We start from the raw sequence: 67,284 nt of genomic DNA on the forward strand, positions 1-67,284 counted from the left end.
TCCACCCTGTGAGCCCTTTATTTCCTGCTCTGGTCCAGCCTGGCCTGGCACTCGGAGCTGTCTCTCAGCACCATCATGACGCCCAGTGGCCTCTTGGTCCTCCTGGGCCCCTTGGTCCTCTCGACTGGGCTGCTGGCAGCACCATCCATGGGTGAGTGGAGGCAGAGAGGCCGTGGCTGAACGGGGTCAGGGTGGGCTGGGTGGCAAAGCTAGGGTGGAGACCCACATGCTGGCCGTAGGACGGGAAGGGTGCATGGGGCAGGAGGCATGTCAAGAAGGTACCTGAGATAAGAGGTCTTCATAGGGGAGGAGACGTAGCTCATCATTCCGTCTGTTGAGGGGAGGTTTCGCCCTCGCTCCCTGGGGCAACCCCTTCCGACATCTCCTCCTGATGCACTTGCTGCCAATAGGAAGGCAGGGGTCAATTGGCACCCGTGGGGGGTGGCTGGAAAAGTCCATAGGAAGGAGTGGGCTGCTTGTGGCCGTTCAGAGGTATCCGCTGGAGAGGTCTGGTCCTTTTGTCCCCCAAAGAAGCCGGGCCACACAGTCCCTCTGGAGCCCAGGCAAAACCTGCCAAGCTCTCACAGAAGTCACTTCAGGAACAGGGAACTCGGGGCCACCGGCCACCGGAAGCATGCAGATGGAAGCCCCACAGGGTCAAGGGGGAAGAGATCAATGGGTATGCTGGCCTGGAGGAACCCCCTCAAGGGAATGGGCCCTCAGTTTGAGCTAGACATTGAGGAGAGTGGACCTTCCACAACCTTTTGGACTCTCACTGGGGTTGTTTTCCAAGAGGTACTTGCCTTGGCCATGGCTAATTATGGCTTTTGATGACCAAACACAAAGTGAAGCCAGATGAATGCAAGAGGTGCACCTGAGGAAGACCACAGGCTACAACCAGCCAACAGCGTCTCCCTCTTGATCTTGGGCCTCTTCTAAAAACCTGCTGAGGGCATTGTCTAGTTTGGTCCAGGGTTAGGTACCCATTTGTTGTTACCCATCTGTTGCACATCAGGGGACTTTGCACTATCAGGACAAAGGCAGAAGGAAAAGAGGGCTCTGCACTTTGGCCCAGGAGAACAATTTGAGCAATGCCCACGTGGATGGCAGATAACGGAACCCTTTCACCCTCTCTAGCAAGACAAACCTTTGGTGCTTCTGTAGAGAACTGGTTTCCTGAAATAAGCCTGACCCAAGTCAAGTCTGTCTGAGGGATCTGGGCTGGAGCCTGGGCAGTGATTTCTAGCATTGGTTGTTGTGGGTTTTTCGGGCTTCTTGGCCGTGTTCTGAAGGTGGTTTTTCCTAACGTTTCGCCTGTCTCTGTGGCTGGCATCTTCAGAGGACAGCAAACTGTGCTCTGGTGTAGTTTGGCTAGGGCGTGGAATATTTATGGCTGTGAGATGGGATGATTAGTGTGTATTGTTGTGGGTGTATTGTTTTCTGACATGAAATTCTATTTCACAATACTGAAATACTGGACAACACCAGCAGTCATTACGTCAGACTGCACAGGGAAGCCATTGAAATCCACAAGCACCAGAAAAACTTCAACAAAAAAGATGAAAGTTTGAAACTCAACAAAACTTGGCTCCCAGCTCTCAAAAATACAGCATCCAAAAGGTCACGAACTCTACCCAACCATAAGGTCAAGGGGATCACCACCATCAACCACAGTGACAGATAATCTCCTTATCACAACAATACACCCACAACAAAACACACTAATCACCCATCCACAGAAAACAATACACCCACAACAATACACACTAATCATCCCATCTCACAGCCATAAATACTCCATGCCCTAGCCAAACTACACCACAGCACAGTTTGCTGTCCTCTGAAGATGCCGGCCACAGAGACTGGCGAAACGTTAGGAAAAACCACCTTCAGAACACGGCCAAGAAGCCCGGAAAAACCCACAACAACCATTAGATCCCGACCGTGAAAACCTTCGCGAATATATTTCTAGCCTTCTTTATGCATGTATATACGTATATATTTAGGCCAAGAACCTCTATTGCTTGACCTCAGTCTTCTCTCACCCATGTCTAAAACAAAGCCCAGAGCGGAGTGTTGAGGCAAATGCACCGAAAGGGGCTGGGAATGGCTGCTGAGGGCCGAGGCAAGCGTGACTGTATCTGTCCCTGCTTTCTCTCTCTGTCCTGTTCCAGGACCCCCAGTCTCCAGGATCCCATCTCTGACGCCTGGCAAGGTTACAGGCCATGTCACCTCAGAGGGTGGTGAAGCTTTGTTTATGAGCAACCCTGAGGTAGCCCAGCACGACGTTGTGTCAAAGGAAGAGGAACTCACAAGCAGCGAAAAGCCTGCCTCTGGCAAAAAGTCATCGTCAGCTAAAAGTTGTGGAAGGGCAGCTTCCAGGACTGGACAGGGAGATGATGGCAACGGTAAAGCTAGAGAAAATACGGTGTGTGAGGAAAAGAAAGAAAAAGGTGACATGCTTCGGATTCATGTGGAACTGGGCACACCGGCACATCTCCCAACTTGTGAAAAACCCATTACGAAGCTGCTACCCCACGAGAAACCCTCGGAAAAACCAGAGTGTCATAAAGATGAAGAATACAAGGATGAGGATGAAGATGAGGATGAGGATGATGAGGATGAGGACGGTGACTATGATGAAGATGAAGATGAGGATGAGGACGACGACGACGATGATGACGACGATGACGACGAAGAGGATGATGATGACAATGGTGGTAACCAGTAACATAGGCAATAATGCACATGATAGAGAGCTTGAGTATATTCTTTGACAGCTTCCGCCAGAAACGTGATTTAGGATTTGCAAACATACTGTTTCAGCCTGTGCATTTGCGACACCTGGAGCAATGAGGACTCTTAAGACATGCGCATGGGATTTGTTGCAGAAAAGGGTGGGCCTCCTGAGGATGGCTTTGGTAACAATGATGGGGAGCCCATGCTCGAACTCTGGGGCAGACGCCAAGAAGCAACCAAAGTCTGAGCCACAGTCCAGGAAGCACTTTGTTGACACTTGGGATGTGATGAAGGAAGAAGGTGCCCGAAAAAAACCGATCTATGCAGAAGCCCTTTCTGAGCTCCAATGTGTAGCCCTCGGACTCCTGGGAGGGATCCCTAGATCCCAGATCTTGTGACACAATGAATGTGAGCTTGTTGCCCAACTTCACAGAATCATAGAACTGCCGGATTGTAAGATACGAAGGGGATCCCGAGCCTCGTAGAGCCCAGCCAGTGGCTGAAGCAGGAAATCCACAGCTAAAACCTCTCTGAGCGATGGCCCTCCAAACTCCATTGAAAGATCAGCCGCGAAGGAGAGTCTGCCCCCTTCCAAAGCAGGCCATGCCTCTGTTCAAGAGTGGTTCCCCGCCCCCCGGAATGTTCTCCTCGACGTCTCCTCGGACCCTCTTTTCCTGCTGTGGGCTCCTGCGCCCTGGAACCACAGAGAGGAAGCTGCCTTGCCCTCCACCGGCCGGCCCTTCAGAGACTGGAAGGCAGCGATCGCACGGCCTCTCCGTCTTCTCTGCTTTGGTGAAACAAACCCAGCTTCCTGGACTGTACCTCCCAGAGCTCGGTGTTGAGAACTTTTACCTCCCTCCTCTTCCTCCTCTTCCTCTGAGAATCCAGCCATTCCCTGCACTGGGCTGGTTGGTTGGTTGGGTTTTTCCTCCTTTGGGGCTTTGGACCAGCCCCTCGGGCGCTTGGCACAGAGCAGGTGGCCGCCAGAGGGCAGCATGGCCTGGCCAACATAACCGCTTCCTTCCGTGGATCAAAGCAGATTTTACAAACAACCTTCTGTGAGTTGCTTTTAAAAAAATCTCAGATGCTGCTACTTCCTCTTCTCCTTGGCTCACTAACTCCGATCCCCGCAAAACCCAAGTCCTCTTCCTCCTGGTGTCTTTTCATGCCCTTTTTAATTCTCCGTGGTCATGTTGCTTTTTTGAGTCCTGGTCTGTGGCAGTTTTGTGAATGTCCTGTTTGACCGGGTTGACATTGTCTGATGTAACGGGGAGAAAGCAAGACTGAAAAACAACAACAAACTTAAAAAACACAATAAAAAGTAAACCCCACTCACCCACCCTCTCTGGCTTGCAGTTACCTTAGGATCTCTGGTTTATTTTGTGAGGGGTCAATATGAGGTCTAAGGGCTGATGGCAGCTCTTGCAGCCTTCAAGATGCAACGATGGTCAGCCAGGACCCGAGACAGTCACGGCGGGAAAGGGGCGCTCATGAGGCAGGGCCACCCTTTATACCCCAAGCAGCAACAGAGGGACCTGTGGTGGTCGGGCAGAAGGTGGTCTGAACAAGGCGGATGCAGAGAGAAAAGACGGCCTGGCCAGCTGGGCACTTCCGACGTCCATCCTCAGCCTGCTCAGGCAGGCGAGGGAGGCAGAACAGCACACAGACCATGCCCAGATAGGTGGAAGATCAAAGGGTCACCCCAGGGCAACTCAGAGGAGGTACGCCCTGGCACGGATCAGGGGCAGAGCGTCTTGGGTTGCCTGTGGCTCTCAGAGGTGTGGGAGAGGCAGCCCAAGACGGTCTTGTTATCTGAGCAGCACCCACCCACACCCACCACCTCCCGGGTCCTCAGAATCACCAGACGCCCCCCCCATTCCCAAAAGGAGGAGTCCGGGGTTCAAGCCCAAGCGACCGTTGGGGTGGGTGGGTGGGGTCAGGAAAGTCTCCGGTGAACCATTTGGATGCCACAACGATCACAGGATCTCAGAGGCCGAGTGGGGTGGGGGTGGGTGCAGGGTGGAGGAGAGGAGAGGAGAGAGGGAGCAGCCGGCCTTCCCTTCCACCAGGCCATCCTCTGACGAGGCGTCTGGGCACAGAAGAAGAGAGCCACCCTCTTGCTGGGAGGGGCACGGCATGAACGGGTGCCCACCCCCCTCCAAGGGACATGCAGGCCCCGTGGCTAACCCCCTTCCCCCTGGAATCCTATGGGCCACCCCCAGCCTTTGCCTGCTTGGCCACCCCTCTTGCCCAGTTGCCAGGCTGCTGCGGGCACGGCTTCGGTGCCCTCCCCTCTTTCCCCTTGATTCCTCCCCGTCCCCCAACTGACGGCTGGACGCAGCTGGGCAGGGGCACCCATCCCACATATATAGGCTCAGAGAGGGCGAGGCTTTCCCCCCGCCATGCAAGGGTTAATCTGATTAGCTGTGCTGGGATGGGCGAGCCCCCCACCTGCAGCCTCTGAGCCACTCCAAACAAGCCCCCCCCCCGGCCGGACCTGTACCTTCCACCCCCTCCCCAGTGGTGTTCAAACAACCCTGAAGGACTGCTCTTGAGACGGTCCTCAGATGGATCACCATTTGCCTTTCCGCTGCATTTCACATTCCCCTCTTCCCCACGTGTATCCTCATCATCCCTGCCTCTGTTCGGGGGCAACTCCCTGGGTCTCAGAAGAAGCGGCCCCCGAAACCCGAGGGCCCAGGAGATGGGATGGCCCCTTGTAGGTCCCACAAGACTTGTGTCTGCTTCTGCTAGACGCCCTGCCGAGGAGCTCCGATGTCCCCTCCGGAAATGTCTGGAGTGTGGATCGTGACTGAACCAGCAGCAGAAGAGGAGGTGCCGTGTCCCCCCCTGTCGCTGGTTGTGGGAGAACAGCCTCGCCTGTCGCAGGAGCCTCTGACACAGAGGGTCCCAAGGCACAGCAGCCACTCTGAGAGAGAGAGAGAGACACACGTGGCCAGGCCCTCCCAGTGAGGAACAACCGGGACCAGCCCAGAACAAGGGGCAGGATGGATCCTGCTTCCATGGGCAAGCAGCCCACAGAGAGAAAAGAGGGACCCAGAGGGAAAATGAGGAGCAAACGGGGGGGGGGAGGCACAGCGGGAACGCAACAGTCTGTGAGGTATCAAGAATACACAGCAAAGGGGTGGGGAGGGAAAGAGCGAGTGTGCCACCCGCGTGCTCTGCCCGAGGAGATCCCCTGCGCTCCAAGGGCACCCACCCCACAGAGCCCCCAAGCCCCCTCCAGCTTTAAGGCAAATCCTCTCCAAGTCAAACAGGCACGGCATCCTTTGAGCAGCTGAGAGGCAGGTATGAGCACCCCCCCTCCTTCTGCAGCGTGGGCCTTTTTCCCGTCGGTCACGCTCGGCGTCCACCTGGGGTTCCACCGGCACCCTTCTTCTGGAAAAGAGACGGGGAGGGCTTCAATGCCGGAGGCCTTCAAGACGAAACCGGGCCACCCTCTGCCCAATCTGCTTTGATCGGGGTTCCTGCCTTGAGCAGGGGGTCCGGCTCGATGGCCTTCCCACACAGTTCTTCTAGGGTCCTGCTTGTACGAACTTTGGCCCTCCTGATCTTTTGCACTTCTGCTCCCAAAAGCCACAGCAAGCGTAGCTGACCGTCCCGGGTGCCAACGGCTGCCGTCCAAAGGTCTGGAGAGCCAAAGCCCTTCCTGACGTGGAAGCTGGTCTGGGACTGGTCGTGACACGGGTGTGAAGGTGCCTTAAGGGGTTTTGCCTTCTGAGGGGTCTTCCTAAGCTGCTTCGGGAGACCGTCCTGGCTGAAGAGGAGGTCACAGGTGTAGCCGCGGAATGATATAGTTTGGAGGCACTGACAGGGTCCCCTGTGCCCCCCCCCCCCATGATTGCAAAGAGATCTGGTGAACACCGGGGCAGGCATCCGGATGAGGCTGAAACTCAATACCAGATGTTTGAGGGGAGAGGCCTCAGAGCTCAGCAGCTCAGCTTGAAGAATCTGTGTGGGTGACTCATTGCCCACAGGACGGTGAAATGCCCACAGCCCGCGTTTCTCTCCAGTGGAACTCCCTGGCACAGGATGTGGTGACAGTTGGGAATGCGCCTGGACTGGAGAAACAGACATCTCCAGGAGTGGCACAACCATCAGGGGGCAAGAGGGGTTTGGCTTGTCTGGTCTCGGGGGGGGGGGAGGGCCCAGATCCTTCCTGGCACGGATTCCCTAGAGAGGCCCAGAGTTATGTCTCACCTCTGATGCTGGGGGGCAAGGCTGGGAGGGAGGGTAAGAGCTGGTGGTGGGTGTTCCTCCCTAAGCCCCTTCCCTTGGGGAGCTTGGGTGGAGGCAAAACAGCCCTCCCCCCCCACAGGCCCCAAACCAACCCAGAGAGGGTTTTCTCCGGAGCAGAGTCAGAGGAGATGCTGGGATACAAGAATGCCTCTGTCTCCCGCGAGCTCCAGTTCCAGCCACGGATGCCCCCCAGCCCCCCGGGGTGGCCTTGGCTTGGCCCTGCTTTCCAAGCCTGCGTTGGCCCCGCCGTTCTTCCTTGGGCGAGGCTGGCTCTGCGTAGGTGGCACCGACTGGCCCCAGGGGCTCATTAGCGGGTTGATCTGTACAAACCATCTTGTGATTTCCTTCCTTCCCTCACCACACAGCTCCACCCAGGCCATGGCTTATATCCTGGTCCGGCCCAGCCTGGCCTGGCACTCGGAGCTGTCTCTCAGCACCACCATGACGCCCGGAGGCCTCTTGCTCCTCCTGGGCCCCTTGGCCCTCTCGGCTGGGCTGCTGGCAGCGCCATCCATGGGTGAGTGGAGTGGAGGCGGCGGAGAGGCCGCGGCTGGACGGGGCCCGGGCGGGAAGTCCAGCCCGAGAGGCGCCAAGGCGGGTGTTTTTCACGGTTGGGAACAGCTCCCCAAAAGGGTTGTTTGCAGTGAAGCGGCAGAAGGGTCGTGCGGTTTGGGCCCTCCTGTGCAAAGGACAGGTTTCCGATTTGGATCAGGGCCCTTGGTGGGTCACCGGGGCAGGAGGAAGAGCGACCGGGCCCCTGGTCTCCAGCTCATGCCGGGTGGCTCCGTTTCCGGTACATGGAGAGCACACCCTGTGGAAAGCCGGCTTTTCTGCAAGAAAACCCTTTCAAGGTAGCCACAGATTCAAGAGGAAGAGCCTCTTTCCTGTCTCTGGCAGATGCCACGACCCAGAGGAGCTCCTTCTCTTCTTTTGGGAGGACGTCTGCAGGGCACCCATCTGCCCGAAAAGACCCAGGCGCCGTTCCTAATGAAAGCGCAGCGGCCCCTGAGCCCTGCGGGTAGAGGGAAGCCGGAGAGCGCTTTTGCAGTCACTGCTGAGCTGAGCCGGGAAGTCAGATGCTGTTGGGGGGGGGGGGCTGCAGGTAGACTTTGTCCCTGGGATCAAGGATCAGCCAGTGGCTGAGGGAGCCCGGGAGGGGTGGGCTCCACATTGCACTCCTTGGTGCCCCCAGGCAAAGCGATTCTGACATGGGCTTTTTAAAAACTCCTTTTAAAAAATTAGATGGCCCAGTAAAAGTTTCCTGCTTTGTGACATGATCCAGAAGGCTTCATCCAGCCTGGAGGGCCACAATGGGGCCGGGGCCCTTTGCTGAGGGAGATGTACCAGGCTGGAGGTGCACAGCCCCTTTGCAACGCAACACACTCCTTCTGCTGAGGGGGGGGGGCAGCTCTTGGAGGAAGCCCAGCATTGCAAGCCAGCATTCGTGGAGTGGGGTGGGGGGGCAGTGATGCAGGCCTCGGGTGGTCCCGGCAGTTTTTGCCAGGGCTGCTGGAGCTCCCCCTTGTCCCTCCAGAAGAAGGGCTTTCCTGGGACTCCCCAGCTCACAGTCGGACCCCCAGTGGGACTGTCTCAGCTTGCCGTGCTCGGGGAGCCTCTCGGCTGACTCCCCTGGGGCCACCCCCTTCCTGCTCCCCTCTCCCTCCTCTGACCCCCCCCCCCCTCGTCTGTCCCCACAGGCCGATGATGCATATGACCGCCTCATCCCAAGAGGGAAGCTGGCGTCAGTGGGGAGAGTCCAATGTGTATTCTATGTAGTCATTATAGAACTGCATTTTAGTTTTGATATAATTTGAGATAATGACATATATAAAGGAAGCACTTCTGCAGACCTGTGGCTGCCGCAATCAGTGCAGGCGAGGATGATGCCTTCCCACCCACCTTCCTCTCCTATTACCGGTTGGGACGAAACTCTTGATGGAGTATGATGCTCTGTCACTAGTTGCCCAATTAATTTGCATAATTGCTCCACTTAAGGCGCAATCGGTGTGGATTTTACGGGCTGGTGGGAGCTGATGCTTGCGGGTGCCCTCCTCCACTCCAGGAAGCTGACGACGGTGGGCCACTTATGGGGTGGGCATCGAAGGCAGTGGACGGAGAGGGTGGGTGGCAAGAGTAGGAGACGGAGCGGGCATCTGTATAGCAGGGACTCTGAGCCCCATCCTCCACCCTGCCCCATCCCTAGCATCTTGCCCAGAGGCAGTAATTTAGACTGCGCTGGACTCCTTGCGCCCGGGAGGGGGCCTCTTTTCTGATGTGCTCAGCATTCTGCTGGACATTTTCCTAGACAGATCAGGCTGGTAAAGAAAGCAAGCCAAGGGACGTGGCAGCCGAAAACGTTTCAGAGATTGGGGGTGGGGAGTGCCCGGCAGAGAAGCCTCTCGGAGCCCGGATGGCTCTTCAAGAAACTGCTGGTTATAACAACGGCACCACCACCGTCGTCCGCATTGACAACAACAGTTGCTCCGGTTGGTCTCGCCAGAGTTTCTCCCAGGCGGACCTTCTGGGGGTTGGAGCGATCTTTGGTTTGACAGGGGCCATGGTAAAAATAATGAGGCATTGAAAGAGGGACGCTTCTTGATGTCTTTCTTGGGATCTTTCATGCCTTCGATAAGAAATGTGGAAAGGGCAGCCGCTCGCCCCACCCCAGTAAGATCCCATTTCTCTGGAAGCGATTCCGTCCCTAAAGACCTGCCTGAGGAAGAAAATCTTTGCTTGGCATGAAGTGCCATCCAAAACCGCGGCTGTGGGCAGTTTCTCGATCAGCACTACACAGAAGACAAAGGATTTCTTTGTATTCTTGGAGGCTTTCACAGCCGGGACCTGATGGCTGTTGTCGGTTTTTTGGGCTGTCTGGCAAAAAACCTCAAGAACAATGAAGAAAAAACTCAAGAAAACAGCCAGACAGCCCAAAAAAACCTACAACAACCAAAGGATTTCTTTCTTTTTAAAAAATTAATCTAAGTTATTCAGTGCATCAGTAATGGTCTAGCAGAATTTTTAAAAAAGGCATAGCTGGACTTCTTCCGCCCCTCTTCAGAGGACGGGGAAGTGTCCAATGGACCGTGGAAAGAGCTGGAAGGTGGTTTGAGGTCAATGTGCCTTTTGGACGTGAGGACTCTGTCAAATGGCATTTGGCTCCTTCCTCCTATCAGCCTCAGGTGACCACACCAGCCCACGCCAGAAGGGCCCGTGTGGTCATGCCCTGACTCTTTTCCAGGTGCCACAAGACTCTTGCTTGGTTCATTGCAATGGACTAGTGTGGCCACTGACACCCCCCCCGGAAATGGCTCCAGCTGCTCCCCTCCCCCCCCCCGGAATGTGGAGGTTGAGAAGGTTTCATCTGCAATTAGGCCGGTTGGCCCTGCTTGAAACCTCAGCTGGCCAGTGGAGTGCAAACCTTTTTGAGGTCCTTCAATATCATTTGTCATTCCCCCCCACCCTGGGTCTTTACTTCTGTGAGCTACTTGGTGTTTAATTCCATGGGTTACCATCCTTGCTTTTTTTGGAGACTTATTTAAGGAGCAAGAAGAAAGTGCCGAAAGTCCCACTGAAGGGAGGGTGACGCAAGCCCGAGACAGGTGGTGCTTCCAGGTGGACATTTTATGGTGCCGTTGCCTGGCCACATCCATGGAACTTTACAAGGGGGTTCTGTGTCTCCCATGCATCTCCCCTCCTGTGCTCATCTATGTATTGCTTTATGTGATCCAGGCAAACCCCTACAATAACTCTTGTTCCAACCCTTCCCAAGACGAAGGCCACAGTTCAAAAGGGAGGCAGCTGTGTGCCAGGGGATCTGGCAGGGTGGCAGCAGCAGCAGACGGGTGGAGGTCTGCCTGTTTCTGCCTGACTTTTTTCTCTTCTATATCCAGAGGCCTCCGGAGCTTCTCCCCCCTCCAGTGAGAACCCACCCCAGCCTCTTAGAAGACCTGTGAACAAAAATGAAGTTGGCCCCTCTGGCAGACCCAAACCTTCTGAAAATCCTTTGTTGGGATCTGAGGAAAGAGCTTCCTTTGACCAGAAGGCTCACCTGGAAGTTGAGCTCAATGCAACTCCTTTAAAGGGAAAACTCATTTCCATTGACAGTCAAGATTTGGCTTCAGAGCCTGCAATTCCCAAAAAGGGATGCCTCGTCAAGAAGAACACCACCACCTCTGGGGACCAACCTGCATCTGAAGGGAAGGCCAGTGGCCAGCCGGGCAACCCAGGATCTGGCGGCAAGCCAGCTTCAATGGAAAAGCCCGTGAACAGCACCGTGGGGCATGCAGGACAAGGCAAGCCCACCTCCAGCGCAAAGCCAGGATCTGACGGAAAACCTCCTGGCCCTTCTGGGCACATGGCTCACGAGACCCCTGCGTCTGGAGGAAAGCCAGCTCCAAACAATGGGTCAGTGGTCCACGGCAAACCCGCATGTGGAAACAAAACGGCCCCCCACGAAAAGCCCGTATCTGGTGGGAAGCCTGCGTCTGAAGGGAAGCCTAAACCGAAGGACCAGCCGGAGAAGCATGCTGGGGAAAACAATACTGAGGAGGAGAAGGACGATGATAATTTTGATGATGACGATGACGACGACATCACTGAAGACGATCTTTCCTCCCTTGACCAAGAAGGCAGCAACGGGGATGAAGACGGCTTTGACAAGGAACTTGATTATGGCTTAGGCAAATCCCCCTTCAATCCTTACGAATATCACGATGCCTGGAGTGACCAGGGCTCTGATGACCCAGTTCCAGGTTTTGCAGAAGATGGGCCACCAGAGGACACGTTTGGTGGCAATGCAGGGGAGCCTGTGCTTGATGTCTGGGGAGATCTCACGAGGCCATCCGCCTCTGAGCCACAGCCCAGGAAGCGTCCTGCTGAGACCGGTTTACTTTGGACTGTGATGGAGGGCGGAGGTGCCAGGAACGAGGTCCCTACAGAAGCCCCTCCAGTGAGCTGGAGAGCTCCCTGAGAGAAGCACCTGGCTGCAGACCCGGATCCCGTCCAGAGAAGAGCCAGCCGGAGGGGGCCTGGGGCAAGCAGCAGAGAAGCCCTCCCCAGAGGGAGGGGATGGGCAGCCCCTTCTGAGGACTCTCTGGACCCGGAAGACCCTGGAAAGGGTTGCCACTGGCTGTCGTTCAGAACCTGCCTGACAACATGTCATGATGACAAGCGTTGATGACCGAGAGCCTCTGCAGAGGCCGGTGTGTCGCCTTTGGATGCCCAAGAGGGACAACGATGGGGAGTTGCCCATCGTCTCCAGGGCTTGCGGCGGAAAGAAGGCCAGCCAGTGGTTTCCCTCTTCTCAGGAACCTTTGCAGCCCTTTCAGCCTCCGCTTTGACCAGACATTTTTAATTCCCCCCTCCCCCCATGGATCAACCGAGCCATTCCTAGGCTCCCAGGGTGTGTCTGTAGGAGGCTCATTTCTGCCCATGGACCCCCCCCCTCCCCAGGGCTCCCAAGCCTCTCTTGGCTTCTTTAATACATGGAATGGTTCGTCCCCATTCAAGGAGATCCCCTGAAACCAGTGGGACTCGTATAAGTGGCGACTGAGGAGTGCCAGCCGTTTTAATCGGCTCACCTAGATGGCTCGGCTCCCAGGGCAGTTTGGGGGAATTCTTGCCTTTGCTGGTGACAGAAGGGAGTGCCCGGGGGGTGGTGGTGGTTTTCCTGCCTCGTGTTGCTTGCAGCCACCCTGGCCAACAGGCCACCGTTTCTGAGGGAGGGGCCCTGTCCTCGTGGGGGCCTCTGGCTGTTGGTGCTGAGCTGGTACAGCCTGCCCTGTCCCCTGGAAAGCATCATGCCAGGCCTGAGATGACCCCTTCTCCCCAAATGCCTCTGCTGGGACGCTGGCCCCTGAGGGACTACAGTTCCCAAGCTTTGGAGGGTCCCTGACGGGTTTCTGCTCCGGCGGGGCTGCCTCTCTGCCTGATGACTCTTGAACAGAGGCATCGGAGGATGATGCCTCCCCCCTCCTGCCTGTTTCCGTGGGGGTGGGGGGCTCAGGTCTTTCCTGCATCGGTGGAAACCCACCCACCCCTCCTGCCCATGAAGTGTTGGAACACCTCCCGTATGCGGTGCCAGCCCACCTTCTGCCTGATTAAAGCAGCCTTGAAAGAGAGACACACTTCTCCTTTTGTGTTTTGGCAACCAGACCAGGCTGCCTGGCCAGGGGCAAGGCAGTTGCCTTCAGGAAATCTCCGTCTGATGCAGGCACTCGCTCCGGGCACAGCTCTCGGCTGCTGTCGTTCTGGGCAGTTGGGTGCCTTTGGCGTCCTAGTGGCTGTCTGCACGAGGGGCCTCCAAGCGGTGCCGTCCTTGCCAAAGCGCATGCCAAATGCAGGAGGCGAGGCACCAAGGAGGAAGTGGCCCAGGGGGCTCAGGGAGCATGCTGTGCCCTTGGACGGTGACCTTAAGCTGCTGGGAAAGGGACCGTTCAGAGATGTCAGAGGGAGGGAAGAAGCCATGCGGGATGGGCCCTGTGGTCCTAAGGATGCTCTTGCAGCTTCCCAGAGGAAGAGGAGGCAGCAGGTAGGGGCGTGGGGGCATGAGGGTGGTGAGGAGGGAGGGAAGAGAGACTGACTTTTGTGGACAGGGCAGGGGGCCTCCAGAGGGTTGGTATCTCCCTGGTGCAAAAGCCCGGGGAGCGGGGAGGGCAGGGAGCCCGAGAGGTATCAGGAAGACCTCTGAGCATCTTGAGTTCCTTCGGATCCAGGATGTCGGTCCCCGCAAGGATTCTCTTTCCATTGGGGAAGGTTAGGGGCCCCGTGGAAAAGCACAGAGGAGCCATCAGAAGAACACGAGGCTGGCAAAGGGATTCCGTCCTGTGGTTCCTGCACCTGGACCGGTCAGGGCGGTGGCACTTCTGCAAGAAGCAGGAGGTGCTGGCAAAGCGATAGCGGCCCCCAGGGAACTTGATGGAGCCCCGTTTCACCCATCAATGCCCACCCTCATGGATGAGGTTCCTCCTGTAACAGTTATGGAGAAGCCAGCCTCATCCAGAAGAGGTCTGTGCCATGGTATTTATTGATTTATTTATTTGATTTATAGATCGCCACTTTCATGCAAGCACTACTCTGGGCAGTTTACAGATTAAAACGTAAAACCTCACAAGACCCCACATGGTAGTTAAAAAGCTTCCCACTTCCTGTTTTTGCCCAGCTGATTAATTCTTATTGATTCATCGGTTATGATGACTTGTCCCCCCCCAGTGACCCTTCCGATGGGCAGGCTGAGACTTTAATTGCTTATTTCTTCTCACTTCCTTTCCTTTCTGGAAACGACACAACCATTTTAAAATGACAGCAAAAGACTCTTTCACTGCATCACAGAGAAAGGGAGTTGTGAATCAGTAGCGGAAAAGGAGGAGGCAAATTGCCCCGTAGGGCCTCCCTGCAGGAAGAGAAATGTTGAGACGCAATGAGAAGAGGCTCCTTAACGGGCAACAAGGTGAGTCCCCCCCCCCACGAGAAGAAGGGAGCGGGCAGAAGCAACGGGCAGGAAGGCTTGAAAGGGGGCAGGACGCGGGGGGGGGGGCTTTGGCCTGGATGTGGCCCCAGCTCGCCCCAGAGGCTATCCTGTGTGGTTGATCGGTTTCACCCTCTGGACCCAGAAAACGACTGGTCTTCCGCTATGAAGGAAATGCATCCAGATTTCTCCAAACGTCTCCTTCATCTTCTGCTTTGAGAAGAGCAGGGCCCCTCCTTGGCCTGAGTCCATCGTTGGTCAAACTAGAAGTGTCCGAGTGGAAGTCCTGGCACGAAAAGCAGGGCCTGGCGCTTGGGTGGTTCAGAGCAGAAGGCTGGGAGGAAGAGGAGCGGGAGGCGCACAGGACGCTGGAGAGCGATGGGGGAACCCCAGGGGGGCCGTAGGGTTTCGGCCCCTTGACGCGCAACTCGCGGTCGTGTTGACACCTGCACTAGAGTCACCTCAGGCCTCGCCTTTTCTCTTGGCACTGAAGACAGGACAAAGTCCTTGGCTTGGTGGGAACGCGAGGGGTGGGCTGGCCCAATGGCAACCCTCCTGGCCTCCTACGTGCTTCGCCGGGCGCACCTGAGCTGGCACTCTTTGCGCTTCTTAAAGTTATTTTTGTTCCCCAGGCAGCCTCCAAACGTGAATCTCTTGCATCTTCGGGTTTGCCAGTCATAATACCAGTTCTGGATATTGGCATGACAGGGACCTTTCTCAGGAGGCATCCGGCACAGATCTGTGGAAATGAAAGAAGAGGTGGGGAGGGTTGGAAGCTGGAACTGGACAAGGGGTTGACCTTCCGTGGATATTTTTTGGGGAAGGGGGCTCTGCTCTAGGTCACGGAGGTGGTGGTGGTGGGGAAGTCTCTCTCTCTCTCTCTCTCTCTCTGCCCCACTCTCTGAGCTGGTTTTTCTCTGAAGGGCATCTGGTTCTCTGCACGGCAAGGACTCCTGCCGCCTTGAGAGCCCAGCCCTGCCAAGAAGCGGGAATTCTGTGGCCACTGGAGGGGTAGGTTCCTTCCATATGAACCTACCCGGCAGTTAAGATCTAGCCAGGGGGCCCTTTTGAAAGAGCCATCCCTTAAGGAGGTAAGAGGGAGGGCTTGTAGAGAAAGGGCTTTTTCAGCAGCTATGGAACGCCTTATGGAACGCTTCCCGTGGTTCTGGGTCTCATTGCTGCAGACTAGTGGAGCAGCCCATCGCCCCCTGCACTGCACAGCACCCCCACCCACAAGGCAAGCCCCCCTTTTTTCCTACAGTTCCATCCACTTGGTAGCAGGTTATCCCCTTATCCCCTACCCTGTCTGCAGGGGACCCCTTTTTCCTCCAGCACCGTTGGGGTTGTGTGTGTCTCACCTTTGAGAGGGTCGGAGCAGCGCAAGGCACACCCAAAAGAGCAGCACTTCTGGTCATTGGGGCAGCTTCCGTCATGCATGCAGCCCGTTAAGCACTCCGTGGTGATCACCATGGGACTTGGGGGGCAGGATCCGGGCTTCTCTGTAACACAGAAGGCCCTCCGTGGTCAGTTGGTGCTAGAGAAGAAATGCGAAATGGCTCCCGCCGCGAGCCCCCCCCCCCGTATGTTTGCATCTGCCAGAAAAAGGCCGCAAGGGAAAGAATGGGCATGTGTGGGTGCGGAGGGAGATGTGGCGCGGTCTGGTTCCACCAGGAATGGGAAAAAAGGCTCTTCCAGACCCGCCCTGGGAGCCCTGAAACTGGACGGGGGCCAAAGCTGGCCCACCTCATCCATCCCCCTTTGTTTCTCCCAGGGCCCATCGAAAGCCCAAGGAGAAGCTTGGAAGCCAACCTGGCCAGCAGGTCTGGTGGGGGGGGGAGCCAAGAGAAACACCCCCTTGCCCCCCACCCCTCCCCCCCATCCCCCAGCATCTGCATCTCGGAGGCTGTTGCTGTTTCATTCTTTTAAAAAAGGAGTAGAGCATAAGGGGTGGAAAATAAGGCATTTGTCTCATTCCACCTCAAAGACACGCGGGCAGCAGAGAGCCTGGCCAGACAACGAGAGCGGGAGTAGAAATTTGACATTGTGCTCGGACCAGGTCAGGCCCCTTACCCGTCTCTTGGGCGGAGATGGTCATTCTCCTTGAATGGTGTGCACCTTTTCTCAGTTGCCTTTGGGTCTTTCAATCCACCCCACCCACCTGCAAGGCAAGCCCCCCCTTTCCCCCTATGATTCCATCCACTTGGTAGCAGGTTATCCCCCACCCAGATTCTCAACCTCCCCCCTTCTCACCGATCTTCCCACAATGGCGCTGGCATTCTTCGATGGTGTAGAACTGGTTCAGGTTCCAGGTGCAACCTCTGTGGAGGAAAGGCTCACACCTCTGGGAGGTTGTGTTGTAGAAGAAGCGGCGCTTCGGCTCCCCGCAGCTCTCCGACTCCGCTGGGAAGGTGCTGCACATGTCCACAACTGGGGAGAGGAGAGAGGGTTTTGAAAAGGGGTTCAGGCCTCTCAGCCGGACCTCAGGCGGCGCAGTTGGGTTAGTCAAGGGAGCCTCTGTCAACCACAGCCACTCGGCTTCGGCCTCCAAAGGGAGTTGCCCCATCCTTTAAAGAAAGAAAGAAAGCAAGAAAGCAAGAAAGCGAGCAAGCGAGCAAGCAAGCAAGCAAGCAAAAATCACAGTTGCCCCCCCCCCCCCGGTGGTTTCAGAGCTGCCCTAGTTTGTACCCCGTCAGTGAAGGGGGTCACGTCAGGGTGCTTGAGGCTTCGCAGTCCTTGTTTCTCTTCGCACAGGTACAGACTGGTAACTCTTGGTGGAGGCCGCTCAGCTCAGACACACCAAGAGACAGCCAAAGTCCCTATTTGCCAATCTTAGATGCATCAATAATTGTATGTCTTGATTAGCCTGTCAGGGGCTGCTTTCTTTGTAGCACTTTAACCTCACTGAAAGTGCTCAGGAAATTGCATTGCATCTCTCAGGGTGCAGGTGAGCAAACAGGTCAAAAGGATTCCATCAGGTCCCATAATTCTTCTAATTCTGGCGTGGATTCTCAGACTTAGTAATGTGTTCTCAATTAGACACAAGTGGATCTTCTCTCAGACAGTCTGTTCTCATTGGAAAAGCTGACTGGTGGGGCAGAAGCCTACAGCTGAGCTGCTTCATCCAACTCTGCTACTTCCATGGTAGGTCTCTGTTTGCCTCTAGACTCCCAGGAAAACACAGCAGCACCAAAAATGTGCATTTGATCAGTGGTAAGAGACAACAGTCTGGATCCAGCAGGGCTCTTCTTAGGTTCTTAAGATCCAAAGCGATGACAAATCTAGACAACATCTTAAAAAGCAGAGACAGCACCTTGCCAACAAAGGTCCACAAAGTCAAAGCTCTGGTTTCTCCAGTAGCAATGTATGGAAGTGAGAGTTGGACCATAAAGAAGGCTGACTGCCCAAGAATTGATGCTTTTGAATTGTGGTGCTGGAGGAGGCTCTTGAGAGTCCCCTGGACTGCAAGGAGATCAGACCTCTCCATTGTGAAGGAAATCCACCCTGAGTGCTCCCTGGAAGGACAGATCCTGAAGCTGAGGGTCCAATACTTTGGCCATCTCATGAGAAGAGAAGATTCCCTGGAAAAGACCCTGATGTTGGGAAAATGTGAAGGCAGGGGGAGAAGGGGATGACAGAGGACAAGATGGTTGGGCAGGGTCATCGAAGCGACCAACATGAATTTGACAGAACTCCGAGAGGCAGTGGAAGATAGGAGGGTCTGGCATGCTCTGGTCCATGAGGTCACGAAGAGTCCGACACGACTAAATGACTAAACAACAACAACAAAAAGCCAACCCCTGGCAAGGCCAGGCTGCCCCCAATCAAGCTAGGTCCTTCTGCAGGCTTGGCAGATTCCATAAGCATGCAGGAGACGAACCGAACCTGAATCCTTTCTCCCAGAAGGACTCGGCGGGAATGTCCTGTCCAGGTCTGACGGAGAGCAGCCTGGACCGGCGCCCCACTCCTCCGATGCCCTGTGTGGGAGCCCAGCTGTGGGAGGCTGGCTCTTCACCAAGGGCCGGGCTCTCGGGTGTGGCCGGTGGGCATGCTGTAGCAGAGAGGTTGCCGAGGCTTTGCTAGCAGCTTAGAGGACTGAAATGCCTCCTCCAGATGGCTTTTTAAAAGCAAAACCTATAAACATCAGCAGCACGCTGTTAGTTAGCAAGTTAGCAGCTAGCTAAAACCAAATGGTAGGATTACAACGGGTCAAATACAAGCATTAAAAACGAGCATACCCTGAAAATCTTTTTCAAGATGAAAAACCTCATGAGGCCCTTGGGATAAAACAAACCTCCACCCTTAAATATATATATATATATGTTTGTGTTATGTCAAGTCAGAAGGGAGTTATAATAACTCTGACAAGACATTTAGGTGAGATTTTTAAGGCGTGGTTTTACCTGTGCCAGCCATCCCAGTGAGTTTCCATGGCCAAGAGGAGATTCGATCCCAGATCTCTCGAATCATAGTCTTTTACTCTACTTGCTACACCACCCTGGGAGTCTTAAGCATTACACCTACTTTTGACTTCATTTAAAACAAAACATATGAATACATGTAATTGTTCCCGTAGAATTCATGGCAGAGCTTGGAAAAGCTATTTTTTGGCCTCTGGTTCCTGCAAGTGGCCACCCTGACCCGAGTGACATATTTAGGGAGTTGATCTTGAACTGAGGTGCAAGAGGTGAAGATGCTGTGAGGAAAGCTGGAGAGTCCTCTTGAAGGGTCTCTTCCTGAATCGCTGCCTTTCCCCAAAGTCTTGCACAAGAGGAAGCTCACTGCGATGGTTCCACCGTGCGCCGAGCCTCCCACCACTTCCAGTAAGCCCGAGAATACTTGCTCAGGAGTTGGCTCCATTCAGTGCCATGGGATTTACTCCCTGGAAAGTCTGTCAGACATATTGCCTTGACAGAAAAATAGTTCTGTGGCTTCATGGCTATCCAGCAATGGATGTGAAGAGGGAGAAAAATGCTCCTTGAATCCTGAAGATGTCTGTTATTCTATTGTTTTCTGTTTAGTTATTGTAAACCGCCCAGGCTGGCCTTGGTTGCCAGATGATCAGTATACAAACAAACAAACAAATAAACAAATAAACGCTTGCACTGCTCCTTCACTTGATAATGCAGCAGAGGAAAGGGATGGAAACAGGAAGCCCAGCAGCTGACCGAAGACAGAGAGGGGAGGGCAGCTCAGGAAGCAGGCAAGGGTGGCAGCCCCCCACCCCCCACCCGGCTGCGTCTGAGGGGTGATGTGCAAAAAAAGCCGGGGAATGGGAGGGGGCCCTTCTTCCGCCGGGGCGGTGTTTGCACAAAGCCTTCTTGGTGGAGGAGAAGCCGCAGGTGGCGGCGGTGGATCCCTCCTTTCTGCAGAGCATCTGCCCGACGTCCTTGTTATCCAGGAGAGGTGAAGGGAGCTTCCCGAGGCTGGGTTGCAGGAGACCCCCGGCATCCATCTCGCCGGGCAAGGCGGCTGGCAGGCAGGGAGTGCCCGGCGGAGGCTGAAGCGAGAGCCTTTCCTGGAGACGGAGAAGCCAGTGGGGCGATGCCCGGGACCTTCCTCCTGCACAGGGCGCGGGTGTGCGTGCGTGCGTGACGGCCCTCCTTCTCCTTCACCAGCTAAGGGCCCCCTCCTCCAGACCCGCCTCGCCCGTCTCTCCCCAGAGCGCCTCCAGACGAGGCTTTTTCCCTCCAGGCTCACTCATGAGATGTTACTGAATGTCGTCACTTGCCTCCTGTTTGCTTTCTCTGCGTGAGTGGGAAGAAAAGCCCCTTCAGTCTGGCTGTTTCTTCAGAAACTCTGACCCCCCCCCCGGGGGGGGGGAAAGAAGGGGAACAGAAACCCGATCCCCGTAAGCAGGTGTGAGTCACCCGGAGTGAAACCGCCCCCGCTTTGCGTGCTTGGTGGCCCTTCCTGTGTCCTCTCCCCTCCCCCGGCTCTGGGGAGCCTGGTGGTGGTGGGGACTTTCCCCTGGGGGTGGGGTGGGGGGGGCAGGCCAAGGCCGAGACGGCTGCCGGCGGCTCTGGCCGCTCCGCCTCTCGCCTCTCCGCTCCGGCATCCACAACAGCTGGAATCTCAGCATTTATTTATTTATTTTATTTATACCCCGCCCATCTGGTCTTGCGATGCATAAATAAAAACATACAAATATACACAAAAATTATAACATCAGCATCCACGCGCTCGGCAAAGCGGCGCCTGTCGGCTGGCCGAGGAGGGCGCAGACCCGGGGGCGGGGGCGGGAGAGGCAGCCGCCAGAGCGGGACCAGCGGTGGGGGTGCCAGGGGCGATCCGTCCTGTCCCCCTCCCTCCCTCCCCAGGGCACGGAGCAAAGGGGGGCCCCTTCGTGGCCGTGAACGCCGTCAGAGCCCTGGGACTTTCCCGTCGCCCTCCTGGGACAGACAGGAGGAGGATGTCCTGCGTGGCTCGGAGGATCGGGGCTCCCTCCGCTTCTGAACGGGATTGGACTTTTTGCTTGGAATGTCGTCACACGCCAAGGGAGTTTGCAACTCAGACGGGTTTCCACGGGTAGCGCGAGCGGCTTAGAGGTCAGCCCTCCCCCCCCCCCGCACATCCACACCAGGGTTCCAGGGTTCCTCCTCCTGCTTCCCTAACCATCTCCTTTTCTGGAATCGTTCGTTCCTTTAGTCGTTTAGTCGTGTCCGACTAAACGTTTAGTCGTTTAGTCGTGTCGTGACCCCATGGACCAGAGCACGCCAGGCCCTCCTGTCTTCCACGGCCTCCCGGAGTTGTGTCAAATTCATGTTGGTTGCTTCGCAGACACTGTCCAGCCATCTCATCCTCGGTCGTCCCCTTCTCCTCTTGCCTTCACACTTTCCCAACATCAAAGTCTTTTCCAAGGAGTCTTCTCTTCTCATCAGATGGCCAAAGTCTTGGAGCCTCAGCTTCAGGATCTGTCCTTCCAGTGAACACTCAGGGTTGATTTCCTTCAGGATAGATAGGTTTGATCTCCTTGCAGTACAGGGGACTCTCAAGAGCCTCCTCCAGCACCACAATTCAAAGGCATCAATTCTTTGGCAGTCAGCCTTCTTTATGGTCCAGCTCTCACTTCCATACATCACGACAGGAAAAACCATAGCTTTGACTATTCGGACTTTTGTTGGCAAGGTGATGTCTCTGCTTTTTAAGATGCTGTCAAGATTTGTCATCGCTTTCCTCCCAAGAAGAAGGCGTCTTTTAATTTCAGGGCTGCTGTCTCCATCTGCAGTGATCATGGAGCCCAGGAAAATAAAATCTGTCACTGCCTCCATATCTTCCCCTTCTATTTCCCAGGAGGTGATGGGACCAGTGGCCGTGATCTTAGTTTTTTTGATGTTGAGTTTCAGACCGTTTTTTGCACTCTCCTCTTTCACCCTCATTACAAGGTTCTTTAATTCCTCCTCACTTTCTGCCATCAGAGTGGTGTCATCTGCATATCGGAGGTTGTTGATATTTCTTCCGGCAATCTTAATTCCGGCTTGGGTTTCTTCCAGTCCAGCCTTCCGCATGATGTATTCTGCATATAAGTTAAATAAGCAGGGGGACAATATACAGCCTTGTCGTACTCCTTTCCCAATTTTGAACCAATCAGTTGTTCCATGTCCAGTTCTAACTGTTGCCTCCTGTCCCACATATAGGTTTCTCAGGAGACAGTAAAGTGGTCAGGCACTCCCATTTCTTTAAGAACTTGCCATAGTTTGCTGTGGTCCACACAGTCAAAGGCTTTTGCATAATCAATGAAGCAGAAGTAGATATTTTTCTGGAACTCTCTGGCTTTCTCCATAATCCAGCGCAAGTTAGCAATTTGGTCTCGAGTGCCTCTGCCTCTTCGGAATCCAGCTTGTACTTCTGGGAGTTCTCGGTCCACATATTGCTGAAGCCTACCTTTTCTGGAATACTAGTGGCTTCTCTCTCTCTCTCTCTCTCTCTCTCTCTCACACACACACACACACACACACACACACACACACACACACAGAGAGAGAGAGAGACAGACAGACAGACAGACAGACAGACAGACAGACAGACAACAGGTAAGGACAGTGCGGCATAGTGGTTAAAGTGCTGGCTCTGAACTTGGGAGGTAACGTTCTAGTCCGCCCTCCCCCGAGGCCATGAACACCCTGGATGACTTTGGGACAGTCAAGCTGAATCAGCCTGATCTACAGCGCAGGACTGTTGTGAGGCTGCCCAGGGAAGGATGACAGAACCTTCAGCTGGGATGAGCAAGCGGGTTAGAAACACAACTGACTCACTAAGAAGTATGAAAAGGAGCTCCGATGTCACTCAGAGCAGGGGTGGGAGGAGTGTGTGTGTGTTTGGGGGGGGCCCTTGCCTTGAGGCTGCTTTCCTTTAAAGACCAAGAAGGAGAAACTCTTGCTTCTTCTTCTTTGTGTGCTCCTCGTGCGAAACCCTTCTCCCTCCTGCTCAGGAGAAGCACCCAGAATCCGGAAGGCCACAAGCAGAAGGTCTCTCCCCCCCCCCCCCGCCCGGCTCAAGTCCCTGAAAGGTGACAACCCCCCCCCCGTCCAAATCTCCAGCCCACAGGAGGAAACCCTGGGGTGAAAAAGGGGGGCTCTCCTGTGGATCCCTTGCGGGGAGGGGGGAGAGAGAGATCGCCAACGGACGGCGGGGAGGTCCGTGGTTTGTGAAAGCCTCCGAGTGAGTCTTCGGGGTTTAGGGTCAGAGCTGCTCCCTTTAGTGCGCAATAATAATTAAGTGCCCTCCGACGGATTCTGACTCCTGCCGACCCCTTCCGGGGTGCTCTGCCTACAGAGCTCTCGACAGAGGCTCCCCGTTCCCTTCTTCTGCCCATCAGCCACAGCTGGCATGAAGTGTGTGTGTGTGTGTGGGGGCTTGAAATGCCCCCCACCAGAGCGGAGACAACACCACCCACCCAACCTGCTCCTGAGACCCCCCCGGCAGCATCCCAGCTCTTTATCCCCCCCCCCCACCCTCCGGAGGCTCTCTAGTTGGCAAGCGCTGAGCAGGGCTGGGAAGGAGAAGCCCCTCTCTCTGGAGGTCAAGAACGCCTGGGGGATCACAACACACACACACACACACCCCGGCACACACACATCGGAAGGAAGCGCGAGCGACTCACACTGGCTGGAGGCCGAGGGTCCGTCCGTCCAGAAGGGAGAGGGTCCCCCGAGGAAGAAGAAGAAGAAGAAGAGGAAGGAGGAGCGGGCGAAGTCGTCGGACCTCATGGCGCTCCTGTCCGGAGGCAGAGCCGCGTCTCCAGAGCCGAGAGAGAGAGAGAGGGGTGGGGGGGGGAACCCTTTCCTTCTCCTTCCCTGTCCCTCCTCCCACAGGGGCTGGGCCAGGTTGGGTTGGGTCGGGTCGGGAGGAAAGCCAAAGAGCTCCGAGGCACGGCTGGAACACCTGGTCCCTCCCCGGTCTGGTGCGTGACAGCCAATTAGTAATCAACCGTTAGCATAACCGCTGGTGTGTGTGTGTGTGTGTGTGTGTGTGTGCGCGCGCGCGCGCGCGCGTGTAAAAGTGGGCTCGAAGCCCTGATGCCGATGGAGAGGAGAGTTCCGGGCCGGGATCCTACAGCTGTTCCCTTTTTAAAAAGTGACCCCTTCGAACGGCCTATGGTGGAGGGATGTCGGTCTTAAAGGAGGCCCTTCGGAGCTGCCTTTTCCCTGGACGGAAGGGCCGAGGGGCTGGCGCCTCCCGCGCCGGGGAGAAGAGGCGCCTCAAAGTCCAGAGCCGGGGGTTCTCCAGGGCAGGCGCCCTTGTCCGTCACGACTCGGCCGGGAGGACGGAGACGTGGCTGTTCCCTCATTAAAAGGGAAAGCAGAGCCCAGAAGAACAGTGTGTGTGTGTGTGGGGGGGGAGAATGGGGCGGGAATGCTAAGAGGTCACCCACCGAAAGGGGTTAAGGGAGAGGAATGGAAGGGCCGGTGAAAACATTGACAGGGAAAAAACAGATTTATTCAAAATGTAGTGCTGGAAGAGATTTTTGAGGATGCTCTGGACTGCTAGGAAGACAAATACAGTAAATGAGACCTAAATCAAATCAAGCCTGAGCTCTCTCCAAAAAGGGGGAAAAATATGACAACACTGAGGCTATTGTTCACTGGCCATAACATGAGAAGACAAGACTCACTGGAACAGTTGCAGGCAGCAGGAAAAGAGGAAGACTGAATATGAGAGAGACTAACTCGCTAAAGGAAGCCACAGGCTTGGCTTTTAAAGAGCTGAACAGGGCTGTTGAGGTCACAGCATTTTGGAGGTCATTCATTCCTAGGGTTGCCAGAGATTAGAAGTGAAAGGACAGCACATAGCAAGAAGCTGTAGCTTAAATCTGGGTTCCTTTGACCTGGGAGATCCTTGTTGAGCAGGATTGTCAGACAAAAAGAGAGGGAATCGCTTAGTTTCTCCTTCTGCAGACTGGATGGCAGACTTTGCTCAGATATTTTGCAACTTGTAACTCAGAATGAGAACGGTAAGTTGAAAGGTGTGTGTTGTTCGACTCTGCCTGCATCCAGGGGCCTATTTCTCTCTGTTTATTTGCTCCTTGCTCTAGACTTCTGGAAGAGTGTAATTAGATGAGGATTTGTCCCATGGCTTAGTCCACTCTGGGAAGGATCTGGTCCATCCATCATGAACCAGCCCATCCCTGATGCCTGCCTTTCTGACTCTCTGTTGGGGACCCCTGTTCTCTTCTTTGGTGTGATGGGATCACTTCATTTTGGTTCGATTCCAGAATGTGTGTGATCACTGGGAATCCAACCAAAGTGGACAACTTAGGCTTTCCCTTAAGAGACTTAATGCTATTGTGGAATTGAAAGCTTCTTCCCACTCTCTGTGGAGGGGGAGAGAGAGAGAGAGGAAGAAAGGGTTTGTTGTTTTTTTATCCCCCCCTTCCCTTTAAAGCGAGAAGCAGCCCAATAGGGATGCTTCAGGTACCCTGTGGTTTCCTGACCTGCACCAAATGGCCGATCCTGCCTCTAGGTGATTTTAAGCAGCCCTGCTTGGCCCAACCCTGCCTGGGACCCTCATGTTGCACCCTGCCTGCCTGAGGAGCCTCTCACCCTCCTGGGCTTCAGTTTCTTATTTCGTGGCGCCTCTCCGTGGTGGGATGTGGGCTGTGGCACTCTTTTAGCCATATGAGTCCTTGTGGGCAATTTTTAAAGATTGCAAATACGTGCCCTGTGCTTTTACACATTGCAGCTGCTGTCTTCAAACCCCCTTCTCGCAAACTGAAATCTATCTCTGTGTGATGGTTTGGGCTGTTGCGGTTGTCTGTGTGCGTGCATGCAGAGTGTCCTCTTGGCCTCGCAGCATCCTCTCCACCGAGTGACGGGTGCTCAATGGGTTTGAGGTGCAGCTGGCCAGGCTCCGAGGGGGGGGGAGACTTTTATTTTCAAACAGGCTGCTTCTTTTCCAGCCCTCATCTGGGGACCATTTCCGCCTGTTTCCATCAACCAGCCTGTGCAAGAGGGAGAAGTGAAGTCCCACATCCCACCCCCACCCTGCCCACGTTGTGACTTTCCCGATTAACCTGCAGGCTCAGATGGACATTTGGAGGGCACTGGGGGGGCCCTGTGGTTTTATTAGTTTTTTAATTTTTAAATTATTATTTATGTGATGAGCCCATGCCAGTCCAGAAAGGGCTCCCGCTGGTCGCTTCCAAGGCAGGGAGGAGAGAAGCAGGGTGAGGCATCTCGGGGAGGTGGGGGCAGTTAGCCAGACCCTAGGAGAGAGAAGAAAATGGCTGTCAGCAGAGTGCCCCCCCAAGATGGGCACTCCGAGGGCCACAGCTGTGGGCAGAAGGACCGAGCCCTGCCAGTCCCCCTGTGAACTGAGGTGTGTGCCTTGGCGGCAAATCTGCCAGCGTCCCGAGAAGGGGCTTCTTCAGCCCAGGTGTTTAGGCCAGAAGAGATGGGCTGACTCACGAGCAAGTCAGGCCCCTCTTGCTGCAGGCAAAAGGCCAGAGTCTCCTGCCCTCTGGGAAGCCTTGCATAGAAGGGAAACATTTGAGTCAGTGAAATAACACGGGTCCCCAATCCTCTGGTGGGATCAACAGCAGGAGGGGAAGGAAGGAAGCACACACACACACACACACACACGCACGCACGCACGCACGCACGCACGCACGCACACACACACACACACACACACACACACACACACCTGGCCACCCATCCCCATCTCACTCCCTCGGCCTCCTCCCCCGAGGGCCACAGGTGGAGGTCCCGTGGTCAGAAAGTGGGGCTCCCCATACCTTTTACGACCTTGGTGCACACGTGGCCACAGCCGTTGCTGCAGCACCTCTCTCCTGGGCCACAAGCGTCATCATTTTCGCACATTTCCACACAGGCTCCATCACCAACGGGTTTGGGACATTCCCCAAGAGACGCTGGAAAGAAAGAAAAAGTTTGTTCAGGAACTGCCGTTGAGTCCCATAACCCTGGTAAACGAGGCTGTTTCTCCTGATCAGGTGTTCCTGTTCCGAGCTGGTTTTCTGGATGTATAGATTTTGGGACCCAGCGGGTAGTGGAATATAGTTCCACCTGGAGATGGTTTGAGCCCTGCGGCCTCCCTCCCCTCTAGGCAGGCGAGCTGGCAGACGGTTCTTCTTTCTTTGTTTATTAGAGCTGTCGACCTAATTCAACAGAATTTGTTCCCCTTATTCAAGGAAGAGCACTGGTCTTTGACAATTCTACCCCTGGGAGAGCATATAGCCACAATCTGTTTTTCTGTGTGTGGGTCGTGGTTCCTGTGGAAGGTTTGGTGGATTGATACGTGGCTCCCACCCAGGCCTTAGGGACTGGGGAATTAGCTGAGGTCGCTAACGCTGAAGCTGCTGTTCTGGGGCCATTTCCAAAACATGGCATTTGGGCCCAGGATGGGGTGGGAATGTGGCTTCTGGGGTGGTTTTGTGGCTTGGTACATCAGTTCCTCCTAGTCTGACGAGAGGGGTGAATCTTACCATGTCTGGCTGTCTTGCACAATGTTGGTTTCATATTGGATAGAGAGAGGCATGAATTAAAAAAAATAATAGTGACTCATTTTGATTCGCGGTTCACACACACACACACACACACACACACACACACACACACACACACACACACACACACACACACACACACACACACACACACACACACACATGGGCAGACAGTGGGGCTTTTCATACCTTTTACGACCTTAGTGCACACGCGGCCACAGCCGGTGCTGCAGCACCTCTCTCCTGGGCCACAAAAGTCATCACTTTCACACATGTGCACACAGATTCCAACATCAGGGGGTTTGGGACATTCCCCAAGAGTCACTGGAAAGAAAGAAAAAGTTTGTTCCACCCTCAGATCAAAGTTGAGAGGACTCTTAGGGCCAAAAGAAGGGGAACGGGCTCCTGTTCCCTCAAGGCCAGAAGCCCACTTGGAAGAGCAAGAGATACAAAGTGCAAATTTGGGCAGAGTAATATGGTCGGCAGGGTAAACCCAAACAATGTCATCAGTATACTAAACACCGTGCCAAAGCAACATAAACACAGATCTGGGTTTCAGTTGCTACTTTTTGCTGCTTGGAAGTTTCTCTGGCCAATCAAAGGTGCCTCTCTGGGTTTCTGCTAACCCTGGGACTTTTGTCCCCCAGACCCCGGGGGTGTCATTCCTGGAGCAGCTGCTGTCCAGTTTGGGCATCTGCCCTGTGGCTCGCTCTCGACCTTACGTGGTGCCATGCCCTGCCCTGCCAAGTGGGGTTGGAGCTGGACACAGCTGAGCCCGGACTCCCAGAGAATTCTCCCTGACACAAAATTCCATGTTGGGCAACAACGGCTTTTGCTAGATCACTAAAAAGTTAAAAAAATATTTGGGGGCACTTTTCAAGACAAAAGGGTGCAAAACTTGTGGTTAGAACCAACAGGTTTTTTTGAGGGGGGTGGAGGGGGAAACTTGAGCTGGATGTGATGTCCTTTGCTGATAAAGCGAACAGGCTAAGAAAGCAAAATGCAGAATCCATCCTGCAGGAGGCAGGAAGGCCAAAGCAGTCGCTCTGCCTGCAATCTTTCCCGGTCTCTGCCAGACAAGAGCCCAGCCCTCAACCCTGCCCAGACCTGCTGACTGAGGCTGCTGTTAGGGGCCTTCAAGATAAGTGAGTTATTTAAGGAATGGTTTCAACAGTCCCACTCCCCCAGTAAGTTTCCATGGCTGAATGGGGTATTGAACCCTGTTCTCCAGAGCCTTTGGTCCATGGCTCTATCCACTACATCACACTGGGCATCACAGGGCGCTGAGGAATACCTTTTCCCCATGAAAGGACTGCGCTCGCTCTCGCTTTCTCTCTGCGAATGGATCGGGCAGCCACTTTCTGCACCCATGAAAGTGTAGCACCACCAGAAGGAGTGCTTGGGTTGACACTCCTGGGCTTCCTTCCTTACCTTTTTGCCCGCTGGCAGGGGGCAGCTCAGCCCAGATGGCGAGAAGCCCCAGGAAGAGGAGGAGGAGAAGCCCGCTGGCCTTCATGATGGCACGGTTGCTGTCTCTGGAAGGTCCTGAGTGCCGAAGCTCACCTGGGCCGGCCTTTAAAGGCTCTTTCGGAATAGTTGTGCAATTGGAGGATACTGGAATTTCCCAGGGCCTCTTTCTTACGAGAAGATCGTTCTAGTTTTCCACAGTCAAACTTGCTCAGCAGCCCAGCCTGCGAAGGGGCTCGTGACCTCTCCTCTGCTTCCTTTTAGACGCATCTCAGGTCGCACTCAAACACAACGGCTTGGCCGTGGTCCCCTCTCGGTTTCTGCAAGACACTCCCTTAGGGCACTTTCATCTCTCAGCAAAATGATGGCCTCACCCTGGTTCATGAAAGTTCAGGTATGGTATGGCTGTGACGCCTGCCTGCCTCCACCCCACTGGGCTTCCTAGAATCATGGAGTGGCAGCCGGAGGGGACCAAGAGACTCATGGAGTCTGACCTCCCGCAGGAAATACGCAGCTTGACCCAACGTCTGTTGGAGAACCTCCAATGAAGGAGGGTCTACCACCTTCTGAGGTATTCTGTTCTGCTGTAGAACGGTTCCTGCATGCAGGACAGTCTTCCCAATGTATAGCCAACATTTTATTTCTTTTAATTTGGATCCATTGTTTCGGATCCTACCCTCTGGAGCTGGGCAAAGCAAGCTTCGTCCATGTTCCACATACGTAGCGGTCTTTCAAGTACATACAGTACGTATTTGGAGATGGCTCCTCTGATGCCGCTCTGTCTTCTCATTGTTGGTGTATCGCAGGGCTGGGCAAGCCGGTCTGGGGCGTGTCCCTCTTCCTGCCCTTGAACTCCAGGGACTGATTCTGTCATGCTACCTACGGGCGTGGCTTCCTTCTGACTTATACCAACCTTGTCTTTTCCGTCGACACGTATAAGATATCCAATGAAAAGCTGAATTAGACTCTGATGGAGGAAGCGTGAAAATGGGTCAAAAAGAGGTCAATCATTTCAGGTATTTAAATGACACAGTTTTGCAGGCAGAAGAGGGCAGTGACCGGAAGCAGGGATGATGGTAGAGAAGGGAAGCAGGAGAGGTGACATTGCTGCACTCTTCAGATATGAGAAGGGCCGTCCCGTAGAGAAGGCAGCAAGCTCGTTTTCTGTGCCCGCCCCCGCCAGCAGGTAGGCTTAATCGGACGTTATAGCCCCAGGGTGCTTTTGGGAGTATCAGACTTTGGCCAAGAAGAGGTACAGACGTGGTACCTTTGGATGTTTTGCGGTTGGTTCATGAACAGCTGTTGACCCCTGTTGGGCTGGTATATGAGGCTGCTTCTCCTGCTCAGGCATTCCTGCTCTGAGCTGGTTTTCTGGATGTATAGATTTTGGGACCCAGCGGGTAGTGGAATATAGTTCCACCTGGAGATGGTTTGAGCCCTGCGGCCTCCCTCCCCTCTAGGCAGGCAAGCTGGCAGACGGTTCTTCTTTCTTTGTTTATTAGAGCTGTCGACCTAATTCAACAGAATTTGTTCCGCTTATTCAAGCAAGAGCACTGGTCTTTGACAATTCTACCCCTGGGAGAGCATATAGCCACAATCTGTTTTTCTGTGTGTGGGTCGTGGTTCCTGTGGAAGGTTTGGTGGATTGATACGTGGCTCCCACCCAGGCCTTAGGGACTGGGGAATTAGCTGAGGTCGCTAACGCTGAAGCTGCTGTTCTGGGGCCATTTCCAAAACATGGCATTTGGGCCCAGGATGGGGTGGGAATGTGGCTTCTGGGGTGGTTTTGTGGCTTGGTACATCAGTTCCTCCTAGTCTGACGAGAGGGGTGAATCTTACCATGTCTGGCTGTCTTGCACAATGTTGGTTTCATATTGGATAGAGAGAGGCATGAATAAAAAAATAATAATAGTGACTCATTTTGATTCATGGCTCATCAAGGTCGACAAATCACAAATCCTGGGTAGCTGGCTCATGGTTGACTCAGCCTTTCATCCTTCTGAGGTGGGTACAATGAGTACCCAGCTTGGGGGGTGGGGGCAATGTGTAGCCTGTATAATTAACTTGTAAACTGCCCAGAGAGTTGGTTGTTGTGGGTCTTTCGGGCTCTTTGGCCGTGTTCTGAAGGTTGTTCTTCCTAATGTTTCGCCAGTCTCTGTGGCCGGCATCTTCAGAGGACAAGAGTAGCACTTTGTGCTCTGTGCACCACAACACAGAGTGCTACTCCTGTCCTCTGAAGAAGCCCGTGGCCACAGAGACTGGCGAAATGTTAAGAAGAACAACCTTCAGAACACGGCCAAAGAGTCCGAAAACCCCACAACAACCATCAGATCCCGATCATGAAAGCCTTCACGAATATATTATCCAGAGAGTGCTTGAAGCGCTATGGGGTGGTATATAAGCAGCACACTTCTTTGCTTTATAAAATGCCTTCCCCCCCCCCCCCCGAAGTACTTAGAGAAACCAAATTTGCAGGAACGCTTTCTCGGACTCTCTTCTACAAACCCTGCAGGTTTGGTGAAGTTTGGTTTTCGGAGGTTCGAGAGACACCCACAAGGAGCTCCACGCCTCAGGAACCTAGAGACCCCAAAATGACAGAGAATCTTCTACTGATTCTTCATCTACAATCCCTGCCACGTTTGGTGTAGATTGGGTTTCAGGCATCCAAGTTATACACCCACAAGGTGAGTCACCCCAGGAAAGTGCCCTTGAGCCGCTGGCTTGGGGAAACCACCAGGAGCTTCTGCCTGTTCCTTTACAAAAACTCCCTGCCTGGAGATTGAAAGGCTAAGCAAAAAAAAAAAGGGGAGTGCTTTTGGAGGAACTGTTCCCTCAAAACTCACGTAGTGGATTAAAAGCCCAAAACCACCTGTCATGTGACTTTATACTGATTTAGAATACAGCAGAGCTGGAACCCCCTGCAAATCAGACTATGGAATGCCCTCCCGACTGAAATTCGTCTGGCGCCGACGTTGATGACATTTCGGTGCCAGGTCAAAACCTTCCTGTTCCAGAAGGCTTTTAATTGAAATAACATCAACTATGGGTCCTGATGATGGCAATTTTAATTGTATTTTAATCATTTTATCTTTTATTTTATCTTAACTGATTTTTAATTGTTGTAAGCCGCCCAGAGACCTTTGGGTAGAGTGGGCAGCATATAAATTAAATAAATAAATAAATAAGTAAATAAATAAATAAGTAAAATCAGCAGTCCAGCCTCACCCTTGGTAATGATCATAATAGCCATTGACCCTGAAAGTTGTGTTGCAAAAGAGGTGACCTTATTTCTTGTTATATTACAATCATAGCATGACTTTCACAACTGGGGGATGAAGCTGCAAGTGCAAGAACCTGATCCACTATCCCTCAGATCTGCTTAGACAGGGATTCCTGCCCTGAGCCAAGGGGTTGGACTGGATGGCCTTTGAGGCCCCTTCCTGATTGCAACGAGGTTTTCAACTACCGCAGTGAGGTCTGCAATTTGTCTTGAGCCTCTTTTCGTTTCTCCCTTTCACCATGATTCTGAGACTCTGTGGTTCCGAGACAGGGCTTGGAGATCCGATGCTCCATCCTTCTCTGGACAGACTCCAGCTTGTCAAGATTCTTCTTGAATTGTGATCCCCAGAACGGGAGGCAGGATTCCAGTGGAAGTCTGACCACAGGACAGCTGACTTGTGTTATCTCACGCTTTCAGGAGACTCCCGGATCCCTTTCACAGGGAATCCTGCCGAGCCAGCGGTGACCCTTCTTGTATTTGTGCCTCTCGTTTTAATCGCAGGAGTGAAGGACTTTTGCTTTTTTGAGACATTCCTCCCCTCCCTTTTTTTTTTTGCTCAGTTCTCCAGTCTCTCAGGGCCAGCTTGCATTCTGCCCTTTTCCTCTGGCAGAAGAAAAAACCCAGAATTAAAATTAAACACCTGCAAACCCAAAAAATAAGAGGAGGAATGGGGCTTCCGAATTGGCTTCTCTATTACAGGGCACCTGCATTGGTATGGATTAAGGAGTGGATTACATTGGAAAACACGAGACTCCTGAAACTAGAAGGATACATTATGAAATGGGGCTGGCATGCATTCGTGTGGTACAATAGAACAGAAGACTTCAAACAATTCAACAACCATATACTAAGGAAGGCACTCTTGTCGATGTGGAATAAAGTAAAAAACCAAAAGAATTTGCTGCCTCTTCAAGTGGAGTGTCACCCGAAAGCTTGAGGGCCTCCCCACGCCCCATCCGAGCCTTTGCTAGAAAGAGGGTGTACGACCTGGGTGTGGCTCATGGGCGTCCCTCTTGTCCTTTCTCTCCAGGATGAGAAGGAGCCACAGGGGATCTCTCTTGGCATGCGGACCATCAACCAGCTACAAATCCACCCCGCCATATCATCATCATCATCTAGTCCACATTTTACCAGCTTGTCCAAAGGATACCATGAGGGACCTTGTAAAAACTCTTGCTAAAACTGAGATGCAACACCTCCTCAAGCATCCCCCCCCAATCTACCAAGCTTGTGACACTATTAATAAGATTAGAAATAAGATTTGCCTCCTTCAGGTCCAGGTCCAGGTGGTTCCTGGTGTCTTAACAACATTGCTTTATTAATAAATGCAGAGAGGAAGCAGGAGGACCCCCCAAAACAGGCATCAGAGCTGCCCCGGAGCCCTCCAGCCTTCCACACACACAGCTACACTTTCAGCCTACTTGCCGTGTTTTGCCGGTTTCACCTGCAAAGGGAACCGTTGCGGAACTTCTTTCTCCATGACTTCTCATTTTACTTTCCCCACTGAGAGATTTCTGGCATCTGAATAAGGGTAGAGGACACTTGGGGGACAATCCAGCAAACCCCCGCCCCCAATTCCATCTGTCTGTCAAGCGGAGAAGATGTGGCTCAGTCTCTTTCGAGTGCAGCAATGTCCCCTCAAGGGCAGACGGCCAAGTGCTCCCCGGCTGTGTTGGTTGCAGAAGGCAAGAGTCAACCCTGGGAGGAGCAGCAGCTTTTTCAAGAGGGCTTGGTGGGACTCCTGCCCCAGGTGTTGGGGAGACCGGGACAGTGGGGGTTCCAAAGTCAGGTGTCCTTCATTCGGTAATGCCCCTTGGCACTCACGCACTGTTGGCTTCGTTGCCCATGCCCCAGCAAAGCGGAGAAGAGACCCACAGACCTACCTGCCTGGAGGCAGATGAAAAAGGCCAGAAGCTCAAAGAAGGCAACGGCTTCCCCCTTCGCCAGCACTTCCCTCCTAGCCTGCGGGACAGCACGTCAGTCTCCTACCTCCCCGATAGCCAACTGCGGCTGAGCCCCTTCCTCCCCCCTGTATTGCTCTGCCTTCCCCATTGCCTGAGGATCTTCTTGCCATGCTCAAGACCATGTAGCCCTCTGGACCTGTGGTCTACGGCAGAAGGGCAAGGGAAGACCCATCAGGAGGACAGACGTCCCCAGTGAGTGGTGGGTTTCGTCTTCTGCAGAAGAAGCCGTGGAAGCAGCAGGGAGGATTTGGGAGTCCGCTCCTCCGGAATGGCCCCCCAAGGTGTCCTGAGACAGAGGGCCAGAAGGTGAAGGGACAGGCAGCTTTGCAGCCTACCGCTGACTTTGCAAAGGCAGATGTGGCTTTTCAGGAAGTACTTCCCTTGCGGTTTATTGGCCAGAGGCCTTTTCCTCCAAGTCACTTGAATGCCCACCTTTTTGTGTGTGAGGGCTAGTGTTGCCCCATGATTCTGCTACGCATGGATGTGGCAGGTGAACCATGTCTCGCTTCCTGTGGGCCTTGTAGGGTGCCCTGTCTAGATAGCAAATGCCGTGGAGCATGTCTGAGATGCTGCTAACCGGGAAACTGCTCAGATTTTGACGCACCCACCCCTTTATCCACCTGGCCCTTGCAGCAGCATCAGAACCAGTTGCCTTGGTGGCTGATGGGCTGTGTACCACTCACACCCCTGGTTTCCCATACTGTTCCCAACCCTAACCCTTTCCTCCCCTTTATCCTTTGCAGGATCAGGCCGAGAGTCTCGTGTTACTGGGAAGCTCAGGCAATTTGTTGTTGTTGTGTGATGCCATTTATTCAAAAACTGCATTGGGGACACTGAAGCCGGCAGTTCCAACTTGGAAGGCAGCCAAGTGAGAAGCGGGGCCAGGAGTCTGGTGGAGCAGCTCCTCCTTCCTTCTGTGACCCCATCAGCGAGACCCTAGGAGAGAAAAAGAAGGCAGCCGTCAGCTGGGAGCTCCTTCCAGATGCCCGGGAATCGCCGGCTCGACACACAAAGGCTCTCCTGCGGAAGAAATCATGGCCGCAGGAACGAGGGCTGTCCACCTTCCTCCACGCACTGTGCTCACGGCAGAGCATGCCTTTGACATTCCTGACTGGGTATGGACAAGAGCCTCCCCCCCCACCCCTGGGCAGGGGATCTCTGTCAGCTGTAATGGGAGCGGATCACAGACGAGTCCCTCTTGGCACACTGCAGCGAGTCTGCGAGGGGTTAACCTGCACCCTTTACTGCATGCAAAACGTTGCATGCATCAAGCAGGGTGCATGCATGTCTCTCTGAGTAGCCATGAGAGCAGACAATTCTTCTACTGCCACAAGCGTGGCCCTTCTTCATTCCCCACCCCATGCAATTCAACGGGCTACAATGCATGGGTGTTACAGAGGAATTACGCACCACAGCCCCTCCCTGTGGGTGTGCCAGTTATATGTCCACACAGGTACCATCAGTGCGCTTTAAGGAGTGGCCTGCCGTCCACAGATGCCCGCACAAGTCAAATGAGCGGGTCTCTCCGCTGCTGTGAGAGAGTCTTGTTTGGTTTTGCTGCGTAAGGGCAGACTGGCTGGCCGGGAGGGCTGGGCTCTCTGCAGCCTCTAACTCTCAGCCGCCCAGGTAGATGGATCTTGCCTTGGCTTCCTGCCCCAGGGGGCTTTTACTAGCCCTTGAGGCTCACCTGTCTGGGTGGGGGAGTTGCCCCCCCTCCTCGCCTCTCCTACCAAGCTACACACAGGCCAGGAGGACCCGTCCTGCTGTTCCAGCTCCAGAGGAGCCCAAAAGAAAGTGGGGTAGAAAGAGACGGTGCCGTTCCTGACAAACATTTGCCGGCCTCTTTCTCACTCTGAACCAGGTGGGAGCTCAGGGGAGAAAGAGGGCGAACCAGCCATGGACTTGTTACTCCATTACCCTGGTGACCTGGGTACTGCCTGGGCCGCAAGCACTGCTCCAAGTCCCTTTCCTTGGGCTGGAATAGGTAGGACCCATCCCCCCCCCCCGGGCTGTGCTTCCACACCGATCCCAGGCCCACGGGGGCCTCGGCCCCTCCTCGGGAGGCACCCAGGGCGGAGGGGCGGAGGGAGCCAAGCTGGCTTCCACATCAAGGTCAAGCCGCAGGAGAGACTTCAGAGTAAAAAGGGGGGGGACTGTACTCAGTTGTTTTTAAATGTGTTTATTGTATTTATTTTGTGGACTTCAAAAAATGTAATGCTTGTTTAACTCTTTTTTAATATTTGCATGCTCACAGTTTTTAGCTTTTAAATGTCTTTTCATTGTTGTAACCCTCCTTGGGTCCTCTTAAGGAGAAAGTTGGGGTAAAAATAAATGAATGAATGGTTTTCTGTCATCTCAGAGGGGTTTCGGTTAGGAAGTCCTGAAATAAACTGCAGGTGAAGTAACCTGACAGTAACCATCTGCATCCTATGCGCCTGAGACCTCATAATTAAAGGAGAAACATTTAACACATGTAACACCAGTGGAAGGGGTTTAGCCACAGAATACCCAACTCTCTCTCTCTCTCTCTCACTCTCTCTCTGTTTTGTTGCAAAAATGTGCCTTTGTTCTCTTCCCGGGACAGCTTTCTTCTGTCTGGAACCTTCCCGATCTGTCCGATGAGGGCTCCTGTCCTTTCCAGCACTTGGCCAAGCAAAGCCCATCCAATGCCATGCCGTGCTCTGACAGCCTCCCTCCCGCCTGCCCTGCCTCCCGGTGGCGGCCAGGCTTTCTCCCTGAATCTCATCTCACCACATTTTTTCTGGCACTCTTCCAGGGTCTCGAAGTTGTTGGCGTTTCCTTGGCAACCTCCGTAGGTGAAGGCCTCGCACTTCTGGGTCTGCCCGTTGTAGAACCAGCGGCTAAAGGCGGCCAAGCAGGGGCCCACCTCTTTGGGGAGCCGGCAGATATCTGCAGAGCAGGAGAGAGAGAGAGAGAGGAAGGGGCAGGCCAGAGTTGGCCCTCCACTTATGGGGAGAGGGCTCTGGAGGGCAGGTGGGACTGACAGCACTGTGGTTGCTGCTGTATGGAGGCCCCACACGCTGCATCTTCCCCTCTGACATGGCCAGGGGTTACATCCAGCCCTGGGTGTGGAAGGAATGGCTCTCCTGTGCAATCCTGTAGCAGGTGCACAGGTAGAATCAACAGACAGTACAGTCAGAATCAATCCTTTATTTTTGTAGCAGAGGAGGGGAGGGGATGCAGGATGGAGTGCGTTCCCACCTCCTTCCCTTGGGACCAAGGCAGCTGCCTCCTCCTTTGGTAGAGAGCTGGCCTGGCCTTTGAAGAGGGGCCGAGGGACCGTTGTCCTCCTCTCTTGGGTGGCCTCCTCCCTTTGAGGGTTTGGCCCCAGCCTGCCTGTGACGTCAAGGTCTATGACAAGGAGGAGCACCAGAGACCCCGAAGTCCCCCCCCCGTCATCCCCCAGGGAGCAGGCGGCCTCTGGGCAGCAAGCGCAGCAGCGGACAGACACGTGGCCTGGGCACAGCCTGCCCCTGTTCTGTGAAATGCTCCGAGTTCTGTTTCATTTGCAAGAAGCACATCTTATTTTGCATAAACAATAGGCATAACTGTTAGTGCAGGAGGACAATGGGACCCGTGATGACTTCAGGAGGTGCGGAGCGCTCCAACGCTGGAGGCATTCAGGAGACATTGAGACAGCCACCGGGGCACATCTGCTTGGATTTGGGTTCCTGCAGGGGGTGCGAATGTACGTAAGATCAATGAACCTTGGGAAGCTGGAGGTGGTCAAACAGGTGATGGCAAGAATCAACGTTGACATCCTGGGCATTCGTGAACTAAAATGGACGGGAATGGGCGAATTCAGCTCAGATGATTATCACATCTACTATTGTGGGCAAGAATCCGGTAGAAGGAATGGAGTAGCCCTCATAGTCAACAAAAGAGTGGGAAAAGTGTGAAGGCAGGAGGAGAAGGGGACGGCAGAGGACGAGATGGTTGAACGGGGTCATCGAAGTGACCAACATGAATTTCACCAGACTCCGGGAGGCAGTGGAAGGCAGGAGGGCCTGGCATGTTCTGGTCCAGGGGGACACGAAGAGTCGGTCACGACTAAATGACTCAACAACAACAACAACAACAACAACAAAGGGAGGTGGCTTTTGAGGCCCCTTCCAACCAACTTCAAGATTCTAGGATTCTGATTCACAACATATGCAACGTTACGCAAAGCAGTGTCCTGCTCTCTCCTCCTTCTTCAGGGTGTAAAAGTGCCCACACTACTAGCGCAGCCTCACATGGGCAAATGGATTCCTACGGTATCGCCACAAGACAGTAGCCACACCGGTCGAGGCCCTTGGGTCGGCCGCTTGGTGGGTCCTTCCTCACCTGACTGCCCACTTGCAGGGGGCAGCTCAGCCCAGATGGCGAGAAGCCCCAGGAAGAGGAGGAGGAGAAGCCCAGGGGCCTTCATGCTGCTGCTGGTGCGGCGGCTGCTGCTGTTTCCAAAAGATCCTGAGTGCCGAAGCTCGCCTGGGCCTGCCTTTAAAGCCTCTCTCTGGGAGAAGTTGTGCAACTGGGAGGACACTGGAATGTTACGGGGTGTCTTTCTCAAGAGAGAGGATTTTGGGTTTTCCTCAATTTAAGCACAAAGCAAAACTGGCCAGGCAGCTTTGGCGGCCCCTATCCCAGTGGCCCCTTTGTTGCGTCAGGTCTCCGGCGCAGGCACAGGACTCACAGCCGAGGGACGACCCCTGGCCCTGCCTTGATGGTGCACCCCTGAGACCTCTTGGCTGAGGGGGTTCCTCTAGGACACCTTCACTCGTCGGACGCTTCTTGCTAAGAGCCTGTCTGCTTCCAAGTGGAACCACGTTACAGGCTGGCAACGTGACTGTCGTGGTTTCCAAGCCAAATGCAAGCTCACCCAAAGCCCCTGTTCTTCTTATTGGAGAGACGTCCACTTGAGAAGACTGGATCTCTTTCCCTTCCTCCCTGTCCTGCCTGTCAGCTCTTTGCGGACATCTTCCCTGGCTGGAGGGACCCCAGGAAAAGGCTTATGAATTCTCATGTTCTGGAATCCACCTCCATGGGCCTGACCTTTGGAGCCTCCCTTGCTCAGGAAGGACGCCAGCATCAGCATCGGCTTTTACATTTTTTTATCCTGGTTTTCAATTTGGGTTTTATTCTTTTAATCTGGCCACATCTACACCTCCCTCCTCCCCCCTCCCTTTTATTGTGGTATAACCAGAGCAGCCACAATTTCTGTTCGGCAGTTCCTGTACATTTTTTAAAAGGACCCCCGGATCCCAAAAATTCCGCTTCTTGGCCTTCTGATGGGATCAGAAGAAGGAGGTCTCTGGGATGCTTCTCAGGGTGGAACCAGAGGGGTCTTTGTCCTGCTGCTTGGTCCGCTGTGGGGACAGGTGGGTTTGCTCCTTTTTCTAGCGATCAGACAATGTTATTGCTAGAGTGAATGAGACATCCCCAGAATATTCCTACCCCATACTTTTCTGGGTCCCTGTTGGGTCCTTCTGTTTTTGGTGTGTGTGTTCATTGATTTATTTTGGTTTGTTTCCAGCACATGTGAGTGTTGGAAATGAACCAAAGTGGACCTTCCTATCCACTTTGTTTCATATGAAGGAGATCTTCCAGCTTTCCCTGGTAGGCCACCTGCCTTTAATTTGCCAGTTGGTTTCAATTTCCCAATATTGTTAAGAGGTTTAAAAAGATAGCTTAGCCACTTCAGAATATTGGGAAATTTCCTTGGAGGGTCCACAGTTTCACACACAAATGAGAAGAGTGACCTGTATGGCAGGTGGAGGGTTACAATCTTCTAATCAGTTTCTCCTCAAGGATGATGCTGAATCACGGACATGTGAGAACCTATTACCTCCCCCCTACAACAAGCATTTTACCCAAGAGATCTCATCCTCCAGTCTTTTCCTTTTCATTTCCTTTCTCTCCATCCCCCATTTTTTCAATTAGTTGGTCCCTGAAGTAAAATACAAAGGAAAGCCTTTGAGAATACAAAATCCAATTGTTTTCCTCTTGGGTATCAATGAAATAGTAGTAGACATGGTCTAGAGGGGTGGGGTAAAAATCCAATAAATAAATAAAATAAATGAAATTTGATCTGGCTGTGGTCTCTTTTTCCAGCCAGTTCAGCAGCACTTGCATCTCATGTGAGATCCTGGGCTCTGCTCAGGATAAGTCCAGAGTTCCTTTCGTGGGAAGTCATGATCAAGGGCTCTACGGCACTTTGAGATTTTAGCTTCTTGTTCTGGCTGGTTTTCAAAAGAGGCTTTGAAGAACCAGTTCTAAAGTGAACTGCTAGGAAGCAGGTAAATGTGAATATGAGTCAGATGATGGGAATGATCTTAAATATTTCCTGATTCCTTTCTCCACCATCTGGACTGACTGGGAAGACAAAGGCCTCCCACATAATTTGCGGCCTGGGATATTTTCATAGGAACCTGAAACCAGGAAGGACCTTCTAGCCGTGTGCGAAAGGAGTGCTGTGTTCCACTTCGGAGCCAGGGGGATTCTTGCTAACCGGAATGGGGCTGGGGTGGCCTTTCTCGCCGCAAGGTCCACCCTCTGGTATCTTGGGGGCAGGGTGAGGCTTCCCTCCCCCACCCCCACCCTCGCCCCTGCTCTGCTCTGCTTCGTGGGAGAAGGGCCAGAGGTTAGATCTGGAATGTCACAAATGCAATGGAGGTGCTCGGCAAGGAAGCCCCGGCCCCAGGCTGGTTGGAGACCCCCCCCCATCCTTGACAGCTGCAAACAAAACTCTCTCTCTCTCTCTCTCTCTCTCTCTCTCACACACACACACACACACACACACACACACACACACACACACACACACACACACACACACCACAATGATGGGTTGTTTAAATTCACGCTGGGCATGAGCCCACGCTTTAACAGTCCTACCCAAGGACATGGGGATCAATCAGCAAAAGGAAGTGAGGTTTTGCCTCGGGCGTCTTTCTTTGCTCCCTGGAAAACATGGCTTGCTCTTTACTCTGCGGTGGGCACATGTCGCCCTCCCCCCTGTTTGCTGGTTGGCAAGGGACTCGTCCCGGCCCCTCAGCCTTTTCCTTGAAGCGTGAAACTCTCCTGCCAGAAAAAGGAGGGGAGAACCGAGTCGCTTGGCCCAGAGCCTGTCAATGGGGCAAGAAGTGGGGCTGGAGGAGGAGAGCGTGAACCCAGGAGAAGCCCAGGAAGGAAGGGAGAGGGATGTGCTGGAAGCAGTGCCACAGGAGGCCACAAGGGGGCAACACCCATACGAAATGGACCCCAGGGGTGGACCCGGTCCCTGGAGGAAGGGGTGGTCATGCCCCTCTCTCTGCTGCTGCTGCCCACCTGTGCCCCCTGGCCACCCAAGAGACTTTCTGGGGCAGAAGAGCTGCCCTTGGTGTCTTTTGAGGGGGGGGCTCTGTGTGCATGGCAGGCCCACGTCCCTCAGAGATTTCCGCCACGAGACAGAGAGAGAGAGAGAGAGAGAGAGAGAGACTCTCTGCCTGCCTGGGAGCTCTTGAAGGTGAAACCAGGCGGGTGGTCAGTGCGGATGTCCGGCTCCCCTGCTGCCCGGCCTTTCCAACGGACCTTTGGAGCCCAGGGAGGAGAGGAGAGCGGAGCGGAGGGGGTGGCCCTGTGCCCACCGGGAGTGCCAAACTGGGGGCCTTGGTGCCCCTGGCGATATTGTTCCTAAAACGGCTCCATGTGTGGTTTGCCAATAGTTAGTGAAAACCTTCCTGCACCTGGTCCCGGATCAGTGGGGTCGCATGGGGGGGGGGGGGAGAAGGCTCAGGGACAACGACCCTGGGTGCAAAATCTTTAAGGGGCTCAAAGCCCTGCCTGGTGCAATCCTGCAGCCGCTCCTTGCCTCCCTCCTGGCAGTCTGAGTCTGAGCTGCCAGGGGCGCTGGGCCCACCCCCACCAGCGGGGACCTCAAAGGGCTATGGGGCTGCTTCATGCCACCACCCTGCCCACGTGCTGCATCACAGAGTTGGCAGGTGACCCCCCCCGTGCCACGCCACTGCCCCCCTCCAATGCCCTGCCTTGCCAGCCCCTGATCCTTGCAAGTCAAGCACCCTCTCCTCCTCTTTCCGCTCCTCCTCCTCCTCCTCCTCCTCCATCACCACCAGCAATCCTGTGTTGCCCGATGGGTCATTTGCCCAGCCCCTTTTTCTGCCTGCCTGCCCGCATTTGCGGTGCAATCGGCCAGCAGGGTTCCCCCTAACCCCCCAACCCCCCCTCCACATTGCTGTCTTCGTGGTAGCCACTGTGCCCCCCCCCCCAAGTTCATAGGATGTTCGGAGACCCCCCCCCCCCCGCTTACCAGCCGCAACCGCGGGCGCCGCCTCTTCTTACTGGACGTCGAGGCAGCCCATGGAGGTGCCGGTGAAGCAGCACTTCTTCCAGCCCTCGCACTCCTGGTCCTGCCGGCAGGTGTCGAGAGCGGCCTCTCGGGGCATCATCCCCTTGACAGGTCGCCGTCTGGGGCACTTCCCGGGTTTGTCTGGCGGGGGCGGGGGGGGGGAAGGAGGAGAGAAAACGTGAGTCCTTCTGGCTCCCCCCTTAAACATCTGGAGAGGCCGAAAAGGGGTCGGTCTTGAAGGCAAGGTTTGGAGGCAGGGAGAAGCGGCCAGGATTTCAGGAGGAAGGCGCAGGATGGAAGCCCCCCACACACACCGGGGCCCCCCCTGCCCTGCCCCCACCCTCTGTTTGCAAGCAGCATCTGGGGCGGGTGGGGGGCGGGGTTTTTGTCCTTCACTCCCCCTCCCCTCACACTCGGCCCGCTGCTGGTGCCTTGCTGGCTACACGGAAAGGCCAGAAGGAGGCCAGGCTCCTCCGGGCGGGTCCCGATCCTGCCCAGGAAAGCAACGCAGCCGCCTTACAGAATCGTCGCGCTGCCAGGGACCCATCGAGTGCAATCCCCCTGCTCAGAGATCCGAGAGACGGCGGCCCGGTTCTCTTTTGCCGGCCTCCGGCGCCGGAGGGGGGGGGGCGGACCCGATCCCGGGGGTGGGCAGAGGGCACGACGGGGCGGGCGGGAGGGCGGGGGCGCGAGCAGGGCCTTTGGGGGCGGGGGGGCCTTTATCCCTTGAGGAGGAAAGAACACCCCGGGAGAACTGTTCCCCTCCCTTCCCTGGAGCAGGCCCAGGCTTTTGCATGAGAAAGCGAGTAGGGCAGGTTTGGGGGGCGGGGGGGGGCTTCTGTCCTGCCACTTCTTTCTTTCCAAACCGTGGGGGGGGGGGGGCGAACTGGGTCCCAGAGTCTGGCCGGCTTGGGCGACCCTCGGGGAATGGAAATGGCCAGTGATGCAGGGTGCCCCCTCCCGCTCCACCCCCCCCCCCCAAAATCCCCGTTACCTTCCAGGGGCTGCCGGCAAACGCGGCCGCAGCTGGTTTCGCAGCACTTCTGCCCGGCGGGGCACTCGCGGTCCTCGGCGCAGGTGAGCCGGCAGAGGGCCGGGCCGTGGAGCTTCTTCATCAGCGGCGGCGGGCAGTGGCCGGCCTTCTCTGCGGACAGACAGGTCGGGGATCAGCCCGAGAGCTTGGGCGACGACGCCCCGTGGTCCCCCCCCCCCGGGACGGTTTAAGAGCGGGCATCCCTCCCTAGCCTTCCTCCTCCCTCCCTCCTCCTCCTCCGGAGGCAGCCCTGAGCATCGGGCGCCCTTTCCCGGCTCCACTATATCCACGCTCTCCCGAAGCGCACCCACACGCGCTTTGAAACGGGCCGCGCTACCTCTGCTGGGGGCCATGCAAAGATAGCTGCAGGCGTATTCGCAGCACTTGGCGGTCCCGCGACACTCGGAGTCCCCCTCGCAGGTGACGTTGCAGGGGGGCTCGTACAGTCCGTTCGGGGAGGGCGTGCAGAATCCGGCCTTCCCTGCAGGGAAGAGAAAAGGGAAGCGAAGGCTGAGTGCCTGGGGAGCGCAGCGCCAGGCCAAGCTGGATCCGGGCTTCGGCTGGGAGGCAAACTTGCATCCTTGGCAGGGGGAGCGAGCGCTGCCCCTGCCTCCACCCCAGAGGACAGGGCAGGTCACCCATTCGCAGGGGCCCCCTCTCCAAACTCCCCCCCCCCTCCACTCCCAGTGCTGGGACATTCCAGATTTGCTTGTTAGATCAGGCCTCCTTCAGTCTCAAGAGATGATGGTAAACGCTCTGAATAGAGATGTCTTGGGACAGCCTCTCCAGTGGCCAAGAAGGCCAATTGGAGAGTGACACAATCCCTTCCACCCTGAAGACAAATACATATCTTGTCCCCTGTCCAGCTCCCTGATTTTGCTGCTTTCAGGATGGCCTCTTTGCCTCGGCCTGCTGGACAAGGGTCTCTTATTCAAAATGGGAGAGGTCATGATGCACCGCCTGCCTCCAGGCTGAAGGCTCAGAGGTCAGGGTTTCCCATCTGTGGAGGTCCATTCCTAAGGCTTTCAGATCTTGCTTGCAGATCTCCTTGTATTGTAGCTGTGGTCTCCCTCTGGGGTGATTTCCCTGCACTAATTCTCCATTTTGCTTGTAACACTAACTTTATAAAAGTCGCCCCAGCCCCTCAGCCCCTTACAGGTAGCGTCCCTTGGAAAGAGCAGGTGCCTTGAGTTTCACCATCCTCTGCCTCAGGCCCCACAGGCCGGCCTGGCCAAGCCTGGGTCCAAGGGCCACCCGCCCAGTCATTCAAGCAGCGGATGGATCAGGACAGGTTGATCCCTAAGGGTCTGGCTCACCCCCTAGTGCGCTGCCACCCTAATTCCATTTCGCTCTTGCCAAGGAGTCCCCGAGGTGCCTCAGCCTGGGGAAGGCGACGGGCTTGCCTGGCCTGTTAGCCCTCACAACAACCTGGCCTGAGTTGGCCACCCTGTACCTGCCCAATCAAGCTGACACTCCCATGCTGTCACCAAATAAAGGTGAGCTGATTTACAATTTGCAGAGCTGTGAAAATCTTGTGACAGGATGAACAAACTTCCTTTACCTCATAAGGAAGTTCCACTCCTAAGGGTGAAGCTGGCATTTCTCATAGTTTGGTCCCGGACAGATAAAATTGTGACCCAGTAATGGCATGATAATGAGCTCAAAGGCCCCATTCTTCCCCAGTAATACAGGCTGGCCCCCTTCTCACTCTTGGGTCTTTTGCTTCCCCCCCCCCTTTCCCATGATGTCCTGGCCTTCGTCCCCCTGCTTTCTAAATGCTGGGTCTAGTCTATTGAGAAGAACAGAGCCTCCTTCACAGAAAGCGTCCTCCACCAAACATCCTAAGAACCTCAAAAGAGCCCTGTGCTGGATCAGGCCAAGGGCCCCTCTAGTCCAGCTTCCTGGATCTCACCGTGGCCCCACCAGATGCGGCATCCGTTCCCTCTGGGTTGAACATAAGCCTCCCTCCCAAAGCAGGCACTCACCTTTCCTCTCCTCCTGTCCGTAGTCCATGGCCCGAGCACCCCCTTTGAGCACGAGGAACCCCATTAGGAGCCACAGGACATCGGGCTTCATGATGCTTATGAAAATCAGCCAGGCTGGAACAGCCGGAGAACAGCCCTATGGAAGAGCTTTAAATTCCTCCCTGGGTGGGGCCACCACCTTCCATGACCTACCTAAACCTCCCTTCTGGGCTGGCCCTGCCGGTTCCTCCCCAGGCTGGTGGATGTGGGACACCAGCTCTGGGGTGTCCCCGCCCCAGCCTAGACCATGGGGTGCCTGGTCTTTTTGCGGGGGCTTCCCTTCCTCCCTCCCTCTTGGACTTTGCCAGATGGCTCTCTCTGCCTGCTTTTCTTCGCCTCCACCAGAAGGATCGCAGAGGCATCGAAGGACTGGACGGCAGCATTGGGAGGGGCTGACCAGGCCACTGAGTTGAGCCCCTTCCCTCCTCAAGGCAGGGATCCCAGTGAAGGAGAAAGGATGCCCACTTGGGAGTAATGCACAGGGAGGACCACAAAAGGAGGCTGAGGAAAGAGGTGTGACGGTCTGTGCATGCGCATGTACACATGCACACATGCATGCCATCATCTGTGAAAGGACTTTTGCCTCCCAGCCTGTGAAGGGCCCACAGCTGCTCCTTTGCAAAGGGGGCCCTTCCCTGCCGTGGCTGCTGAGATTCCGGCCGTTGGTAATGCTGGGGATCGAACTGCAGGTTGAATACAAGCTCATCCACTCTGCTGCGGCTGCTCCTCCCTGCAACCCGCACCCTACACTTGCTTATGGGTGCAACGTTTGAAGAGCCTCATGGTGGGGCACCTGGATGGCACCTCAGTTGCCCTGCTAATGAATGCTGAGCTTTGGTGGGCTGCGCAGATTGTCCTGCCCCCCACTTCCACCTGCCGGGCTCAGCTGGTGCACTCCATGGGGCTCTGCCCTTCGGGACCCACAGGCTACTCCTAAGGGGTGGGGGGACCTGGCAATGCCCAGCCTTTACTGTGCTTGCTCCAGATGTGGGCAGGAGGGGGTCAGGGTGGTGAAACTGGGATGGGGGAGCCCCCCCCAGTGAAGGAAGTGGAGTTAGGGAGAAGCAGAGCTCATCAGGAGGCAGTGAATCATGTGAGGATATGCGCCTCCCCCCTGCGCATGCCCTGGCACAGTTGATGTAGAAGACAGGGGCTGCGTGAAGAGTTAAAAACAAAACAAAAAACCAGAAGACCACCTTTGGCTTTTTGCCACTGAATTAATTACTTTATCATTACTTTAGGAAGACAGGACAGAATGGAACGGAACGGAATGGAACAGGACGGAACAGAAGCAACCAACTGGACAAACTGTTACAGTGGATTCAGGAAATGCAAGACACGTCCATTGAAAACCTTATTCCATGGGACTTGGATAGCACAAGGTCCTTTGATCCACTTGCATGAGGTTTAAGGGCAATGCAAGACTCTGGGTGCTTGGAAATGGCGTCAGTCCTTCCTTCAGTCTGTCAAAGGCTTGCTGAAGGTCAACTTTCCCCAGGTCCCTTTCCAGGTGTCTAAGTTCACTCCTGGAAGGGACGCCGGCTTTGTAGTTAGAAGGGAAACTCCCTGAACAAACCATTCTTTTTGCTACCCCTGCATTGCTCTCCAAATGAGCTTACCTTTGTTCAGCCACTGGTTAAGATGGTTTCATCTTTTAATGGAAAAGCTATGCCTGGTTGCGGCCAAAGATTTCAGTCTGCAGGATAGATGTTGGGAGCCATAAAAACACTTCTGTTGCTGTTTTGTGCCATCCATTGCTTTATGAATAGCTGATCTCCAAAAAGTCCTGTCTGCAGCAGCCCTGCGCACAAACTCGGTGCTTAGGCGTTCTTGATAAGAGTCAATCCCTATCTTCCTTTTTTCCTGTGGTCTTCAACTTTTCCCAGCATTACTGTCTTTTCCAGTAAGTCGCCTCTTGTGATGTGCCCAAAATATAACAACCTCAGTGTCATCATTTTTAATACCACAGGGAAAACAAGCGTGACTTGACCTATGACTTACATGTTTCTCTTTCTGGAGGTTCAGGGTATCCGCAAAGCTCTCTCCTCCAGCACTACTTTTCAAACAAATCAATTCCCCCCCCCCCGTCACCTTTCGTTACTGTACGTCGTTCACACTTACATGGTGATTGGGAATACAAGAGCTTGGATGATCTTGGCCTTGGGCTCCAGTGACACATCTTTACACTTCACACTCTTTTCTGGTTCCTTTGTGGTTGCCCTTCCAAGTCTCTGTCTTTTTCGGATTTCTTGGCCACAGTCTCCCTTTGGATTGATGCTCGAGCCAAGGTATACAAAATCTCCCAACTCTTTCAGTTTCTTCAGTGTCAATGCTTCTTCTGCAGTCATGAAGTCAGTCTCCTTAATGTTCAGCTACAGTCCTCCTGCTTTGCAACTTAATTCTTTCACTTTCATAAGATGTCGTTTATTGCTGCTTTCAGCTGGTAAGACGGTGTCATCTGCATATCTTAAATGATCAATGATTCCTCCAGCAATTTTCACACCTCCTCCATTGGAAGCTATCCTGGCTTTTTCTATGATCTTTTCTGCCTATGGATTGACCAGGTAAGGGGATAAAATACACGTGAGTCTGACACCTTTGCCTTGAGGAAACTGTTCTGTTTTTGCATATTCTGTCCTAGCAGTCACGTTTTCTCCAGAGCATTGTTCTTACAATGAAGTGCTGAGGTGCACCCATTTCACCCATTTCTTTTATAACAATCTGTAGCTTTTCACGGGCCACACAATCAAATGCTTTGCTGGGGTCTTTAAAATACGGAGCGATCTCCTGAAATTCTTTGGTACATTCCGGCAGCAACATCTGTTTGTGAAACAGTTTCTAGATCCTCTTACTTTCTGGAATCATCTCTTTGATGCCCATTGGAACCTGGTGAGAAGGTCTGAGTGTGTCCGCGAAGACGATAGCCATGTGGTCGGGAGGCTAGACTCCCGTCATGAGCCTGGACTCCTGGCAGGGTCACCCAAGGTGGGAGGATCACAGCTGAGGCCACAAAAAAAGAGAGACATCCACCCTTATTAGGACTAACAGCCACATCCATCGGCAGAAGAGAACGGATTGTTCCCATGGCGATGGAGGCAGAGGAATCTCTGGAGGGCGGCTGATGGGCAGCCGGGGTTGCTGAAGGTGGCGCTAGTGGAGGAGGAGGAGGCAACAGCCATGACACTCGGGGTAACTTTTTGTGAGTCCTGTGCAGAAAGTGGCAATGGGCGCACTGAACTTTCCTGACCGTGACCGCTCTGCCCCAAACGAGGTGGCCCCCAACGCAGGGCTCACCCACAGGGTCACAAGAGGCTGGAGGTGTCTTGTCAGGGAGATGTAACGGCAGCGCCTCCTGTCAGAACTCTTGGCTTGGAGACCCAGGCATGAAGCCCAGGGCTGGCTGCCTGGCAGCCCTGCTAGAGGCAAGCAGGCCACCCTGGGGCCTCTCCACGCCCTCTCCTCCTTTCCTCCTCCTGCCTCTCCTAGGACAGGGTCCCTGCATGGTGTTAGTGGGGAAGGCATGGGCAGCTGGGGGGCCAAGAAGGTGGCCGGTGGGTGTGGGTCGCAGCCCAGATCCTTCCCTGGCTGATGCCGCCGTCTCGCTGTGGCTCATTGCTTGGCCCGACTTTCTCCCACCTCTTTCACTAGCAAACATTTGCTGCTATCCTTCTCTGCAGCTGATGGGATTCTCTTTCTTTACCACTTCTTCCTCTCAGCGGCCTTTCCACAGTTACGTCCGTTGCCCCTTGCACAACTCGTGTGGTTGTGCATGGTTTCAGGGTTGCGCTGACTCCTCGCCTCTCTTGCAGCCCCAGCTCTGCCTCGCGGTGAATCAGCCTTTGACTCAGGGCTCCTGGGAGCAAAGGCAGGGCAGGTAGAAACTCCTCTCTGTCTTGTCCCAGGGGTCCCTTTTCGGTTAGACAGACTGGGGAGGGGGCAAGGCGGTGTGGGCACCCTCCCTCCCTCCACACTCCGTGGTGGATGACTCAGGTTTCTGAAAAGCGCTTCTGGGAAGCTGGCCTGGCAGGATCTGTTCCCCACGCACCTGTGGTGGGGATTGCAACATTCCCGACAAACACGTCTCTGTCTCTTCCAGGAAGGCTTGTCTGTCCGGCCCGTGAACCAGTCAGGTGCTTTTCTCCTTTGGCGTCTTCCTCATGGCTCTGGCATTCACTCTGGACTCTCAGGTGACACTTCCCTGTGAGTCTCGCTCGGGGCCAAGCTCCAGAACAAGCAGGGTCAGAGGCTTGGCCCGGGAAGAGGCCTCCGATCCACCACAATTACACCTGACCTATGCCTCAGACAGGATGTTTATTTCACCAACAAGCTTTGAGAACATTTTTTGCTTCTCGGGCCAAAGATGATGCAGTACTGCAGCTCAGAGGCTGACCTCAGTACGGGAAGCCAGTCCAGACACGGTTCTGCCAGGAGCTCTTCTGTCATGTTAGCAAGCCATCCTTTCTCCATATTCTTGAAGGCTTTCACAGGATCCGATAGTCCTTCTAGGTTTTTCGGGCTGTTTGGCCGTGTTCTGAAGGTTTTTCTTCCTAACGTTTCAGCAGTCTCTGTGGCCAGCATCTTCAGAGGTCAGGAGTTAGAACTCTGTCTGTGTTCTGGCGTGGTGTAGTTGAGTATTTGTAGCTGCGGGATCAGCTTTTTTCCTTTTCAGGAGATTGGGTGATTATGGTGATCAGGGTGTTTTTTTTAATGGGTGTATTGTTGTGATAAGGGGAGGAGATGATGTGTCACTATGATTGATGAGTGTCGTTAGCTAGTCTTTTGTCTGCAGTGATCACCGGATGATCTCCCCCACTTATCACAACAATACCCCCTAACAAAAAACACCCTGATCACCATAATCACCCAATCTCCTGAAAAGGACAAAAAGCTGATCCCACAGCTGCAAACACTCAACTATCCCACACATGACACCAGAGCACAGACAGAGTTCTGACTCCTGTCCTCTGAAGATGCCAGCCACAGAGACTGGTGAAACATTAGGAAGAAAAACTTCCAGAACATGACCAAACAGCCCGAAAAACCTACAAAGCCCACCCTTTCTATCTTTGCCTCTCTCTGTTTCTCTCATCTGCCTACACACTGTGTTGGGATGGGGGGGCAATAGTTCTGGGCCACCTGGGTGGGCTGCTGTCAGAATTACAAGTAGACAATGTTCATGATGCACTCTGGAGATTCAAAAGCTCTCCCTCTGATGCTAGGTTTGGTCAGTTCCATTGAGGAGGGCTTTGGGCCATTGAGACCCTCGCCCAGTTCATATTCTGAGGTTCCCTCAAGACATGATACAGGTGGGCAAGCAGCCTCCCTTGAATCCAGGATGCCACGTGCCCTCTTGATGGCAGGATTTGGGAGCAGGAGCAGAGCACAGGATATTTAGGGGATGGCAAACGATGACCCTTTCCTGAAAGCAAGCAGAGAAGTGAGGTCAGGTGGCCCATCTCCATCAGCTGTGGACCAACTTCGGAGCACAAAGGGCCGGAACAAAGTAGCCCAAGTCCAAAGGCAAGCAGGATCCTCCCAGAGCTGTCTCTGCCACGTGCCTTGAAGCACATTTTTTTCCAGGGTTGGTCAAACCCTGCAGACTGGTCAGGTTTTGTGGTGACTAAGTGAGCAGTTGTGCCGGGGTTGAGGGTGGGGGGGGATGGAGCTCATGTTTATGGACACCTCTGGAGGAAAGGACCGGTACGTCTCAGCAAAAGCTGTCAACAAATTTCAGCTCCCGGTTGGTTTCCCTCTGCTTTGTGAGCTGTAGACTTTGATTTCCAAAAATGTAGTTGCTCCCTTTCGGCATTTTGGCAAAATTAAAGGGGAAAGAGAGAGAGAGAGAAAAAGAAAGAGGCAAAATATTGAGGTGCTTTTAAGACTAACAACTTTATTTCAGTGGGAACTTTTCTGGACCAAAACCCACTTCTTCAGAGACACAAGAGGAACAAATACACATCTTCCCTGTTTCTGTGACAGCCACGTCTACCAGGCCCTCTGCTTCTTCTCCTGGCTAGGGCCTGCTATCTCTAGCAGCTAGCTGCCCTTCTCGTCTACACCATCATGCCATCCATTTATAAATAAGCTGTGCAACCTTTTTACCAGGGTGAGACCTTGCAAATCCCAAAAGTGTTACTTTTCCTCTAGGATGGTGAGCATCGGTCTGGACCATCCACTTGCTATAAATCCACCTAAAAGGAGCATTGTTTAACTCACTGATGCCCAGTGGTTCTGCTTTCTCTCTGTTGGCCATGGGTATTTCACATGGAAACCTGACATGGAGGTGATTGCTAGAACTGAGAACGTAAAATCAGCAAATCCTACCACGTTGAATTCCAAGTCAATCTGTAGAGTCTCTGGCTGTCAGTCAGTGGCCTAGCGGTATGTTAGCCGTTGCTTGTCCAACTGCTTGATCTGGCCTTCAAAGGTCCCCTGACTCTGAACATGGGAACTTTATTTAGGAAGCCCTCCTTTAACTTAGGAGGACCCCCAGCCCACCTGCACCCTTGGCCCATCATGGATGTCGTTTTGGATTCCAGAGGCTCACTGCATTGGATATGCTCCAGAATAGGGTGGTGAATCCAAGTTACATCTCAGCTCCATGGCTTTCTATAGGATTTGCTGCCTTTTTTCCTTGCTTTGCCTGGGATTTCTCAGCCCGTGAGATGTCCTTGGTTTCTTCCTGTGAAATCACACACAGAACCCCTTAGATGCTGTGCAGGAATTGATGTCATTCTTTGCTGAATTCCATACCAGCGCTTGGAGGACTCTTAATTAGCTGCTCTGTAAGTACCTGGTGAAGGTGAACCAGAGCGCTTCTGAGCATCTCTCCTTGTGGGCCATTGTGATGAGAACAGACAAGCAAATCAGGATGACCCTCAGTTTGCAAAGGCAAACCTTCCCCACTAACAATCATGAGCCTTTTTTCACAGCTCTTCTTGTATTGTGGGGCTCAGTCATTTGATATGCTAAGTTGTGTTATGATGTTACATCACATTCCTAATGTATGCTTATTGTGTCCCTTGTCTGCTGTTTCCTGTGGGCTTCTGAAGAGAAGCATGTTTGTGCTTCCTGTCAACGGCCTGTGCAAGATTCAGGTGGACAGTCCTGGGTTGCTTTTGCCTGAAGCGTCATCATATGCAGGATTTCTGTGTCGCTTTGATGCTTCATTTATAGCCTTTGTCAATGCAGATGAACTCCTCCTGCCTCAGAGGGTGGTACATGGAAGGACTTACTCCACTGATCACAAAGAACTGACATGCTTGGCAATCCTTTGATCTCATCTGATTGGCTTGCTGTTTTGTCAATCGGAAGTTCTGTGTGCATTTCAATTAAAAAAAAGGCGGGGGGGGGAGGAAACCCTCAGGTGTGAGAGCCTGAAATTGACAACAGCCACAAGAGACAGAGGAATTCTGCAGAGAACAAATACTTGAGGCACAAGCCTGTGCAGGTCAGCCTCAGTCTTGTGTGGGAAACCAAGGGGTGGGGAGGGGGGAGAAGGGAGAGCCCAGTGTTGCTTTTGGAAATGTCCTGGGATCCATGGGGGTCCCGGAGGTGGGTAGGTTCCTCCTCCAAGGCCTGAATTGGTCAAAAATGGCTGGGACTGGCAGAATGGTCAGGTCCCTCTTGCACCCCTAGGGAGGAAAGAGCCACGAAGGTCTGATGGTCTGTGGAAAAATATGGCATTATGGCAGTGCGAGCTGTGCATTAAATTAACGGCTTTAAGAGATGCTTTTCTGTAGCATTCTTGGAGCTTTCTCAACATTTTAGACTACAAATTCCATTCTCTTTCCAGTTTTTTTGGTGTTTGTGTGTGTGTGTGCATGTGTGTGTGAGTGCGTGTTGTGTGTGTGTGTGTGGTGGGTGGGGTTGTAGTTCATAGCAGCTGGGGGGGGGGACAGCCGGGATGAGATTTGGTTTGTGCCTATCTCATTATTTTTAAGATCTAGCAAACAGATGTGAGGGGGCTGGAGAGCTTTTCCACCTCTTTTCCAGAGGCTGTGCCACCAAGTGTGATGGCCATGCGTTACCAACAAGCAATGGAATGAGCTACGTTGGCACACTGGGTCATATCCTGATTCATTTGCCATTTATTTCATCACATGCATAAGCCACTTCTCTCCCCATGGCCTCTTCCTGGTACAAAGCTGTGCGGAACAGAATGGAGCGCCCTGTTCCCAGCTGGGGTGAGGCGTGGATCTTCTGAGCAAGCCTAGACTCCCCATCTCCTCCCTTGGAGCCCCTCGGTCTTCAGCTGTGGGGCCACAGCTGTTAATCTGCAGAGGGATCGAAGCCCAGTGACGGCAGCCGAGCAGCGGGCATGGAGAGAGGATCAAGCCTGAGCTGGGTGCAAGGCTGGGGTGGGCTGGTCCATTTCCAGGGCAGTCCCCCCCCCCCAGTGCCAGGGACACAACCGCCTTCTAACGTGGGCGGAGCGGCTCTTTCCTGTGGTTGCCTGCGGTGGTGGGTGCTGTGTCACTCAGGAAGTAGATGTAAGGCCTCTCTCTTTCCTGAGCAGCAGTCTAAAGAGTATTGTGCCGTGTGTGTGTGTGTGTGTGTGTGGGGGGGCACCTTGGCTCTCATCTGGGCATGGCGTCAAGCAGACCCAGCTAGCTAGAAAGGAGCTCATCTCTTTTCCAATGCAAGCGTCCTTTCCCTTTCTCCGTTCCAATGCAACCAGAGGCACATCTCCCAGAGCCTCCACGCTGCAAAGTTACGCTTTAACTCTGCAGCCCCCCCCCCCCCGAGTCCTGGGTCTTGGAGTTTGGTCAGAATTCTGCATGCAGAAGCTTTGCTGCCTTTCCGAAAAGAAGGCGGTCAACTCTAGGCACCCCGTGAAACTACAGATCCCAGGAGCCAGTGGCGTAGAACCGTGGCCATTAACGTGGCTTCAGAATGACTGACCCCTGCAATGCGGAGATACCGCAGGCTCCCAGATTCCAGGTGGGTCTGGGTCTCCCCCTCCCCCCTTTTTCTCCGCTGAAATTAAATGGACCAAGAAGGGAAGGTCATGTGGGGTGGGGGTGGGGAGAGGAAAGCTGCTGATGCTGACCTTTGCTGACCCTTAACCCTGGCTGGGACCGGTGTCTCCCCCTCCCCCTCGAAGGACTAGCCCAGAGAAGCCCCTCCTTTTCTGACAGCTTGAGACGGGCAGATGCCTGGTTGTGCATCGGAGGGGTGTTTGCCCCCCCCCACACACACACTTGAGATGGTTGGGGAGGCCCATCCGAGACGCTCTGTTCAAAACCTCCTGTTGCCAAAACTGTTGTGCAAGGCCTTCAGGCTAGCAGACTGTTATGGGGTGGATCTGCTCCTCCTGCCGGCCCTCCCCCCCCTTGGGAGGGAAGGTGCCTGGAGCCTCCACTCTGTGCTGGCCACTCCGACGTGGCACCACCACGGTGGACTCAGGAGGCATGGCTTTCTTCCTCGGGCTCTTGGTTTTCTCTGCTGTGTTCCTTCCTTCAGAGGCTGAAGGTAAGCCCTGGGGGTCTCCAGGAGCTCTGCAGGGCAGGCGGGGAGATGCATCGCTGGCTTCTCCCCACCACCACCTTAACCCCCCACCCCTCAAAGTCAGAGAAAAGGTGAGCAGACAAAGGTGCCTGCCTTCCACCCTTGACTTCCTCGGCCACTGGCCGCTCCTCCTGTTCTCAGGCCCTCTGGGCTCAACGTGCCTTCTCTCCAGATTCCAACCAGGAGGCAGAAAGAGAGGTGCCAGCCAGAGAGGGAGAAGGGACTCGGGGACCCTACCTTCTGCCTCTCTCCTCTGCTGGCACAGGGGACAGCCCCATGCCAGCAGAGGAGAGCTTGTGCAGGAGATGCACCCAATGGGAATCTGCACACCAAGAAAAGAGAAGCTGCCTTCGGGAGACCCTCTCCTTGCCACAAGGTGGAGGACCCAGAACCCCAGAACCAGAACGGGGATCATCCTGGAACGGGACTAGAGTACAGGAGACCAAACCCATCCTCACCCACCCTCAGAGCACAGAACCTCCTAGGGCGTGCTTTCATGATCGACGGACCTCTTCATTAGGGAAAGGATCAGGGGGGAAAGAGGCGGAAGAGGAGACAGGCAACCCCAACCCCGACCCTGACGTTGACCCATCTTCTCCCTTTTGCAACAAAAAGACCGGGCGCTCTTGAAATCTTGAGGGCGATCCTCATTGTTATGATGTGGTCATATTCGATGATTCTTTGATTCGATGAAATTCAGGCCCTCAAGAAAAGTCCTATCCCGGGACTGAATATTCACTCAGAGCACATGAATGAAACTCGTGGTTTGGAGACCGGCTCTTGTTCTGATGTCCACGCAGCTGTTTCTGTGCTCGTGGCCTGGGAGTTGAGTGGCAACCCACCAAGCAACAGCAGGGGCATGTGTGGGCTTCCTCAGGCCCTGCCTGTGGGCTTTCCTAAGGCTTTTGGGGGACCCCGAGGTGCTGACCAACACCCCTGGAGACTCTGTGGCTCTTTCTCTCTCTCAGTTTGCACGGAGAGCGGAGAGACCTTTTCTACGGGAGAGCCTTCTCCAGTGCAGCCGGGAGAAGGATGAGGAAGGGAGGTCCAGGCAGGCGGGCTCCAGCTGCCTTCCCGTGGGGCTCTGGGGCAGAGGCCCCAGCTGGGAACCCTCACCGTGTCTCAGAGTCTCCCGAGGAATAGCCTTCCAACGGCACATATCTGCTCATCGCCTGAGCCTTGCACCACAACGGGGGCTCCGAGGTGCTTCTCCTGCAGCCAGGTGCTCTTTCTGCGCCCGTGGCTGGGCTTGCTTTCGTGGTCTGTCAGGCTCTGGGCTGGCGCCCGCCTTTCCAAGCCCAATGTCCCCCCTGTCCTTTCTGTGGTCGAGCTTGTGACCCTGTCCTTTCCTCTCCCCACCTTTCCAGGCCGCCCCGGCTACTGCCTGGAGTTGCCCTGGGGTCACTCGACGCCTTCCGGCAGGAGGAGCTGCGAGGCATGCAGGGCGGATGCCGACTGTCCCCCAAAGAAGAAGTGCTGCAGCTCACTCTGTGGCGACACTTGCCAGACACCAGAATCAAGTAAGAATGGCCTTATTTCGGGGCCCCTTTCACGGGCATCAGCACGCCTGAGCAAAATAAAGGGCTTCCCTCTGCGTAGACGCAAGGCGTTCTTCTTCTCATGCCCTTTCATGATCTCTGATGGACGTAAACGTCCTCAGGCATGTTCCTGCAGCACTTTGGGGCGCATGATGCTGTGGCACACAAAGCTCAGACTCGTCCTGGGAATGGATCAGGGCCACTGCAATGTCTGGAGGCCCCAGAGCTCATGTCGCGTCAACACGAGAGGAGGAGGAGGCACCCCTGATTTAGGAAGAAAAGCCACATGGCCTTCCTTCCTTCCTTCCTTGAGGACTTCTTTGAGCTTACAGTTGAGCAACACGCACACACACACTCTCTCTCTCTGTGTGCCTTTCTTGGTGTGCACAGGGAGCAGTTCAGGGATTGCCTGATCTTCATGCCCAGGGCGGGATGGGCCCCCCCTGGTCCTGAAGCTGCTTCTCCTGCTGCCTCAATGTCCCCGAGAGGCAGTTGAAGAGCGGTGCAGAAAAGACCTTGATTTAAAGTCCAGGGAAGAGTTGGCTAGCTCTCCTGGTGGATGCGTGCAGGCGTGTGCCTCCATCCACCAACCGGCGCCTCCTCGTGCAGCTGGAAGAGGAAAAAACACGGAGATGGTGGCATCCCCCTTGCGAGGGTTTCTCCATCCCTCCTGAGATAAGGACTGCGAAGCAGGTGGAGGCGGGCCCCGGACGGCCCTCCGGTCTCTCCATCGGAGGCCCCTGGATTCTCTGTGTGCATCGCAGGCCACAAGAGCCAGCCGTGAGGAAAGGGTTGGAGAAATGTGGCAGTGCTGCATTTTAGGAACCTGTGTATGCGCATGTGTGTTTGTCTCTGTGTGTGTGTGTTTGTGGGACAAACCAACATGTTGCCAAGGGAGCTTAGCTGCCCTCCCCACGCTTGGTTCTGGCCGGCATTTGCTCAGTGATGCTGCCCTGGGGTCCTTCCCCCCCCTTCCAGGAGGGCTGGCCATTTTTTTACCCATGTCTGTGGCAGAGGCCCCAGCTCCCTGATGGGCACCCCGTCCTGTCCCCCCTCTTGCTGACCCAGAAGCCTGTTCCAGGGGCTTCCGCTCCCAGCCCGAGGCTTAGCCCTGTCTTGTGCTAAATGGCTTTCCCGGAATAGCAAACGTTAAGGGTAGTTTTTCCTTTCCTTTTGCCTCACCATCCCCGTTCTTGGTGATTGCTCCATATTCCTAGCCTTCAACTTCCCTTCTTAGCCAACAAATGTCATTGCCCTGATCCCTACAGGGAGATGCAGATCTATAGGAAGGGCACCGTGCACTGTGCAAGGGCAGCCCCAATGGGCAGAGTGGCCCTTCCCCTATGAAGACCCCTGCATTTCTGTTTGGGGGGGCAGGAGCGCAAAACAAGATGGCCTGGTCCCCTAAGTCTCACCCTGACCCTTGGTGCCCCTCCCCTCCCTCCCTCCTTCCCTGCCTGCCTGTCTCTCCGTTGCTTCCTCTTCCAGATCTCTGCAAGTTGCCTCCGGCCGTTGGGCCCTGCAAGGCCAGGATGCCCAAGTTCTACTACAACTGGGCCAGCAAACGTTGTGAGCAGTTCATTTACGGAGGATGCCGCGGGAACCTGAACAGGTTCGACCGTCGGGAGCAGTGTCAGCGGGCTTGTGGGGGCCCCAGGTAAGTTGGAATCTGCATGGGGGGGGGCGTTGTGCTTGCAGCTGTGGCAGGACGAGACCTGTGGGTGATGGAGGAGCGAAGAAGTCCTCCTTCCCAAATCCTAGCAATTGGATGGTAGGTAGGTAGGTAGGAAGGAAGGAAGGAAGGAAGGAAGGAAGGAAGGTAGGAAGGAAGGAAGGAAGGAAGGAAGGAAGGAAGGTAGGTAGGTAGGTAGGTAGGAAGGAAGGAAGGAAGGAAACAAACAAACAAGCAAACAAACAAATGAACGAACAAATAGTAGATGGATGGATGGATGGGTGGATTGGATTGGATTGGATTGGAATATGTCCCCACTAGTGCAAAGCACTATTATGGTTGGTTTACAACAGGATAAAATAAAATCATGAACAAGGACAATAGAATTTTAAATAAAACTGATCAGACAAATAAAACAACATACCACAAGGCATATTTCCAAACGGAAGGCAGAGCACAAGGCGTAAGAATCAGGCTTGTGGGGGGGTGGTGGCTTGAGAGGCCTCTCTGAAAAGCAACATTTTCCTGGAGGGTAGGCATTGCGCCCCCTCACCCTGTGGTTTCCTTTGCTCTCATGCAGAAATAACATCAAAGCCATTTTAGGGGGTTTCCAGAGTGAAAACAAGTTAATCAACTCACCAGCTCCAACTGCTATGATTGATTAATTGCATGTTCTTCAACTGGGGTCCCCCCCCAAACACACACACACACACACACACACACACACAGAGAGAGAGAGAGAGAGAGAGAGAGAGAGAGAGAGAGAGAGAGAGAGAGAGAGAGAGAACGGAAGCAGTGTTTCTGGCAGCAGCTCTTCCACTGTGGTGCTCAGCCGTGCCCGCTGGGATCCCAAACCCAGACCCTGGCCATGCCCCGACAGCATCCCCGTGTTGATGCTGCCCATGGAACAACTGGGCCAAAGGGACCCAGTGAGAGGGGTCCGCAACGGCTCCTGTCGCTCGGCCACCGCACGTCAGGGGCGTGTGCCTTGCCGTGGCTTACAATGGTGCCCAGTCCACATTTTGCAAAACCCCACCAAGGCTTCCTGTCCAGCTGATCTCATGTGAGAGCCAGGGCTGGGGGGCCTCCCGGCACCCTGGCACAGGCCAGCCGGCCCATGTTGCCCCTGCCTGGGGAGCAGTGCTCCGTGCCACGACTCCCAGGCTGCCGCCCCCGCCCTGTTCCTGGCACCACCATCGGTAGCTGGGGGGCCTCCCTGTGGTGGCCGGGGCGCTGATGCCCGCTGGAGACACACCTCCTGCTCTGGTGCAAGAGCCTTTGTTTTGATCAATCTTGATCAGTTAGGCGACTGAGGACCTTTCCTCAGATTAGTTTTAATTTGGGTTGTATGGTTTGTTTTATGTTATCTCAATGGCCCCGAGTAGTGGTATCACTAAGTCGGGTGATCTGTAAGCAAAACAAACTGCATCAAACAGACCGTGGGTAGCAAGCAGGTTGGTGCCTGTTTGCAGAGATACCTTGGCTCCCAACATGCCATTCCAGGCCTGGAAAATGCTCCGGCGCCTTGCGAGGGCTTGTTTTCTCCACCCAGGCCAAGCAGGAGGTGCAAAGCCATGGAGAGACGGAGCCCCGTGCATTCTTGGCTCCAAGGTGAAATCTGTGCCCTCTGCGTGTCCGGACCGACCAGTCATCATTTCTGCAGGTCCCCTGCCTGGGCCTGCTCAGCTGGCCATGGGGAGGAAGGACTGGGGAGCACCCAGGACTCTGTCTTCAAGCCACCGGGAAATCTGATCCAGCGTGTCCTCTGCAAGTTCCTCTCCCCCCCCCAAGCATCCTTTTGGGGAGGGTTGTGACAAAACAGAGTTTCCCAGGAAGCTGACATCTCCGTCTCGCTGACCTTTTTCTTCCAGGGATGCCTTAGCGTGAAGGAGGAGGATGGTAAAGACGCAGCGGCTGTCAGAGAGCAGAACCTGTCTCGCCTGGGAGCCCTCCGGCTGTGGGCCTTTCTCCCCCACTTCTTTGGTTTCTCCACATCCCCCACCCACCCACCCACCCACCCTGAGAATTGATGCATGGTCTTCCAGCTGCAGGGCTTCTCCAGCCGAAGAAAATAAAAGGTCATGGAAGCATGCCCCATATTCGGGTTGCTTTGGGCTCTCCTGCCCCCTCCATCCTCTCCTTGCCCTTTCTTCTCTCCCTTGCTCTGACCAGAGGGGCGTCTGTGGTCACTTTCAACCCAGGGGATAAAAACAGCAGCGGCTTTACTGGGCAGCTGAGTCCACGGGACTCGCTTGCGAGGGAACTGGCCTGGGAGGGTGCCAGACCCCCAGACCCCTCTTCCCAGCCCTCTTTGCCTCCCTCTGGTCCAGAGGGGCCTGGGGGGGTGTCCCTGGGAACTGGGCAGTGGAAGTGGGTGGTGGGGATCTGAGAAGGAGAACCAACACTCAGGAATAGTTTCCTAATTTTATGCCAAAGGCAGAGAACTGGTTCGGGGTGTGGATCCCAAGGGGGCGAGACGGCATCTGAGGCGTGGGGAGACCCCGATCCCCCTGGCTCTGGTGTCGGATGTCCCAGCCCCTCCGATTCAGACGGGCCAGACAGCCGAGGATGCATCCCCTTCCGGGGCGCCCCACGCAGGGCAAGGGGGAGAGCAAAGCTGCACGCGGGACCCAGGCTTGGCTGCAGGAGGCCATCCTGGGCATTCCTGTTTCTCTCCCCCACCATTTTGGAAAGTTTAAGGTGGGCGAAGCTTATTTGTGTCATCCGGCATTAAAGGCTGGAGACAATGGCTTGGATCCCTCCACCATTGGCTCTGATGGGGGTGGGCGCCTCTCCCCGCCCCATACTCCCAGGCCAGTGGGGTGTATGGGGGATCCCTGGGAGGGGGTGCTTTGGTGGCAGCGGTGGGATCTGGGAAAGGGGAGGGGCATCCATGGGCCCTTTGTGGGTTGAAATGGGAAAGACCTGTGGACGGGATTCAGCCGCAGGCCAGCACACGCACCCACACCCCCATTTGTGGCTGAACTTCCTGCAAAAGAGTCTCTGCATCTAAGCCCAGCAGACCTCCTGGAAGGGGGAGGTTTCTAAATGGGTTCCCTGCCCTCCCCGTGCCGTTGGCCTTCCCACCCACCCAGCTCTTTGGAGGCGTCCCTGTCTCGTCAGCGTGGCCAGACCCCATTCAGCAAAGGCTAACCCTGTCCTTCTTCCGTCAGACCTGAAGGAGACCGTTTCTCTTGAAGGCAACGTCATCCGTTCCATTCCCCTCCACCCCTACCCCTTCCTTATGGGAACACCCTCTCATTCACAAAAGCTGGGTCAGACGGATGGAGGCATGTGCGAGAGTGCTTGCCTTTGCTTATTTGAGGAGCACAAGACACAGGGTTCCCCCACCGCCCCCGGCCCTGCCCCCCTGCCCTGGGGCTCTCGGCTGGGGGTCCACATCCGGGGTCTTGCGCCCGTCGGCTGCTCCCAATGTTGCTCAGCCTCTCCTCTCCAGCGTCTCTGTTAACCTGGCAAGAGAAGGGCAGAACGTCACCCGACCCGCCCAGTTCTGCTGAAGCGACCCATATTTTAACTCAAGAAGCCGGTCTTTCTGCCAAGGAGTCTGGGAGGAGACAGGATTCAGCAGAAATAACAGGCCGGTTTGTGGTCCTTTTATGACGAAGAAGATGGGCAACCTCCTCCTCGGAAAGGATTTAGCCAGGCAGAGGTTTCCAGCGGTGGGCCAGATTCCTGCCTGCTCTGACTCACGGGCAAGAGTCAGGATGGGGAGAGAGCGTCATCAACAGCCCAGGCGGACGCCTGTTCACGCCACGAAGGGTGTTCTCAGAAAGCGGGGGGGGGGGGAAGGTTGCGCCACCAAGGGAAAGCAGAGTGACTCCCACACCAAGAATTCAGACAAAAATGGACTGCGGCCCCTTTGAAGACTCCCAGTGTGAAGATTTGGGGACGACGACGACCCGCTTCTTCTTGGCCTCTGGAGAAACGGGCAGGACTCCACGAAAGCTCACGCGGCTTTACTCTCACAGCGGTGTCTCAGGAAAGAGACCACAGAGTCATAGGGTGCGCGTGCAGGGGGAGGGCGTCATGCGTCTCACCCAGAGAGACTCGGCTTCCCTAAGAGCTGCGCTGATGGTGGGGATATTCTGGGGAGCAACCCTTGGATCATCACGATCCGGTTCACAAATATCAGGTTAATTGCAGATCCAGAAAAGGGACAGAAAGGAGAAACCCAAAGGCTGCACAAGGGACAAGTGAACTGTGTTGTACTGGTGTGGATCATGCACACAAACTATACGATACAAATTATACCTCTATATACTCTTCCTTCCCAAGAAAGGTCCTTTGGCCACCCCCCACCCCCCGTGAGAGAGAGAATATGTTAGAGGTTCATAAATGTGACCATGCTTCTTCCCTTATTATACAATACGAACAGGCAGGTCATTTAAGCCCCCACCCACCCCGTGCCACTGCTGGGCGTCCCCAGGGAGATCTGTCTGGTTGCTGTGCAGAGCTGATGGGTGCCAGAGTTTTTTTTTTTGGGGGGGGGAATACTTTGAGCTTCTAGACTACCTGGGTGGCTGTTCCTGCCCTGAGCCCTTTTTGGGGGTTCAGGGGGTGCTTTCGCCTGGATCGTCCCTTGCCTTGGGTGCTGGGGGCTGGGGGGGGGGAAAGAGAGAGCCTTACCGTAATGGCTGCAGGCATCCTCGCACTGCTTTCGGGTCTCAAAATTGTTCTCGTTGCTGGTGCACCCGCCCCAGGAGAAGGGGAGGCATTTCTTCTTCTCATAGTCGTAGTACCAGCGCCGTTCTAGAACAAAGCAGAGCCCCCCGTCCGGAGGAAGGATGCAGATCCCTGGGGGGGGGGGTGGAAGAGAGAAAGGGAAGAGGGGCTGGGAGGCTGGCCGGCAGAGAGGAGGCCGGAGTGGCTCCCGCCCTGTGGGCCCTCAGCGGGCAAGACGTTCAAAGGAAAGCCCCAGGATGCGCTCCAAAGAGCATCCTTCCTTCTACCTTCGCCCAAGAGCCTCCGCTGGACTCACCCAAGTCGCCGGACACCGCAGGCAGGTTGGCCCAGAGGGCCAGCGATCCAAGGAGCAAAAGTCGCCCTGGGGACCTCATGAGGCTGGTCGGAGAGGACCCTGCACCTCTGCTGGGAATGGCCTGGGAAGGACCTGGGGGTGTGTGTGTGTCGGTCAGCACAGGCTCTGGTCGTCCGCAGTCTTCCTGGGAAAGAAAACAGATTCTCTAGAACCCGTCCAGCTGGAACTGCTTTCCAAAAACGTTGCAGGACCGCCACCCTTTGCCGTTCAAACGGAGAAACTCACACCCTCCAGCCCTGTTCACATCGCTCAGTTGCTCTGATGTTGGCAGGCCCGAGAAAGGTGCTCGGATGGGTCACCTATTAAGGGCGTGGCACGAGAACCACCCCGGCAGGTGGGCTGGAGAGCCACCCACCAGCCCTCAGATGTGGCGCCAGGGAGTCCTGGCGGTTCCTGTGAAGCCGCCTCATGGTCCCGGTGGAAGGAACAGCCGGTTCCCCCAGGAAAGGCCTCCCTTCCTCCGCCGGGCATGGCCCCAGGCAAGGCTGGGCAGGGCAAGGCTGGGCAGCTCAGCTCTAACAAGCATCTCCTTGGGACTCCGAGTCCCATGCCGGCTAGGGGATGCTGGGCATTATAATCTGAGCGAAAGCAGCCTTTCCCAGCTGTGCTGCACCTCAGGCCCCATGTGGGGGGGGGCCCAAAGGAGGCCCCTCCATGCCTCAAGGGCGCTCCTCCTTTGCCCCCGCTGCAACGGTCAGGAGTTCCTCATCAGGAGCAGCTGCACGTTGGATAGTTCAAGGGGCTCCGTGCTGAATTTGGGGCTTGTCTAACATTCTCATCCGAAATGCCCACCAGCTGTATTCCCGTGACTCTGACCCCCCCAAATCCTTCAATTTTTTAAAAAAAACCACTGGAAAAGCCCACTTATATTTCTCGTAGCCAAATGCCTCATTGAGGGCAGAAAGGGATCTTTGGATCCCCAACATTCATTGTTGGAATATTGTATTTTTCAAATCATATCTTCATTTTTCCAGGGGGCATCTTGTAAGGGTCTGGGCTACGCGGACCTCCCTTCCCCAACCACACGATGCTGTGGCTGCTGAGGGAGGGGTCCCTGGCAGATGCTGAGGGAGCCGCGTCTCCCTGAAGCGATGGAGAAAACCCAGAAGCCGCCCTGTGGTTCGACTCAGGAGGCCCCTGAGCCCTGAACCGGAGGGAGGTCGAGCCCTGAAGGACCCTGTTCTCCCTCCCTCCCTCCCTTGCCCCCCCCGCCCCGGGAACAGGGTGCAGCCACCTACATACTTGCCCGCTCACCCGCTTTATGGGCCAGGACGAGCTCGGCTCCGTCGGAGAGGCTTCCCCTCCCCTCCCCGCCTCCAGCTGGCACCTCTCGGCTCTCGCTCAGGGATCCCTGGGTGCTGGTGCTGGGCTGCCTTGAACTCTAGCTGGAGGCTCCAGCTGTGGAACGCTCCTCCATGAAGGAGAAAGGGAGGGAGAGGCCGTGCCGGACGTGACCGTTGGCCCCGGCCTGCTAGTTTTCTAGGTGCAGAGGCCAAGTTGCTTGGCCCACGGAAAGAGTCATTTTCTTCAGTGGCCAACTGCCGGAGGTTGGGCCACGTCTGCGGGACTGTGAGTGTGGGCCCTTGGATTCACGTGGTCGCCGCCAGGGCTGCAGTGGTGTGTTTACACGCAGAGGGGCTTTTCCTGCGGCTCTCGCCAAGGCTGCTCCTCCCTCTCACAAGAAGGGTCTGATCCAGGAGCCCAATCCTAACCCCACCCTCCACAGCTGGCCTGCGCCCGTGCTGATGAGGCACCTGGTCGGGAACCACAGCTGTCCCCTGCCTTCCTCTTCGATCCACACGGCGCAACCCATTCATCCCCCATGTTGTGACTCTTGAATCCAGATCTTGGGCATCATTAGCTGGAAATTAATTCATTTGTTCCAATCGACTGTTGTTGTTTTTTAAAAAAGATGGTTTTAAGCATAGCTATGGATTGCATCACACTAAGGCATATTAGTTGTCTAGTGGTTAACATTTTACATTTACTGCAATTTATTTGGAGTTTTTTTTTCCTTTTTAATCAGTTCTTGGTAATTTAGAATAAAAACAAATGAAGGAAACACATTACAAATAATTAACCCAATAAATTAATGTAGTTGTTTTCACTAATGCAATTAACCAGAATGATTCACGTTAGCAAATTATTTTTAGCGTGTTAACGTCAGGATATAATAAAAAATGTATAATTTGCTAATTTATTAGGTCAACCAGTCCAAAGAAACGCAAGCTTGCGCTGCCCTCTGCTGTCCTCCAGTGGAAGCGCAAGTCTGCTCTTGAAAACCCTCTCTCTGCGTGTGTGTCTGTGTCTCTTGGTGAATTTCCATGGGCAAGCGAGGATCTGAACGCAGGTCTTCATTTCTACCCTGCCCCGTTAGTGTCAGCCACTCTCTGAGCAGTCCTAGCCCCTCACCCACTGCACCATGCTGGGCACCACTGGCACCGTTAGTTAAAATTTCTGCCTGGTTACCACATGGATTTGGCTGTGGCTGATATGGCCTCTCTAGATATAAAGTCTGGAGCTGCTGTAACAGGGAGGGTGCGTGATCCCTGTGACCCGCCCCACTTAAGCATCTGGCTGCTGCTGCGTTTTGGACCCATTGGACGTTTCCTGACACTTTCCATTGGCAGCCCCACAGAGAACATATTACAGTAATCCAGCCGGGATGCAATTAAGGCCTGTGTCCCTGTGGCCAGGTCAGACCTTTCCAGGAGCAGGTGCAGCTGGCACACTAGTTTTACCTGTGCAAAGGCCCTCCCTGGTGGTTGCTGAAACCCAGGCATCTGGGCCCAGAGATGAACCCAGGAGCACATCTGAGCTGTCTGCCTGTCTTTTCAGAGGGGGTGTCACCCCATCCAGCACCAGCTGCATCCTTATTCCTTGCTCTGCATTTTGGCTGACCAGGAGCACCTCTGTCTTGTCTGGATTAGGTTTCATGACCTCTGGAGTCATGGCTTCTCCTTCCATAACCTTCCTGACAGCAGGAGTGCCAGCTACAGAGTCAGAGGAGGCTCTTTGGTAGTCTGGATGGTCTTGTGGTCCTGTGTTGTTGGCCTGCTTTAGAGCTGGCCTGTTTTGTGGTCTCCTTTCACACTGTGAGGGGGGCTTTGGTGAAAACTTCAAGTCTGCACTTTTGTGATGAAGTGGTCCAACTGCAGTACTGCAGCCAAAACTCTGCTCATCATGACCTAGGTTTAATTCCAGGGAGCTGGCTCAAGGTTCACTCAGCCTTCCACCCTTCCGAGGTTGGTACATTGAATACCCAGCTTGCTCATCTCTCTCTCTCTGTGGAATGTGTAGCTTGCATAACTAAACTGTAAATTATCCAGAGAATGCTTTAAGTGCTATAGGCGGTGTGTAAGTGGCACACTTTGCTTTTTTTGCCTCTTGTCTGATCTGTTGGATCTTGCAGAGCTGCAACCCTCCCCCCACCCCCACCCCTTAAGTCTGGGGCACAGGCAGCGTGCTCTGAATTCCTTCAGAGTCCTTGGATGACAAATGGCATTAAGTCAGCCTCTTCCGCAGGGGATCGAGATACTAAATCACTGGCGACGTCTCTTTAGTCCCGTTCTGCAGGGCTAAGTGCTCTCAGTTGGCCCTCTCTATTTAAAAAGAAAAAGAAAAGTGCATTGGTTTTGAAAAGGCTAGCTGGAAATATCTTGGCAGCTTTTTCTAGCCACCATCAGGGAAGGTGCCTCAGGGCTCTGGGGGCAGCATCGGCCTCTCTCCTCCAACAACAGTCACGCCATGGGACTGCGTGGGGCTGCTCTCGGACAGGGGCCACTCACGGCGAGTCGCCTGCCTTCTGGGAGTGCCCTCTTGCCAGTTTGGGATCTGGCCCAGTCGGTGGTGCAATTTGTGGCTTGGCTGCCCCTCCCCACCATTCCAGGGAAGACCCTTCCTGCTGGGTGCTTTTCTTTTCTGTCTGCCCGTCCTCTTGGTGCCTCCTACGTAGGGATCACCGT

The 67,284-nt window shown here is 54.6% G+C and overlaps 6 protein-coding genes across 6 annotated transcripts; 2 read left to right on the forward strand and 4 right to left on the reverse strand.

Annotated features, from left to right (window-relative positions):
- The first annotated feature begins 7,430 nt into the window (after positions 1–7,430).
- Positions 7,431–13,195, forward strand: TCEAL5 (transcription elongation factor A like 5). The gene is made up of 2 exons (XM_020807042.3): positions 7,431–7,516; positions 10,890–13,195. Exons 1-2 carry the CDS (start codon positions 7,441–7,443, stop codon positions 11,966–11,968), a joined length of 1,155 nt encoding a protein of 384 aa, XP_020662701.3. The 5' UTR covers positions 7,431–7,440; the 3' UTR covers positions 11,969–13,195.
- An 810-nt stretch (positions 13,196–14,005) lies between these two features.
- On the reverse strand, positions 14,006–41,500 carry LOC110086221 (actinia tenebrosa protease inhibitors). The gene is made up of 7 exons (XM_078391733.1): positions 38,393–41,500; positions 37,359–37,489; positions 36,888–37,046; positions 23,565–23,882; positions 16,715–16,891; positions 15,823–15,963; positions 14,006–15,203 (listed from the first exon to the last, which is right to left on the reverse strand). Exons 1-7 carry the CDS (start codon positions 38,566–38,568, stop codon positions 15,028–15,030), a joined length of 1,278 nt encoding a protein of 425 aa, XP_078247859.1. The 5' UTR covers positions 38,569–41,500; the 3' UTR covers positions 14,006–15,027.
- Positions 25,989–29,274, reverse strand: LOC140706455 (nigwaprin-a). The gene is made up of 4 exons (XM_072996580.2): positions 28,857–29,274; positions 27,615–27,749; positions 26,697–26,831; positions 25,989–26,165 (listed from the first exon to the last, which is right to left on the reverse strand). The coding sequence occupies exons 1-4, from the start codon at positions 28,939–28,941 to the stop codon at positions 26,155–26,157; spliced, it is 366 nt and encodes a 121-aa protein (XP_072852681.2). The 5' UTR covers positions 28,942–29,274; the 3' UTR covers positions 25,989–26,154.
- On the reverse strand, positions 34,921–44,214 carry LOC110086233 (uncharacterized). Its single transcript, XM_072996578.2, has 4 exons — positions 43,854–44,214; positions 43,478–43,627; positions 42,445–42,624; positions 34,921–35,072 (listed from the first exon to the last, which is right to left on the reverse strand). Exons 1-3 carry the CDS (start codon positions 44,212–44,214, stop codon positions 42,473–42,475), a joined length of 663 nt encoding a protein of 220 aa, XP_072852679.2. The 3' UTR covers positions 34,921–35,072; positions 42,445–42,472.
- A 10,612-nt stretch (positions 44,215–54,826) lies between these two features.
- Positions 54,827–60,359, forward strand: LOC110086203 (eppin). Its single transcript, XM_020806998.3, has 4 exons — positions 54,827–55,014; positions 56,418–56,570; positions 58,077–58,245; positions 60,132–60,359. Exons 1-4 carry the CDS (start codon positions 54,837–54,839, stop codon positions 60,145–60,147), a joined length of 516 nt encoding a protein of 171 aa, XP_020662657.3. The 5' UTR covers positions 54,827–54,836; the 3' UTR covers positions 60,148–60,359.
- Positions 60,360–61,552: 1,193 nt separating this feature from the next.
- On the reverse strand, positions 61,553–63,558 carry LOC110086204 (protease inhibitor 1). Its single transcript, XM_078393107.1, has 3 exons — positions 63,260–63,558; positions 62,908–63,075; positions 61,553–61,730 (listed from the first exon to the last, which is right to left on the reverse strand). Exons 1-3 carry the CDS (start codon positions 63,336–63,338, stop codon positions 61,726–61,728), a joined length of 252 nt encoding a protein of 83 aa, XP_078249233.1. The 5' UTR covers positions 63,339–63,558; the 3' UTR covers positions 61,553–61,725.
- Between the last annotated feature and the right edge of the window lie 3,726 nt (positions 63,559–67,284).

Source organism: Pogona vitticeps, chromosome 4 (genome assembly GCF_051106095.1).
Source record: "Pogona vitticeps strain Pit_001003342236 chromosome 4, PviZW2.1, whole genome shotgun sequence".
Classification (NCBI taxonomy): domain Eukaryota; kingdom Metazoa; phylum Chordata; class Lepidosauria; order Squamata; family Agamidae; genus Pogona; species Pogona vitticeps.

Bases quoted from the DNA above. Each gene is read 5' to 3' on its own strand.
- TCEAL5 (XM_020807042.3), top strand. From the start codon at position 7,441: ATGACGCCCGGAGGCCTCTTGCTCCTCCTGGGCCCCTTGGCCCTCTCG. The intron at 7,517-10,889 runs GTGAGTGGAGTG...TTCTATATCCAG, and splicing joins GCTGGCAGCGCCATCCATGG to AGGCCTCCGGAGCTTCTCCC.
- LOC110086203 (XM_020806998.3), top strand. From the start codon at position 54,837: ATGGGGTGGATCTGCTCCTCCTGCCGGCCCTCCCCCCCCTTGGGAGGG. The intron at 55,015-56,417 runs GTAAGCCCTGGG...CCACCTTTCCAG, and splicing joins CCTTCCTTCAGAGGCTGAAG to GCCGCCCCGGCTACTGCCTG. The intron at 56,571-58,076 runs GTAAGAATGGCC...TTCCTCTTCCAG, and splicing joins TTGCCAGACACCAGAATCAA to ATCTCTGCAAGTTGCCTCCG.
- LOC110086233 (XM_072996578.2), bottom strand. From the start codon at position 44,214: ATGTCCCAGCACTGGGAGTGGAGGGGGGGGGGAGTTTGGAGAGGGGGC. The intron at 43,628-43,853 runs GTAGCGCGGCCC...GTCTGTCCGCAG, and splicing joins TTGCATGGCCCCCAGCAGAG to AGAAGGCCGGCCACTGCCCG. The intron at 42,625-43,477 runs GTAACGGGGATT...CGCCCCCGCCAG, and splicing joins TTGCCGGCAGCCCCTGGAAG to ACAAACCCGGGAAGTGCCCC.
- LOC110086204 (XM_078393107.1), bottom strand. From the start codon at position 63,338: ATGAGGTCCCCAGGGCGACTTTTGCTCCTTGGATCGCTGGCCCTCTGG. The intron at 63,076-63,259 runs GTGAGTCCAGCG...CCCCCCCCCCAG, and splicing joins TGCGGTGTCCGGCGACTTGG to GGATCTGCATCCTTCCTCCG.
- LOC110086221 (XM_078391733.1), bottom strand. From the start codon at position 38,568: ATGAAGGCCCCTGGGCTTCTCCTCCTCCTCTTCCTGGGGCTTCTCGCC. The intron at 37,490-38,392 runs GTGAGGCTGCGC...CGTCACAGGCAG, and splicing joins GTAGGAATCCATTTGCCCAT to GCTGGGGCCAAACCCTCAAA. The intron at 37,047-37,358 runs GTGGGAACGCAC...CCTGCTCTGCAG, and splicing joins CTTGGTCCCAAGGGAAGGAG to ATATCTGCCGGCTCCCCAAA.
- LOC140706455 (XM_072996580.2), bottom strand. From the start codon at position 28,941: ATGAAGGCCAGCGGGCTTCTCCTCCTCCTCTTCCTGGGGCTTCTCGCC. The intron at 27,750-28,856 runs GTAAGGAAGGAA...CTTTCTTTCCAG, and splicing joins CCCTGCCAGCGGGCAAAAAG to TGACTCTTGGGGAATGTCCC. The intron at 26,832-27,614 runs GTATGAAAAGCC...CTTTCTTTCCAG, and splicing joins GTGCACTAAGGTCGTAAAAG to CGTCTCTTGGGGAATGTCCC.